The sequence below is a fragment of the Nyctereutes procyonoides genome, unplaced genomic scaffold (assembly GCF_905146905.1).
Source record: "Nyctereutes procyonoides isolate TBG_1078 unplaced genomic scaffold, NYPRO_anot_genome, whole genome shotgun sequence".
In the NCBI taxonomy this organism is placed as follows: Eukaryota; Metazoa; Chordata; class Mammalia; order Carnivora; family Canidae; genus Nyctereutes; species Nyctereutes procyonoides.
In genome coordinates, this window is record NW_026575052.1 from 67270370 (window position 1) to 67331317 (window position 60948).

General features: G+C 38.0%; 2 protein-coding genes across 14 annotated transcripts in view; one reads left to right on the forward strand and one right to left on the reverse strand.

Annotated features, from left to right (window-relative positions):
• CACNB2 (calcium voltage-gated channel auxiliary subunit beta 2) overlaps positions 1-19 on the forward strand; it is a 383666-nt gene extending 383647 nt beyond the window's left edge. For 6 of the 7 annotated variants that reach the window (XM_055331535.1, XM_055331537.1, XM_055331536.1 and 3 more), the window contains one exon: positions 1-19. This exon is cut by the window's left edge and continues 3728 nt beyond it. The gene's annotated coding sequence lies outside the window, so the exon portion shown is untranslated. The other variant, XM_055331540.1, reaches the window with a different exon arrangement.
• A 2016-nt stretch (positions 20-2035) lies between these two features.
• Positions 2036-59881, reverse strand: NSUN6 (NOP2/Sun RNA methyltransferase 6). Of its 7 annotated transcripts, none has more exons than XM_055331544.1 (11): positions 59700-59881; positions 56892-57047; positions 53569-53645; positions 43123-43232; positions 40595-40748; positions 33057-33138; positions 29056-29175; positions 22338-22482; positions 7442-7590; positions 4124-4249; positions 2036-2645 (listed from the first exon to the last, which is right to left on the reverse strand). In XM_055331544.1, exons 1-11 carry the CDS (start codon positions 59829-59831, stop codon positions 2433-2435), a joined length of 1464 nt encoding a protein of 487 aa, XP_055187519.1. In that variant the 5' UTR covers positions 59832-59881; the 3' UTR covers positions 2036-2432. The 7 variants fall into 7 exon arrangements, 6 of the variants coding, with proteins under 6 accessions (XP_055187519.1, XP_055187520.1, XP_055187518.1 ...); XM_055331545.1 differs by having other exon boundaries at positions 7442-7569; positions 53569-53648; XM_055331543.1 differs by having other exon boundaries at positions 53569-53648.
• Between the last annotated feature and the right edge of the window lie 1067 nt (positions 59882-60948).

A 60948-nucleotide genomic window follows, 5' to 3' on the forward strand; every position in this document is an offset into this window, starting at 1 on the left:
CATCCTAGGAATATGTCAACAGTCACACAGTTAGGGAAGATAGCTAGGTAGATGATGAATTAGATGATTCCAATTATTCAATCTGGCTATATTATATTTGTATTTCACTTTACTATTTAAAGTAAAATGTGGTTTTTACTCAGTGTTAAAAGTTGTTTTTTTTTGTTTGTTTCACAGAAATATGTATGTTAACCCCAAATATGTTGAGAGAATATATTTTCCTCCACTTTTCCCAGATTTTTTCCCTCTTCATTTTACTTTTTCTTAAATTTGGGTCCCTTAAAATTGAATGTGTTTATTTTCCAATTTGCCCTATTTTTTGAAGGAAAGAAAACACTGAAAAGGTCTATGTCAAAGCCAACATTTTTAACAATGTTCTTTGTCCTACTGTTTTTAGTATGCAAATATTTTCTTTTGTTTTGACTGCATTGCTTGTATTTGATATTTGTCAGCATTAATCAACAGTTTACACATCTACTGCTGGTCTCCCTGTCTACGATTTTCATCCCAGCTGAGCACGTAAGGCTTGGCAGACAGCATGAGAAGACATGGATTTTTTAAAACATAAAGTCTGGAGAAATGTGCTGAGCCCTAGAACGGATGACACAGGTAAACAGTGCTTCTCTTTAGTCCAATGACATCTGCTGGATAAAAGGCAGAATGAGGGATATAAAGAAGTCACACAGCTGAATCTGATGATAGAGCTTAAAATATCTTGTTCCTCATTCAATAGGCATGTATTGATGATCTGCTCTAAAGCAGTGACAGGGTTCCTGCCGCCAAGACTTTCCTGAGCCGGGGAGGAGGGGGAGGAGTAAGGAACATGCCTATTGAACTAAGAGTGTGTTAAGGGCCGTGACAGTGGCAGAAGTGGGTGCTAGGGGTATATGGAAAGGCAGAAATGCCTAAGTCAACCTCAGAGAAGGATGTTCAAGAAAGGCTTCTTCAACGAAGAGGCCTGCTAAAGATCTTACCTGATGCAAGAGACCTTGCAATCTGATGGACACAATACTTAGGAGAAATTCCTAACAGAAACCTAGGAGGGGGGAAAAAAAAACTATTAGGCAGTTGTTCCCAACTGTCCACCTTAAGTGCCTGAGGCTGAGAAACTCTGGGGTGATTCAAATGGCAGTTATAATGTTTAAATACTTAACACTATATGAGACAGGCTTTAAACTGGGTTGAGTATTGAATATTTCAATATATATTATCTAAAAAGCAGTAGGATGAAGCAAGCCTAAGTTATAATTAATTTTTAATAAAAGCAGTCACCTATTGGCCACAAACAATGGGGTATTTAGTCACTTTTGCAGTTAAGAGGATGTTCGTGTTTTTGTCTGATTCCAGATCTGATTAAGAAGTTGCCTTTTTTGCCTTGATCTACCATACTCATAGTTGCTTTGTCTGATGTTGGTGTTCTGTGAATTTATGTTCAAGAGTAGAACACCAAGGTGTAGCTCTAAGTGCCAAGCCAGTTCCCAGCCACCAGAAGCTGGTTTTGTTCTGTCTCCACAGTCATATCACATTAACTTGTAGAACAGGTGTTCCAATGGATGATAAAAGGCACCCAAGTTGTGGAATATCCTCATAATTTTAATGTTATAAAGAAAATAGTTTAGGTTTTAGTTTAAAAGCATGAAAAAAAGGTAAACATGGTAAAGGCACACTACCATTTAGGAGAGATGTAGTCTTCCTTTGAAAGTTGATTTAGGGGCACCCGGGTGGCTCAGTTGGTTAAGCGTCCAACTCTTGGTTTCGGCTTCGGTCGTGATCTCAGGGTCATGAGATTGAGCCCTACATTGGACTCTGCACTCAGCATGGAGTCTGCTGGAGATTGTCTCTCCCCCTCCCTTTCCCTCTCCCCCTGCTACTCGTGCCCTCTGCCTCTCAAATATATTTTTTAAAAACCGACTTATCAAATAGTCAACAGAAAAACTGATAAAATGCCCAGCTCAGTTATAGGCACATGAAAAATGTCAGTTGCCATGCCCTGAATTCTTAGGGAACTCTTGAAGGAACTCAAGAACAAAGAACATTTTTTACCAAATTAAATATTGCTCATTTTATTCCTTTTGTCACAATCACAGATCACAAGAAGGACTTGTATTCTTTACACATTAAAACACACAACCCCAAATGAAAATATGCTCCAAATATCTGTAGGCATCTCCTTTTCTTTATACTATGCTAAATCCTTAAGAAAAAAATTATTTAAAAAACACAAAGTATAATCTCATACCACCCCCAACTACTATATCCTCCATGAAGTAGAGTCTCTTGATCATTGATCCCTGGTGCAACCACTGGCAGCCTTTTCTGTTTCCTTAGCAACTATGCCATCAATCACCCAGCCTGACCCTTTTTTTGGGGGGGGTGATAAAAAAAGAAAACTATAGAGAGAATGTTTGGCATTTTGATTTCTAAGGATCCTCCTATGTGCTTTTGCATTTTATGAATTTTGCAATAAAAAACCCTATACAATCCTTATTTGCCAGCCCAATCATGTCTTCTATACTGGCATCTCTGAGAGAATCAATGTCGGTGTCCCATGATGGCACAACGGATGGATCAAACCGCTGCAGCTGTTTCAGCTGTTCAAATGAAAGGCCAGCACCCATCATTCCTTCTCCTCCAATCTGTGGGTCCTGTTTGGAGAAAACAAGAAACCACGAACATCCTGTAACTGGTAAGTGTGCCCGTGTACAATTTAAGTGAAAAGACAAACCTGAGGAGTAAGTACCACCAATTCCAGAAACAGACAAATGCTGTCCCTGCAATGTTCATGCGGTTTCCTGGCAGCACCGGAAGGTCACCTCATGAATTCATGAGGTGCCACAGTTTTGCCACATTTTAACTGTGGATCTTAAATGAGGAACTTTACCTGTTTCCTTATCTATAAAACTAAAGGTGGTATCCTGCCTGGCATCTAGAGGCCACTCAGTAAGTGGGACATCATCAGTAACAGTAATATATGAAGATTCAGCTTTCTTCCACTACCCAAAGCTGACAGGAGTTCCTTAGGTAATTTGAAGTGCCTTTCTCTGACCCACACCAACTGGATGATAAAAGTTTTCTACTGCTGTCTTTGAATGTACTAGAACAAGGCTGTGTCAACTCATTTGGAATACGAGAATCATAAGGAATTGATGTGTGAATTACTGCACAAGATCCATAATCCTAAGCGAAGTCACTACTGCACAAATGTTATGTTTACTGTTTTGGTATTATTAAAAACCTATTGCTTATTAACCCATTGGGGGGAAATTTCCATCTTTTCTAGGTATATATTGAGGATATATGCATGTATTGAGTGTATATGCATATCTACACACACACATGATAAAATACAAGTGAATTCTGAAGACTTCCTTTCCTCTATATAACGCAATTACCTTAATTTCTGAGACTAGAAACCATCTCTGGGTTGCTTTTTATTCATATATTCCAATTACCCACTAGAATTCTGTATAGGTGGGTACTGAAGTTAGATGTTCAATGCATCTAATTAGATCTGAGCATTATTACAGATTTAAACCTAACCTCAAACAGCATGGGTTAAAAATACCGTCCTAATATGGTTTTGATAAAAACCAAAACAGGTGAAATAAAAGATAAGAAAGCTTTTTAAATGTTACATATTTTAATGTCAGAAACCATAAAGCAACAATAAACCTGAACCATTTTCTCCCCTTGGCTAGTCTGCTGATACTCCAGCCTTGATGTGACTTGAGGAAAAAATGCGCCGCACATTCCATACCAACAAAATCTAGGACAAGGAGGGGAAGAGAAGAAACAACTTTCTAGGGGAAAAAAAAAAAAAAGTTCTGAGTAACGGTAAACAAGAGCCACAAGTGAAAGAAGCAGGTAATACAAGCACAGATGAGCTCTGTGGCATTTGAACACAATGGCAAGGAATGAAGACAGGGAAAACTTTGGTTAGGATGTGGAAATTGTCTACAGGCTGACTAAAATTGATCTCATTAGAGAAGCATTCTTGTTTATTGCAGGATTTGTTTCAGTAGTTTTGCTAGACATTTCTTCATGTAACACCCTTGTGTTTCTCACCACCATCAAGTTGTTGTAATTTGTCAGATTACACATAGAAAACTGAAATTGTTCTGACCTGGGGCTGAAGCTGAAGGCAGGGAAATGTTCTGAGGGCCCATGCAACCTGTTCTTCATTTTCTGCCAGCGTGATCGTGCATGTGCTATAAACCAGCACGCCCCCCGGCTTCAGCAGTTGAACTGCCTAAAGAAACATGATCAGACTCTGTATACCACAAGGCCAAATAAACATTTTGCAGGATTTCAGATCTAAAAGATTCCTTAATTAGAGTGTTCTAGACTAGGTGCATTTCACTTAGAGCCATTATAGTTCACTTCAACCAAGACTTTCCTAAATAAAATCATTCAGTTTTACTGCTTTAGAAACTACTTTTTGTGCCCAAAACTCACACATGTACAATTTTTAAGTCATATTCCTTTCTGAACTCTATGCTCATATATTCACTTATCTTTTCCATATGTCTACTATCAAATTCGACAGGTCCCAAACTAAACAACTATCTTCCCTCTGAGACCTATTAGAGACGTGCTTTTTTCAGGCCCCAAACCTGGTATTATTTTGCATGCTCTTCTCTCACACTCCCCATCCATTAGCAAAATCCATTGGCTCTACCTTTAAAATATCCCAAGAATTTGGCTACTTCCACAGTTATCATTCTGGTCTGAGCCCCACTGTCTTTGTTTGGTCCAGATGACTGCAACAGACTCTGCCTCCGTCCGCCAGCTTCCTTGTCTGCCCTCCTACAACTTCTTCTCCAGCTGCCGAAGCAGTGTTTTTAAAACTTGTCCCTTCGCTGCTCAAACTCCTTCAAATGTCCCGACTTATCACACGGAATCAAAGCCCAAGTCCTTACAGTGGCTTTCCAGAACTTACACAGAGCAGGCCTCTGGCTGCCCTTCTGACCTCACCTCACACACCTCACTTGCTCTGCTTAGGAACACTGGCCTCTGCTGTTCCAAAACACACAGGGCACACTGCCACCTCAGGATCAGGGCACAAGCTTGGAAACTCTTCTAATTCTCTGTACTGCTTCATAATCTTCTTATCTTTGTGTTTATGTCACCCTTCTAGCACCTGACCATTGTAGGTAACACTGCACTATTCATATCCAATACTCCCACCCTCCCTTTAGTCTGCTCCACAGGATTACGGTTCTGTGACTATACTTAATAGCTTACTCATCTGTTTGCTTATTTTCCTCAATTAGACACTTCATGAATTAGGCAGGGATTCTTATTTTTTCACTACTATATCGATAGCACCCACAATAGTATATATTACATTGTGGTTAGGTGCTCAATGAATATATGTCCAATAAATAAATGAATCAGGAAATAGGTATTATAAGAAAATGAATTTTTCCCAAATAACTACAAGTTTATTTTTTCAAACTCCCAGATGTTTAAAAACATCACCTCCAATGAGGTGAACCTATTAGATAGATTTGTAATCCCCAGTTCTCATATATGGAAATCAATGTACCTAAAGTCACTTATGTGGAAGAAGCACAGCTCTAAACAAGATGTGTCTGATTATAAAGTCCACGTTCTCAATCAACACCTCTCAATGCTAAATGGCGAACCTACTATATTCTTAACTCTCTCCTGTATACAATCAGCTGTTTTTCTTCATTGCAAACACTGCAACTACTCTTAAGTAGCCTCTTAACATTTTCTTTCTGCTAGGACCTAAAAAGAACAAAAATCCCAGTCTTTTAAAACAGTGTCCTGGGTTGCCTGGCTAACAGTTAAACATCTGACTCTTGGTTTTAGCTCAGTGGTGATCTCAAGGTTGTGAGATTGGGCCCCATGTCTGGCTCTGTGCTCAGCATGGACTTTGCTTCAGTTTCTTTCTCCTTCTGCCTCAACTCCTACTCCCTGCTCCTCTCTCTAAATCAATCTCTCAATCAATCAATATTTAATAAAACAATGTCCTAATTTTACCCTCAAGTCAAAGTTTCAGCTATAAGTAAAGTTTCCTTTTTGCTGTTTGCTGTTTTCACTTCCAGGATGTGTTCTCTGAAGACAGCACAGAAGAAGAAAAAGTAGAATAATCAATCTACTCCCAGCACCACCTTTGTGTATAAAAGGAGATACTAGACAGATGAGCAGAGATGTACTCAAAGACAACTTTAGAGATTGAATAATTACAGTGTGCATCCATTACTGCTATAGTTTATGTACTTACAATTACAGGGCTGAGAGGAAATGATGAAATCATCTTTGGTCAAATGCTCTCTACATTCTGTGAAATCTGATGAATCATTTTTCTAAGCCTCGAATGTTCTATTTGGACACCTCCTGAAATGTGCTAGAGACCAGTTAAATTGGCAAAGTTTTTCCAGTTCTTCTAAATCCTACACTGAATAGTCCCTTCTCATTTTTTATCAATGTGTTTCCCTCCACTGGACTTCCTGCTTCTCATATGCTTAGATGATCCAGGAACCCTATTAAAAAAGAGTAATTTATTTTATATCCCATTCCTTACACATCAGTTCTTAACTATGATGTTTTGAGCTCAGTGATTCTTTAAGATATATCAGAATGTTGAAAATTCATTAAATGTCTCAGTGCAAATTCTGCTACTGCCTTTAAATCAAAGAGTGAGGGATCCCTGGGTGGCGCAGCAGTTTGGCGCCTGCCTTTGGCCCAGGGCGCGATCCTGGAGACCCGGGATCGAATCCCACGTTGGGCTCCCGGTGCATGGAGCCTGCTTCTCCCTCTGCCTGTGTCTCTGCCTCTCTCTCTCTCTGTGACTATCATAAATAAATAAAAATTAAAAAAAAAATAAATCAAAGAATGAGCAACATAAATGAAAACTGCTTGTATTTAAAACTAGGTTTTCTCTGTTCTTTGTGTGCTAAAATAAACGTAAAATTTGTCACTTTCACCAATGTAAGTGTACAGTTCAGTGGCATTAGGTACTTTTCACATGCAACCGTCACTACTATCCATCTCTAGAACTTCTCATCTTCCCAAACTCAACTCTGTACCCAATAAACACTAATTCCCCATTCTCCCGTCCCTCCAGCCCTGTTAACCTCGTTCTACTTTGTCTCTACAAACGTTCCTGTTCTAGTTACCTCATATAAACAGAAAGACACTATTTGTCACTCTGGGTCTGCTTTTATCACTTAGCAGAATCTTTCCAAAGTTCGTTCATGTTGTACTAGAATTTCATTCCTGTGTCAGACTGAATAATATTCTATTCTATGTGTACACCACATTTTGCTTATCCATTCACTTGTTGGCCTCTTGATGGTTGTTTCCACATTCTGGATATTGTGAAAAATGCTGCTATGAACTCTGCTCTCCCTCTCTGAAACATCAAACTATGAAGGTCAACTTTCTTTCATATCAAAGGAACATCACATACCACAGTGAAGAGTTTTCTCTGTAATGGTTGATATGATGTCACTTCTTTCAAAGTCCAAGAACAAGCCATGTTTGGTCTCTGTCCCATTCCACTGCATGGTGCATCAAGAAGAATTCGGTCAAAGGATTCTGGTAAGAATGGAGGGTTTCCTATGAAGAGAATTATAAATATATTTGCTATCTGCCTAGTGGTCTAAAACAGAAAACTCCTGAGATAGAAACAATTATTAGAAATTTAAAAATCATAATCTAGACTACAAAGAAAGACAATTTCTCCTTTCAAGTAGTTGGTAAAATTCATTCCAACATGTGTCAAATGATTAAAAATGTGACTATTACAATTGAGAGTTATTCTGTTGACACCATGCAAATCAAGGGCTAATCAAATAAGATGCTGTATCCCCAGTGTCTGGAGCCATGGTTCATCAGAGCTAGGACCTGGAATTAATTCTAGTCCTACTGGGATCCCTGGGTGGCGCAGCGGTTTGGCGCCTGCCTTTGGCCCAGGGCATGATCCTGGAGACCTGGGATCGAATCCCACATCGGGCTCCCAGTACATGGAGCCTGCTTCTCCCTCTGCCTGTGTCTCTGCCTCTCTCTCTCTCTCTCTCTCTCTCTCTCTATGACTATCATAAATAAATAAATTGAAAAAAATTAAAAATAATTCTAGTCCTACTGAGAGCTGACAATTCTCTTGGCAATCCCTACTGCAGATCACCCCAGAAAGGAAGAGCACCTGTTAGGTTCTAGTCAAATCTACTGATTCTGAGGTTTCTCACTCTCCTTGCTCCTGTGGCCATCAGCAAGGCTATGCTCTAGAGTTAGTCAGATTCTCTCTGCATCCAATCTTCCACAGGTTTCCTTCTGCATTCACTCGAATAACTTTCCATTGACTTCTGAGCTATTTAAGTGTTCCTGGAGAAAGTCATGGAACCAAATAGTCTGCTTATATATTTATGCCTCTAACTGCAAGCGAGACATTGCTGCCGACTGCTTTCATAAGAAGCCAGTCTACAGTAACCACAGCAATGTTCTGAATATCATACCAAGATAACCTACTTTTCTCTGACTGCAAACTGTCAGACACGAATGCTTATCAGTTTAACTCATCTCAGTCTATAACCGTCCTTGCTTTCTTACCTACTGTCTCAGAGTATCTTCTCAAAGTAAACAAGTATTTTTAAGGTTTTTGATACATACTGAAAAAATGCTCTAGAAAGACTATGCCAATTTAGTTCCATTATGATTATACTTACTCTTTCAAAATCTTCACCCAAGAATTATTTTTATTGTTGTTACTATTTTATTGGCCATTTGTATTTTTTAGATAGTCACATTCTTTGTTTTGTCCTTTTCCTACTGAGACTGTTGTCTTTCTCTTTTTAAAAATACTTTATTTATTTGAGAGAACGAGAACACAAGCAGTGGGAAGGGAAGAGAGAGAGGCAGACTCCCCACGGAGCAGGGAGCCCAATGCAGGGCTCGATCCCAGGACCCTGAGATCATGACCTGAGCCAAAAGACACTTAACCAAATGAGCCATCCAGGTGCCTTGTTATCATTCTCTTATTGATTAAAGGAGCTAGAAGGGTAGTAGCTGCTTTCTGCAGTGATTAGCTCTAAGATACCCCAATAATCTTTTGCTTTTCCAGTTCAACATCTATTTAATAGATTCCTTACACTAAGTATTTATACTAAATTATTTCTCCTTAGTATAAATTTATACTGAGTTCTTTCTGTTGAAATACCTTGTTGCTTTTTTTTAAATCCAAATTCCCCCAAGCACAGGTCTCAACAAGTTATTCATTTTCCTGACCAAGTAAAACAAAACCAAAAACTATTCCCGCAGCTACCTAAATCTCTGGAATAGACTTCTGAAACTAACAAATACAGACCATTAATAATGAACAATCTGGCCTCCTCCAGATTGTTCTCCAGCCACATTTCTTAGGACTCCTACATATTCACCTATGTTAAAAACAAACATGCATCACCCACTGTTTTTTTTTTTTTTTTTTTTTTTTTTTTTAATAAATTTTTATTTATTTATTTATGATAGTCACACAGGGAGAGAGAGAGAGAGAGAGAGAGAGAGAGAGAGAGAGAGGCAGAGACACAGGCAGAGGGAGAAGCAGGCTCCATGCACCGGGAGCCCGATGTGGGATTCGATCCCGGGTCTTCAGGATCGCGCCCTGGGCCAAAGGCAGGCGCCAAACCGCTGCGCCACCCAGGGATCCCTGCATCACCCACTGTTACCCAAAAATGTCATGAGCTTTCTTATTTCCATGCTTCTACTAATTCTATTTACTAGAGATGCCCCCTGCACTCATTTCCATTTATCAAAATGCTGACCATCCTTTCAAGGCCTAACAAATGCCACCCCCTCATCTAAACACTTTTTCCACTGTCCCTCTAAGAAATAGTCCTTCCCTCTGAGTTCGTGCAACACTTGGTATCCTTTTGGATGCATAGTCTTTTTTTCTTTTTTTTAATTTATTTATTTGGGCATTGGGGGGGGGCAGGAAGAGGCAGAGGGAGAGAGAATCCTGAGCAGACTTCATGCTGAGCATAGAGCCCAATGCGGGACTCTCACAACCCTGAGATCATGACCTGAACAGAAACCAAGAGTCAGACACTTAACTGATGGAGCCATCCAGGCACCCCTGGCTGTATATAGTCTTATAGTCCCTTAGTGTTCATGTCTTAGTCCTCCCCAGGTACTGAAAATTTCTTAAAAACCAGAATATCTACAAGCCCACACGATACCTTTGTGTGAACTAGGAATAAAGTATCTGCACCTCAGGATTAATATAATATAGTCCTGCACCACAATAAACAGAGCACAGGTTGGAACTCAGCCCCTCAACATATCTCTCAGCCAGGGGCCCTTGGACAGAGCATAACCATATGCCATGACTGTGACAGGAGTAGGGACAATGCCTCATCACTGAGCTCACTGTTCTTAACAAGTACCATTTTCATAAAAGGTGGTGGATGATTATACAGAAATTAAGAAATTCATAAAAATATTCTAGACAAATCAGACCAAGATCACCAAATGACCCCCAAATGCACCTGGTTCAAAAGAAATTTCTCTTGTTCAAAACTAGAAAGCCATGAAATGAACATTTAAGGCTTATGCATAGTATAAAAGTACCTGAATTTTTATCCATTCAAACCTTTTCCCATAATATATATAATCTTACAACTACCTTTAGTGCTTTCTAAAACTATATTAGTTTGGAATGTTGTATAAGTTGGGAGCAATTTTATGATACAAATGATGAGACTGGGCCAACTTTTGAAATGAGAGCATGGAGACCTTCTCCCCAGTGAAACAACTATAACTGGTAAAACTGTAACAAAAACAAAAACCACCATTTAAAGTCTCTAGAAGGGCAGCCCGATGGCTCAGCGGTTTGGCGCCACCTTCAGCCCAGGGTCTAATCCTGGAGTCCCAGGATCGAGTCCCACATCGGGCTCCCTGCATGGAGCCTGCTTCTCCCTCTGCCTGTGTCTCTGACTCACTCTCTCTCTGTGTCTCTCATGAATAAATAAATAAAATCTTTTTTAAAAAAAAAAAATAAAGTCTCTAGAAAATGTTCAGGATATACATCAAATGAAGAAACACTTAATAAAGAAAATCTAAGAAATGTGAGTATCTGTGGTATCTGAGCCACAATCCATTCCTTCCTTTGCCCCAACATCTCTTCTCTTCCTGAAGCTCAGAGTGAGAGTGATCCATTTCATGTAGGTGCAGCCAAGAACACATGGCTGCCTCTCTCCCTACACTCCCAGGCAAGAAATACAATATCTCACTGGAAGGGACAGGCCTGCCAGCATTTCTATCCCCTCAAATTCCATGTTGCTAAGACTCAGTTACAGGTTAAGAGCAGCTGAAAATTCTGGGGCTGCCTTCCTCCACCCAGCCCTGAATCATAAATGGGCAGCTCTACCCCAGGCACAGCAAGCTGAGAATACCAAAGCCCAAATGCACTTGCCCCAACCTAACAAAAGAACCTCCAAATATAAAAAGCAAAAACTAGAAGAGAGAAATACACCATTCAACGATGAGTTGGAGATACCTAACATTCAATAATAAAAAGAATAGCCAGGCACAAGATCAAAAAGGAAATAGAACACTTCAACACAAAGGAGACCTACAGATTATCTATAGAACATTCCACTGAACAATGGTAGAATATACATTCTTTTCCAATGCACATGGATCATTCTCTGAGAACATTAAGTGAGGCCACAAAATGCAGAAGGAAGAAAATAATAAAGGTTAGGGGAGAAATTAATGAAATAGAGAATTAAAAAAGAGAGATAAAGGATCAACAAAACAAAAAGTTAGTTCTTTGAAAGGAGCAACAAAATGGACTAAACTTTAGCTACACTGACCAAGACAAAAAGGAAAAAGACTCAAAATACTATCAGGAATTAAAAAGGGGAGATTACTACTGTCCTGATGGAAAGAAAAATAATTGAAAAGAAATACTATGAACAACAGTACAATTAATTTAGATGGCATGGATAAATTACCAGTGAAAACACAACTACTGAAAATGATTTAAGAAAGAAAATCTGAATGAATCTATACTACGGAAGAGACTGCATTAATAATTTTTTTAAATTTCCACAAAGAAAAGTCCCAGAAAGATATTTCACTGATGAATCTACCAAACATTTAGAAAAGAATAATAATTTTTGATAAAGTCTTTCAAAAACGGAAGGAAAACGAATATTTCCCAACTCATTCTCTGAGGCAAAATTACCCTAATACCAAAACTTGACAAAGGCAGCATATGAAAGTAAACTACAGACCAATATCTCTTATGAATATGGACACCAATACAAACAAACCCCATCTAGCAACATGTGAAAGCAGGATTTATTCCAGGAATCCAAGGCTGGTGAAAAATCTGAAACTCAATCAAATACAGGTAAATGCCACAAGATCACCTCAAGAGACACAGAAAAAGCATTTGACAAAATCCAACCTATCTTATGATAAAAAAAAAAAAAAACACCCAGCAAACCAGGAATAACAGGAAAATTCATCAGCCTGAAAGGGTTATCTACGAGAAACCTATAGCTACTTTTAAGCCACTTGAAAGACTAATTAGCAATAAAATATGGATGCCTTCTATCACCACTTCTGTTTAAACACTGTACAAGAGGTTCTAGCAAGAACAATTAGGCAAATAATTGAAACAAACATCGTCTAAATTAGAAAGAAAAAAATTGAACTATCCTTATTTGTAGATGAACAAAGCTGGAAGACACCCTACTTCCTGATTTCAAAACTTACTAAAAAGCTACAGTAATCAAGACAATCCTTACTAGCTTATAGATAAAATTATCAATCAATGGAAGAGATATGAGTCCAGAAATAATTCCTTACAATTATGGTCAACAAGGGTACCAAGACAATTCAACAAAGTAAAATAGTCTTTCAACAAAAGGTGCTGGGGTAACTGAGTATCTATGTGAAGAAGAATCAAAATCAAGGTGGTTTTGGGTTTTTTTTTAAAGATTTCATTTATTTATTTGACAGAGAGAGAGAACACAAGCAGGGGGAGCAGCAGAGAGGGAGGGAGAATCAGGCACCCCGCTGAGCAGAGAGACCAATGTAGGGGTCAATCTCAGGACCCTGGGATCATGATTTGAGCCAAAGGCAGATGCTTAACCTACTGAGCCATCCAGGTGTCTTCAAGTTGGATTCTTTCATTACACCATCAACAAAAATTATTTCAAAATCGATTCTAGATCAAGATTTAAGAGCTAAAATTATAGAATTCTTATGGACACCCAAAACATAAACAAAAAAAATAAGTGGACATCAAATTAAAAACTTTTGAGTTTCAGAGAACACCATCAAGAAAATGAATGGACAACTCATAGAATGAGAGAAAATATTTGTGAATCCTATGTCTAATAAAAGACTTGTATCTAGAACATACAGAGAATTCTCACCACTCAAGAAATAAAAAGACAACCAACCCTTAAAATGGGCAAAGGATGTGACAAGGAGATATAACATGGCCAAGAAGCACATAAAAACATGCTCAACATTTTTAGCCATCAGGGAAACCTGCAAGATAGAAACACAAGTCAAAACCTGGAGACAGTATTCCACACCTACCAAGATGGCTATAACCAAAGGGACAAGTGCTGGTGAGGATGTGAAGAAACTGAAACCTTCATATACTGCTGGTGAAAATGTAAACTGATCCAGCTGCTTTGCAAAACAGACTGGCAGTTCTGTAGAAAGTTAAGTGTCAAGTTACCATATGATCCAGAAATGAAGCCTATGTCCACAGAGAAACTTGTATACAAATGTTCACAGCAACATTATTCCTATAGCCAAATAAAGGGTAAACAATCCAAATGTCCATCAGGTGATGACTGGATAAATAAAATGTGGTATTTTCTGTGCAGAATATTATTCACCTATGAAAAGGAGTGAAGTACAGAAACATACCACAACCTGGATAAACCATAAACATCACAGTAAATGAAAGAAACCAGGTTTTTATGACTGGTTATACATACTATATGATTTCATTTATATAAAACATCCAGAATAGGCCAATCTGCAAAGACAGAAAGTAGATTAATAGTTGACTAAGTCTGGGGGGATGGAAGTATAAGGGAATTGGGAGTTGAATGTTAATGTATATGAGGTTTCTTTTCAGGGTAATGAAACTGTTCAAAAATTAGATTGTGATCATGGCTACGTAACTGAATAAAAAAACTAGCAAACTGTATACTTTAAAAAATGTGTAAATTGTATGGTACATGAGATATATACTGATACACAACAAAGCTGTTAAAAAAAAGTGAAGTCAGATTATTAAAGATTACAAATTTTCTTTCTAAAGCAATCTTTACTATTTATCCTAGATGTAGAAAAACCACTATTTTTTCCCTTTTAATAAATAATACAGGTGGATATAATTTAAAATTAGGTAAGAAAAAGAGTAATCTTTCAAAAAATCTCTAATAGGACATAAAATGTTTTCTTTGGCATCAAGAATAAAAATTGCTGGGGATCCCTGGGTGGCTCAGCAGTTTAGCGCCTGCCTTCGGCCCAGGGTGTGATCCTGAAATCCTGGAATCAAGTCCCACATCGGGCTCCCTGCATGGAGCCTGCTTCTCCCTCTGCCTGTGTCTCTGCCTCTCTCTTTCTGTGTGTCTCTCATGAATAAATAAATAAAATTGTTTTAAAAAAAAGAAGAATAAAAACTGCTTTCGGGAGGGGCACCTGGGTGGCTCAGTGGTTGAGCATCTGCCTTTGGCTTAGGTCATGATCCCAGGGTCCTGGAATTGAGTCCTGTAAAGGCTCCCCACAGGGAGCCTGCTTCTCTCTCTGCTTACGTTTCTGCCTGTGTGTCTCTCATGAACAAATAAATAAGATCTTTTAAAAAAAAAACTGCTTTTGGGAATGATTTTTAGTACTTACCTTATAAATTAAAAAACAAGTGGATTTTTTTTATAAATCACATTTGTGAGGGGAAAAGATAGGATTCAGGTCACTCCTTATAAGAAACTAACATTAAAGGTGTAAATAATCTTCATTCCTAATAATGAAAGCCAAACTGAACAATTCTATGAAGGAGTTCAAACTGAGTATTTTCTCCATTAGTTTTTTTTTTTTTTCCGGTATTAAAATCACCTTGCTATACATACATAAAACTTTCAATCATATTAATTCAATTTACAGAATAGGTGAAAAATCACCCTGAAGTAAATTGGCAGAATTATTCTATTTGTGCTCTTTCATTTTCCAAGTCAGTATTTATTCTTTGTCCAGTGAACAATCTATTGTGCATATAAATTAAAAATTTATGATGAAGTATACAAATAATTAAAAACTGAAAAAAATTATGTTTTCCAAAGATGGCTATAACAATACCATCCATCCCACATGCCCTTCAATTTGACATTGACTCTTCTCCCACTAGAGATGGGGTCTAATGTTCCTTCTCCTTTATTTGATTAACAGCAGACCTGATGCTACACGATTTCTGGACAAGGTCATAAAAGGTGATACAGCTTTTGCTCAGGGTTCTTGGGACAGACAACCAACATGGTCTGAGAAAGTCCAGTACATGGAGGGCCCATATGTAGGTGCCATCTGAAAGGCATCATTAGCCTTCAGACAGGAATGTGGTAGACAAAGCTTCTGAGGTGACTCCTCCCTCAGGTACCATGTAACTGCTGCTGCATAAGACACTGAAAGTGAGAACCACTTGAATTCCTAATATTGTGAGAAATAATAATGAAATGACTGTTGTTTTAAGCCAGTAAATGATGGGATAATTTGTTACAACAGCAGTCTATACCAAGAACATAATGTTTAAAAATTAAAACTACCCTGAAACTTGACATTAGTACATAGTGACTGAGTCACTGCATCAATCCTTGCCATCTTATACTACACACCTCCCTTATCCACTTGAGGACTTCAAACTCTTGCAACTTAAAAAGAAAAGAAGAATTTTATTAACTAAAAAGAATTAACTTAGAAAACATGAGAGGGGAAATGGCAGAGTAGGAGGATCTTGAGCTCACCTCATCCCATAGACACACTAAACCACAATGACATCTACTACAACTAATTCTGAAAATCTGAACACTCACAGAACAGATCTTACACATCTAGTCATAAAGAGAAGGCCAAATCAAAAAGGGTAAGAGGGGTGGAGACAAGGTCAATAACCAAACCCCAGTGTGACTAACCACAAATGGAAGGGACATCACAAACATGGAGGAGGGGATCAGACCCCACAGCTGGTAGCCTCAGCCCTGGGGGACTTACACTGGGAAGATGAGTCCTCAGGATACCTGGCTCTGAAAAATCAGCAGAGCCTAACACTGGGAGCTCTGACAATTAGGCTACCAGTTGATTTTTCAACAGAAATTTTTCAGGACAGAAGAAAGTGGCATGATATGTTCAAGTGCTGAAAGGAAAAACCTACAACCAAGAATACTCTACCCAGCAAAGCCATCGTGAAGGAGAAATAGTTTCCTGCACAAACAAAAGTTAAAGGAGTTTATCACCACTAAACCAGTCTTAGGAAAACTGCTAAAAGGAATTCATTAAGAAGAAAGAAAAGACTGGAATTAGAAGAAAATTATGAAAGAAAAAAACTTCACTGGTCAAAGCAAACACAAAGTGAGCATAGTAGATTAATCTCTTGTAAAACCAGTATGGAGGTTAAAACACTAAGGTTGTGAAATCAAGTATCTCTATAAAACTTAAGGAGTACAAAAAATAAAAAGATGCAAAAAATGACATCATATAGATAAAATGAAAGAGGAGTGAAAATTTAGTGCTTTCAGAATGTGTTCAACCTAAGTGACCACAACTTAATGTAGACTGTTACAGATAATAGGATGTTGCAAATGAACACCATAACCACAAATAAGACACCTTTAACAGGTACACAAAAATAAAGACAAAAGAATCCAAGCATAACATACACACACAAAAAAACAAAACAAACAAACAAACAAAAAAAAAAAACCACCAAACCACAAGGGAAAAGAGCAAGAAAAGAAGAAAGGAACAGAGAAGAACTACAAAAATAACCAGAAAGCGATTAACAAAATGAAAGTAAATACGTATCTATCAATAATTACTCATTTTTCTTTAAAGATTTTATTGATTTGAGAGAGAGAGAAAGAGAGTGACCATGAGCAGGGGTAGGGCAGAGGGAGAAGAAGTAGGCTCCTTGCTGAGTAGGGAGCCTGACCCAGGACTCTATCCCAGGACCCTGGTATCATGATCTGAGCTAAAGACAGATGCTTAACTGACTGAGTCACACAGGTGCCCCAATAATTATTTTAAATTTAAATAAATGTTCTAATTAAAAGATACAGGTGACTGAATGAAGAAAGAACCAAGACCCACCTATATGCTGAATTAGAGCCTCACTGCAGACCTAAAGACACAAACAGACTGAAAATGAAGGGATGGAAAAAGATATTCCATACAAAGAGAAGCAATAAAAAAAAAAACAGGTAGAAACACTTATATCAAACAAAACAGGTTTTAAAACAAAGCTCTAATCAGAGACAAATAAAGGCATTACATAAATAAAGGGATCAATCCAACAAGAGGATATAACAATTGCAAATATCCATCCATCCAACACAGGAATTTGATTAAATATATGAAGCAAATATTAACAGACATAAAAGGACAATATGACTATAATATAATAATATACAATAGTAGTGGACTTTAACACTCCAATTACATCAACTGATAGATCATCCAGAAGTTTACAGTGATACAGATCTACCTCAAGAAATGAGAAAACAATCTGACCTTACACCTAAAGGAACAAGGAAATAGAACAAAGCCCAAAGTTAGTAGAAGGAAGGAAGTAAAAAGATAAGAGTGGAAATAAATTGAGACTAAAAAAACAACAATAGAAAAGATCAATGAAACCAAGAGCTGGTTCTTTGAAAGGATGAACAAAATTGATACAACTTTAGCCAGACTCATCAAGAAAGAACTCAAATAATAAAATCAGAAATGAAAGAGCAGAAATAACCAACACCACAGAAACAGAAAGGATTACAAAAGAACACTACAAAAAAATTATATGCAAACTGGACAACCTAAAAGAAGTGGATAAATTCCTAGAAACATACAATCTTCCAAAACTAAATCAGGAAGAAACAAAAAAATTGAACAGACTTATTACTAAGCAGTGAAATTAAATCAGTAACCAAAAACTCCCAACAAACAAAAACGTTCAGGGTCAGATGGCTTCAAAGGTGAATTCTACCAAACACTGAAAGAAGAGGTAATACCTATTCTTCTCAAACTACTTCAAAAAATAAAAGAGGAAGAAAAACTTCTAATGCTGCTAATGCTGGTCATTCTAATAGACCAGCATTAGCCTGCTGCCAAAACCAGATAAAGACACTACAGAAAAGAAAACTGCAGGCAATATCCCTGATAGACAGATGCAAAAATCCTCAACAAAACATTGCCAAACCAAATTCAATAATAAGTGAAAGGATCATTCACCATGATCAAGTGGAATTTATTCTAGGGATGTAAGGATGGTTCAATATTCACATACCAATGTGATACATTACATTAACAAGAAGGATGAAAACCATATGACAATCTCAACAGATGCAGAAAAACTATCTGACAAAATACAATATCCATTCATGATATAAACTCTCAACAAAGTGGGTTGATTTTTTTTTTTAAGATTTTATTTATTTATTCATGAGAGACACAGAGAGAGAGAGGGGCAGAGACACAGGCAGAGGGAGAAGCCAGCTCCGTGCAGAGAGCCTGACACGGGACTAGATCCGGGACTCCAGGATCATGTCCTGGGCTCGAGGCAAGCACTAAATCACTGAGACACCCAGGGATCCCCAACAAAGTGGGTTTAAGGGAAACATACCTCAACATAATAAAGGCCATTTCTGAAACAACTATAACACTCAATAGTGGAAAAGCTTTCAGCTAAGATCAGGAATAAGACAAGAATGTCCACTCTTATTACCACTTTTTTTCAACACAATACTAGAAGTCCTAGCACAGCAATCAGACAAGAAATAAAAGGTATCCAAATTGGTAAGGAGGAAATAAAACTGTTACTATTTACAGATGTCATGATAATATATACAGAAAACCCTAAAAACCATAAAAAACATATTAAAATAAATGAATTAAGTTACAAAATGTAAAATTAATATCCAGAAATCTGTTGTGTTTCTGTACACTAATAGTGAAGTAGAAGAGAAATTAAGAAAACAATCCCATTTACAAATACACAAAAAAAGAAAAAACACCTAGGAATAAATTTAACCAAAGAGGGGAAGATCTGTTCTCTGAAAATTTTAAGACATCAAGGAAAGAAACTGAAGACAATACAAACATATGAAAGGATATGCCATGCTCATGGATGGGAAGAATATTGTTAAAATGCCCAGACTCCCCAAAGCAATTTAAAGATTTATTGCAATCACAATCAAAATAACAACAGTGCTTTTCACAGAACTAGAACACATAGTACTAAAATTTCTATGAAACCACAAAAGACCTCAAATAATCAGAGCAATATTGAAAAAGAAGAACAAAGCTGCAAGCATTACAATCTCAGATTCCAATATATACTACCAATCTATAATAACTGAAAGAACATGGTACTGGTGGAAAAACAGATCAATGGAATAAGAGTGCTTAGGAATAAAGCCATGCTTTTACATTCAACTAATCTGTGAAATAGGAGGCAAGAATATACATACAATGGGGAAAAGACAGTCTCTTCCATAAATGGTGCTGGGAAAATTGGGTAGTTATATGCCAAAGAATAAAACTGGACCACTTTCTCACACCATACATAAAAATAAACTCAAAATGGATTAAAAACCTAAATATGAGACCTGAAACCATAAAAATTCCTAAAAGAAAACAGGCAGTAATCTCTCTGACATCAGCCTTAGCAACATATTTATGGATCCATCTCTTCAGTAAAGGGAAACAGAAGCAAAAATAAACTATTGGAACTAAACCAAAATAAAAGGCTTATGCAGAGTGAAGGAAACCATCAGAAAAATGAAAAGGCAATCCGACTGAATGGAAGATTTTGCAAATGATGTATCTGTAAGGGGTTAATATCCAAAATACATACAGAACTTATACAACGCAGCACCAAAAACACCCAGATAATCTGATTAAAAATGGGTGGAGGACCTGAGAAGACATTCTTCCAAAGAAGACATACAGATGGCCAACAGACGCATGAAAAGATGCTCAACATCACTAACCATCAGGGAAATGCAAATCAAAACCACAATAGGATGTCACCTCACACCAGTGAGTATGACTAATATCAAAAAGATAAGAAATACCAAATGTTGCAAGGAGGTGGAGAAGAGAGAAATCTTGTGCACTCTTGATGGGAATGTAAATTGGTGCAACCACTATGGAAAACAGTATAGAGTTTCCTCAAAAAATTAACAATAGAAATACTATATGATCCAGTATTTAATTCTACTAGATAATTACCCAAGGAAAATGAAAACATCAATTCAAAAAGATATATGCGCCCCTAGATTTATTGCAGCATTATTTATAGTAAGCAATATATTTTTTAAAGATTTTATTTATTTATTCATGAGAGACACACAGAGAGAGAGAGAGAGGCAGAGAGACACGGATACAGGCAGAGGGAGAAGCAGGCTCCATGCACGGAGCTCAACGCGGGATTCAATCCCGGGTCTCCAGGATCACACACTGGGCCGAAGGCAGCGCTAAACCGCTGCGCCATCCGGGATGCCCAGCAATATATTTTTTAAGTTATCTCTATACCCAACATGGAGCTCAAACTTACGACCTCAAGATCAAGAGTTATATGCTCTACTGACTGAAACAGCCAGGCACCCTTTTACACAGCCAATATATTGAAGCAATCCCAAGTGTCTACTGATAGCTGAGATAAAGAAGATGTGTGTATACACACACATAATATTAGCCATAAAAATGTATGGCATCTTGCCATTCATGACAACATGGATGGATCTATCATGCTAAGTAAAAATAAGTCAGGCAGAGAAAGACAAATACTATACAATTTCACTTATATGTGGACTCCAAATGTCAACACAAATGAACAAACAGAAGCAGGCTCATAAATACAACAAACTGGTAGTCGCCAGAGGGAAGGTGGGTGAGGGGAAGGGCAAAATAAGTGAAGGAAATTGAGAGGTACAGACCTCTAGCTATGAAATAAATAAGCCACAGAGATAAAAAGCACAGCGTAGGGCATATAGTCAAAAATATAGTAACATTTTATGGTGATAGAGGATGACTTAGTTGTGGTGGGCACTGAATACACAGAACTGTAGAATTGTTATGTTGTACACTTGAAACTAATAACACTATGTCAACTATCCTAAAATAATAATAACTTAAAATATCTTATAAATAATTTTAACAATCATCATCACCACTTTCAATAACACAAAGCCTTTGTCAGACTGCTAATTGTTCTTTTCAATATCCATTATCCCCTTTTCAATCTCATTTTGAACTGGGCACATGACAACACAGCTTAAGACTACATTTTCCAGCTCCCCCTTGCAGTTAAATTGGTCAAATGACTAACCTGGACAGTGGCATGTGCATTCCTAGGGGTTTTGATACTCTTTCCCTTCCCCTTAAAAGAACTAGAACACTGTCTTGACCCAGAGATCAAATTACCAGCATTGGGGGCACCTGGGTGGCTCAATGGTTGAGTGTCTGCCTTCTGCTTAGGTCATGATCCCAGGTGGGATCGAATCCTGCACTGGGCTCCTCACAGGGAGACTGTTTTCCCTCTGCTATGTCTCTGCCTCTCTTTCTGTGTATCTCACAAATAAATAAATAAAATCTTAAAAAAATAAAATAAATTACCAGTATTGGACACCCACTTCCATTAAGTGAGATGAAAATAAAAAACAAAGAAATGAAAAATGTTTCTATCTTTTCTAAGTCACTGTATTTAGAGTCTCTCAGATACATCCTATTATCCTATATACACTAATATAAATCTCCTGCAAACTCCTGGCTCTTTTGGGTTAACAATCAACTGACCATGAAGTGCTGTTCACATGTGATCAGGCAATTAAGATGAAATTAAGACAAATAACAGGAAGACCAAAGAGTTTGACCAAGTTTTGGGGGTTTGATTCTATATTATTAAAATCTGACATTTAAGGATGATATGAAAAGCAGAATGATACCTATTATGGCAAAATATCCACACCAGTTTCAACGTTTTGAGGATATTTTAGGACTAGAACAGTAACAGCAAAATCTATTTGTTTCTAAAAGTCGATTATAGAAGCCTGAAAAGATGAAATTTAACTTACCTTCAGCTTTTTCAACCATATCGAATTGAAGAGCCTTTGTTCCATCGAAGCAAAATGCCTTGATGGAATTCAGCCCTAACAATAAAGCATTCTGTTTTATTTTTTCCACTTTGTTGGATATTTTATCCAGTGCTATTACTTCTCCCTATAAAATAAACAAATACGCATAAAAATAAAGCATAAATCCAAAGCTGTCATAAAAACTATTATTGAGGAAAACTGATGAAAAATTATGGTTGTCCCTACTTTCCTCCCAACCCCAGTTTTTTTTTTTTTTTTTTTTTGTTGGGACTATGAGGTAGTAAAACTTTATTCAAACTCATTACAAAGCTCTAAAATAAAAGGCATTCTACTTTAACATTTATTGAGTCGACTTTTTTTGGTGTGTGCGTAGGGGTAGGGGGTAGTGCCAAGGTCTCCTTAGGCAACAAAATAAACAAACAAAACTCAGTTTCCCCTTCTTATGTTGAGTCTAAAGCAGCCAGGACAAAACGATGCCGGGACCACTGTGCTCAGTGCTGCTGTGGAACCCACGTGGCAGGGTCTAGAGGAAGCTCTGAGATGATCCAGTGCAGCCACTCGCTGTCTCCATGAAGAGTAAAAAGAAGGAGCCTGGAGACAGGAGGTATCCCAGTACTTCCCCTGGGGGGATGGAGAGTGGAGAGGATACTCCAGCATCGACTTGACTCTCAATCCACCTCCCCAGGGCACCCACCTAGGCCAGCCAGCTTCAGACCATAGAGAATAGAACCGACTCCACGTGCCCACATTTGGTGGGAGGGTAGCCTGCACTGGGCCAGGTGGAGGGTCATGGAAATGAAAGGACGTGCTTTCTGCTTCTCTTGGCGCATAGCTCTGTCCTGAGACTGCCTTTCTTGGACCCTGTGGCCTGGTAACATCCATACAGGCAGCTCCTCTGAGGGGGATTCTCACCACTGGGTCCCCTCCACACCCTGCTCATGTCTGAGCTCACCTGGCCCCTCGCCCCGCTCCCTGGTATTGGTCAATCTCCCACTGCAGCACCCACTGGCCCCCAGCAGAGGCGGGCCTTCTTGCTCTCTGCTCTCCCAGCACTGCTGGCACCTGGGGGGTTCTGGACAAGCCATTGGTGCTTTGTCAAGTATTTACAGGAAGGTTGTTCCTGCCAACCCCAGTTTTAAAGCTGAATTCATTAACCAAATGTGTATCACATTTACATTAAAATATTTAAGTCTCATCCTTCAAAAAAAAAAAATTCTTAGAGACAAACTAAGAGACAGACTCCTAACTATATAGAGAACAAACTGATGGTTACCAGAGGGGAGATGGACAGAGAGGATAAGTGAAGGTGATGGGGATTAAGGAGGGCACCTGTGCTGAGCACCCAGCGTTGTATGGAAGTGTTGAATCACTATATTGTACACCTGAGACTAATATTACACTGGATGTTAACTGAAATTTAAATAAAAACTTTAAAAATAATAAATACGAAACAGAAAAGCACATTCTTGACAGGTAAATTTTCTTATACTGCATAGCTATTTTTACTTAACAAAACTCAAAACCATAAACAGTGTTTGCCATCTAAGAAACTTGAAAATATCTACTGGAGATAAATAAAAATTACCAATCCGATGTACTTTGTTCATATCTGGAAGAATATGAACTAATGTTCTGAGACATCTGCCTTCTAGTGCTTTGGGATACAGATGAATGTTCCTTGCAAAATCAATCCTCATCTCAATATTTTCTGAGTTATATGTAAATAAAATTCATGTCAATTCTGACAACTATAACATAAAAACATTGACCTGTATATTGCAGCAAAATGCTCTGGACTGGCTATAACAAGTAGTTCAAAAATAATTTTATAACAGGGGACATCTGGGTAGCTTAGTCAGTTAAGCATCTGCCTTCAGCTCAGGTCATGGAATCAAGCCCTGAGTCTGGCTCCCTGCTCAGCAGATAATTTGCTTCTCCCTTCCTCTTTCCCTCTGCCTCTCCCACTGCTTGTGCTCACACTTTCTCTCTCAAATAAATAAATAAAAGTTTTTTAAAAAATAGTAATTTTATGTGGCAACACTTTCGTTAAGTCAAAGTCAACAAAGATGAGGCCAAACTTTCACGAATGCATTGTGATATTCATTTCATTTTTTAAATATACTATGAAATGATATTGCAGAGATGGCAAGATTAACTCTTCAGTGTCTTTTCTTGCTTTTGTTCCTTTTAATACACCATCCTTTTATGACATATGCATCACTTGCATAGATTATGACACTGCTACATTTTCTGTGGTCATTTTTACATAGTACTATAAAACCAAACAACAGAACATGGACACACTTAAAGTATCCAGACTCTCTTTGGTGAGACTTCTTACTAGAGACAATAAAATATCTGTAGATAAATACTTCTAAGCAAACACAGTATCATATATCAAAAATTAAGGGGAGATTATTATTACTTTTTCAAAACATATAATCTTTACAATCAAGATTTCAGGTAAACTGAAAATTGATTTGCATTAAACATCACAACTCTATAAAATGAATTCTATTTTGTGTTCTGTATTTTATGCACTGGTGGTATTTACTCCATTTTTCCTTAAAGTTTTTACTGTTACCTTAAATACCTTTGGGATAAAAAAAAAAAAGAATATAAGTAAACAAGCAAGTGTATCTCTGCTAATGAACCAAGAGTATCAATTCCCCAATATTTTAACAACAAATATATTTTCCTTTCTTCATTACTTTAATAGGCCACTTACTGAAGTTATACTACTGGTACCACAAGTATGTATCTGTGTGTACAGGGCACATACAGACTGCATGTACCCATAAATACACATAGAACAAATATAGAGTACCTATATACAGTATGTATAGATATACATACAGTGCAGAGATAAGGTTTTAACCCTTCAATAAATTTACTGAAAATATAAAAATTTATTTATATATGTGTATATATGTATATTATATGTATATATGTATATTATATATATGTATGCATATATATATTATATTCGTATATATATATGTAGCATATTCATTATCGCCCTGCTTATGACATAGTGAATGTTTCAGAAATTATAACATTATCAAACACTAATATGCAAGTAATGTCAATTTTCATCAGAAGTCTTTGGATAAAGTGATTTGCACTAATGAAAGTGCAATTTCATCCTGACACAATAAATGTTCCTGGGATCCCTGGGTGGCGCAGCGGGGGATCCCTGGGTGGCGCAGCGGTTTGGCGCCTGCCTTTGGCCCAGGGCGCGATCCTGGAGACTCGGGATCGAATCCCACGTCAGGCTCCCGGCGCATGGAGCCTGCTTCTCCCTCTGCCTATGTCTCTGCCTCTCTCTCTCTGTGACTATCATAAATAAATAAAAATTAAAAAAAAAAAAAAAGAAAATAAACCCTTTCCCCAAAAATATTTAAAAAAAAAAATAAAAAAAAAATAAATGTTCCTATTATTTTCTGTGCAAGATTGCTTGTAAATCACTTGACTATCCTAAAAAATATCAAATATAGTTCAAAAATGATCACCTGGTAAAGTCCAGCATCTGGCACTTCGGGGAGTGGGCACACAGGTATTACATCTTCTATCATGTTAATCAGAGCAGAAGAGCTCTACTAAGCCTTAAGGAAGTGTATTTCTATGCCAGGTCTTACACCTCAAGTATGCAATTTTTTCTTATTTATAAATGAGGACCATGAAAAAAATTGCTGAGTTTCCTAAGTGCCTAAGAATTCCTACCCTTGTATAAATCTGAGCTAACTTAGAAAAATAAGAATGGATCCACTGCCCTCAGTCTTTTACTGTCCTTGCTATGCTCTTTACCCGGCTTAGATTCCATGTTACATCAAAATACTCTCTTATACATATGCTTCTGCATCTTAGATAAAAGCATTACAAAATGCTGCTGTGGTTAAATCCAATTCTTCACCAACTTCATGTCTACCTCCAAGCAGTTAAAAAAAAAAAAAGCCCACCACTATCCCAACAAATCTTCCCTTAAATTCATAACCACTTTATTCAAAGGGACTACAGTGCAAACTGAAATTCCTAGGACGTGTCCATGGCCCACTCTCACTTCTATTTTCCTAGATAAACATTTCATACCTCCTAGCTCTTACCACCTCCTTCCCCATCCCCACTCTCATCTGATGATCTTGCTTCTTATTTCACTGAGAAAATTCAATCAACCAGAAGAGACCTTCGTGTGTCTTACCACATTGACCAGGCCACCAACATCGGGACCCATGTATCCCATCTCCCCTCCTACTTCCATGGATAAACTGTTGCAAGCTACCACCTAAAGCCACTTGTACATCAAATTCTGTCCCATCTTACCTCCTCAAAGATACTGTTCCAGCAATTTTCCCTGCTCCCTCTGGTGTTAGCAATTTCCTCTTTTAATGTATGTCTCATTAGCATACAAACATGATCATTTCTCTCATCTTAAAAAAGAGTACTTCCTGAGTTTATCTCCAAATACTGCCCCGTTTCACTGTATTCCTGTACAATAACTCCCCACCACCACCACCATCAAAGGAGTTTTCTTGGTTCACTTTTTATTCCTCTCATTCTCAATCCAAGTAAGCATTTCCACTCATCAAAACTGTTCATAAGGTTGCTCTTAATCTACATGGTGCTAAGTTCTACTGGAAATGCTCAATCCTCACTTTATGTGGCCAGGCAACATTTGACACAGCTGATCTCCCCATGGTCTTTCAATCCCTTTCTTTACATAGTCTCCAGGGTTTCATACCCCTCTGGTTTTCCTCTGACATCACTGGCCATCCCTTCTCTTTCCCCAACCTGTGAATGTGGCCATACAGTACCCATGAGGCTCAGTCTTTCAGCCTTGTCTACTCTCTATTGCCATCCATATCAGTTTTATGATTCTTAGTCTTACCTATATGCTAATGACTTATAAATTTCTATTTTATATATATTTACATTTCCAACCCAAATTTTTATTTCCAGCCCAGACCTCTCCCCCTGAACCCTAGGTTCAAATGTCCAATTCCCTGCTCAATCATCCCTTGCAAATCAGACACTTCACTTTAATATCTCCAAACCTGATTTTCTGACTGCCCTACAGAACTTGCTCCTCTCATAGTCACCCTTGCCCAGCAACTCTCCAGTACCTCAGGTCAAAATCTGCAGGAGTCACCCTGGATTACTCTCTCATTTCCATAACCCACATCCAGTGCATCAGCAAACCCTTACAACTCCATCTTAAACACATCTCCAGAACTTCTTGCTGCCTCCACAACACTTCCTGAATTACTATCTCTGAACCAGTCACCTTTGCCCTCTTCCAGCCTGTTTTCATGCAGCAAAGTATAGTTTAAATACTAAAGAGCCTTACATCACTGTTCTGTTCAAAATCTCTGACTTCCCAGACTTCCCATCACTGGAGCGCAACTCAAGTCCTGTCAAATCGTGCCCACTGCTAGACCCAAACATCCTCTCCTGGGGCCCTCCCCTCTCTCTGGTCTCCTTTCCTTCTCCTGTCCTCCCCACTTTGTATCTCAGCAAACTGCAGAGCTTTCTCAAACAAGTCAGGTGCCCTCTGGCCTCAGGGCAAGCACACTTGCGTTTTCTCTAGCAAAAACATGGGTTCCACAGACCTCCATATTGTTCACATCTTCAAGGTTTTCCTCAAAAACCACCTTCGCAGGGTGCATCCCTCAGTACCCTCCTAAAAACTGCAAGCTCACTACCCTCAGTCCTCTCAATGCTCCCTCCCCCCTTCCTCTCTTGTTCACCACAGCCCTTGCCACAATCCTACATGCCATAACTTGTATTCATTTAGTTTATTATAGGTCTCCTCTTAACTGGAAGGGAAGCTACATGACGAAGACAATTTTGGTTCCAATGGTCTGGTGCTCCATCCCCAGTACTTGGCAGATGTAAGTACTAACTACATGTTTGTCTAATCAACCAATCAATTAATTGAAATCTGCCTCTAGATCAAAGGTAGGTGAAGATACTAGTGTGTCTAAGCATTTCAGGAACCATGTAATTTTGTGGAATTTCAAACAAGAAGAAAGACAGCATCAACTGCCCCTATCTGTCCTGAGCTGAAGACTCTCAGTTGCAGTATAGAATGGTTACAAGGTCACATTGAGTTTTGAACACAGACTAACCCATAATGAAAGGAAACATGCTGTCAAATACATATACATAGGAAAAAGCAATAAAATCTGAAATAAAGTTATCAAGGCTTACTATATTTTGTGACGATGAAATAGGCTTTATAATTAAGTCAGCTCATAAGGTTTTTATGAATCTCAAGAAAATGTGATTGATGTGTACATATTATAACGTAAAGATATATCAGTGTATATTTTGATATTTCAGTAACGTGCTATCAAATCAAGTTTTAGTGGCAGAATTTAGTAGTTTAAAAAGTGTCAAGTCTTATAACTAGGAACATAAAATTTCTTAAATGTTGCATTTAAATGTAATTTTATGAAGACGACTTCTACAAATGTATTAAATTTGGGATTTAAGATCTACAGACCGTCTTCACAAATGATAATTATCTATTGAACTCAACATGCGATGAATGCCATCATTGAACAGTCTTCACTCTGGCTGAATCTGAAATAATTCAGATCATAAATGTCTACATAATGTTTCTTAAGTTGTGTGTAGTTCCACCTTCAACACTGAAATCTGTACTGTGTGGACAGTTTTTCTGTGAAGACAGTATCACCTGATCCCGCATTAATGCTGCAATGTGTGTTGTTTTGCCTCCAGGTGCTGCACACAAATCTAGAATCTTTTCTCCAGGTTGAGGATCCAGAACATGAGTTACTACAGCAGATGGCAAATTCTATAAAGAAAAAAAAAAAATCAATTGTCAATGATTCTAAACCCTTTTAAAATTCAGAGTCAGAGAACATAAAGAAATCTTTGGAGGTAATCCAGTACAGCATTCTCTGCCAAGAATATGCTTTTTGTAAACAGACTAGTGTCAGGAAATTCAGTTTCCTAGAGTAACCTATGATCTCATAGGGCATTCACACACAAGACACACATGTGCACATGCATGATGCATTTCCCCTATCAGTTTAGCAAAAAAAAGCATATTTTTCCCTCAATTCAGTACCTCTCAATATTTTGAAAAAGCCTTTTTAGAAATATAATAAAACTCTGAATCTTTTTCAAAGAAAATGCACAAAATTTTGCAATGTTTCAGATGCTTCACTACCTAGCACCCATTTAAGAATTCTAGTTTTATGGTACTAATGCCACTCAAAGACATCTGGGTTCCTATCTCCCCACCACTACCATATTTCTGTAGGAGAAAAGTAAAACGTAAACCAATATTACTATTTCTGATTGGCACCTAGAAATATGAGACTGGATAACTCAAATATATTTACAGTAGTAAGTTATACAGCAATAGGGTATACTATACCATTAATTCATTATTAGTCTTGATCACATAAGGACTGCTACTTGATAACAGTTTGCCTTAAAAAAGCGATAGAATGATACCCCAAAGTAATGCATTTATTTTAAAGATTTTATTTTAGAGAAAAAGAGAGCACACAGTGGGGAGAGTGGGAGAGAGAGAGAGGGAGAAGCAGACTCCCTGCTGAGCAGGGAGCCCAACACAGGGCTCAGGGCTTGATCCTAGGATCCCAGGACCCCAGGATCATGACTTGAGCCAAAGGCAGATGCTTAGCTGACTAAGCCACACAGGTGCCCCAGTGATGCATTTTTTAAAGTAATATATTTTAAAATTTACTTGGCAAGAAAAACAATAGAGGCTAACAAGTACAGTTATTTATTTTTAAAGTTTAAAGGTTTTAATTAATTTTCCCACCAGAACACTTACATCCATTAGTACATTCTCAAGAACTGTGAGAAGGTTACAATGCTCTCAAGTGAATCCAAGATTACCATTTGGAAACAGAGCATCAATGGTGAGAAAGGACACATAAATGAACAAGTATCCCCCTCCTTATGGGTATATGAAGCATTAAAATCAGTGCAAATCATTTAGGCCCCTAAAGAACAGTGCCTCCACAATGAACACTAAAAATGAGCTTACCATGTTACACTTATTTTCTCTTAATGGTCTTATTCCAAAAATATTTAAAAATTGAACTCCAATATGAAAACACTGAAATATGTACATGGCTACTGAAGATTTTGTGATTCGCTATCTAAAGACAACTGTTTTTGCTTCACTTCTAATAGTAACATTAACATACTGGCCAAAGATGACAGAAATTTGCAATCAAACATAATACATTAAGAACCTTCTAGTCGGGATCCCTGGGTGGCGCAGCGGTTTGGTGCCTGCCTTTGGCCCAGGGCGCGATCCGGGAGACCCGGGATCGAATCCCACGTCAGGCTCCCGGTGCATGGAGCCTGCTTCTCCCTCTGCCTGTGTCTCTGCCTCTCTCTCTCTCTCTGCATGACTATTGTAAATAAATTAATTAATTAATTAAAAAAAAGAACCTTCTAGTCATGCAACAAATCGAAATTATGAAATAGTCCAAGTGAAGAGGCTTCATTAATTATTGAAATGACAAAGTTTTCTTTGTCATCAAAGTTTTCTAGTTACACAAGAAAATCACCTCGTGGGTTTTAAAAACATGTCTAGTCCTGATCTAGAGTAGTTAAATCAGAATTTCTGGCAATAGGGCCTAGGCGTCAGTATTTTCAAAATCTCCCCAGGTGATTCTAACATGCACCTAGATGTAACCCATAGGTATACTACAGTGATTCTCCATCTCAATTTTAACTGCACATGAGAATTACCTGGGAGAGCTTTCAATCTTCCTGACCAAGGCAACCACCCCAGCCAGACCAACTAAAACCAATTCTGGCGCTAGTGCCCAGACAGTAGTATTTATTTAAATATTTGTTAGATTGTCTAATCTCATCTGGCTCTTAAATCAATTATTTACAAGAAACCAGGCAATGAGAAAATTAAGTTTCAGGCACTATTTTTTATTCTAGTTAAGTTAAAATGTAATTAGAACTGAAAGCAATTCTTACAAGTATTTAATTGTTAAACATTTAAATGACAATTACTTCTAATGTGAAGGACATCTAAGGTTATTTTGTGATTCTACAGACTGTATTTAAGCGATACAGAAGTTTCCTTTTGATCTTGAAAAATCAAATGGTATTACACAATTGTAGCTTTAGTGATTGTACACAACACCCCCATTAAGTCTAAAAAATATATGCTAGTGTAACTTCAGGTGCTAAAATGAAAAATAATCAGTTGTCAGTAGACCTTTACACATATACATGCCGCAGCCAAAAAAAAAAAGAAGAAGAAAAATAGTCTACAATGCAAAGCTTTTTTTTTTTTTTTTAAGCTATTTGAAGCAACAAAGAATACAGAATTAAGTGGGGATAATGGCAAGGCAAGAGGCATCAAAGGAAAAAACAAAACAAAACAAAAATTTCCCCAGGGACTTTTCCAACAGCTATATAATTCCACCTGTAAAGTAACTTCAAAATGTAGAATGGACAAAGGTTACCAGTTGTCCAACTCTTGTGCCTATAAAATATGATTTCTTCAAGGTAAAATTTCTTTAGCCAGTCATCCTATGAACTATCTTAATCTTCATCTTAATCTTCACAAGTTAAATAATTACTGAACCTCATTCAAGAAATGGTAACAGTTGTCAAAGTTGTAAGCCAATGAATGCTTGTGATAATATATTCAAAGCACACAGCACAATACCAAACTAAAAAAAAGGGCAGGGGACTGGCCCAGATTACTGAAGAAGAATCAGTATAATAATATATAACTAGTATATAACTATATATTAGATGATATATCCTATGTGTTATGTTATCACTGATGTGGAATCAAAGAATAAACATCAATCTGTTTTTCTCTTTGTTCACACCAGAAATAATCTTTGGATTTATGTCTTTTTATTTAAAGTACTGGGCAGAGCAGAAAGTGGCATCTCCACTGAGGTCAGATTTCAGACACTATTAATTACTAATTGTATATGACCTCACTCAAGAACCCTAAAGATCTGATAATTGGTATCTTCATCATATATCAGTAATAATAATACCACCTAACCAGTGAACTATAACAAATCAAGTGAATTACTGCACATGGAAATATGCAATAAACTGGACAAGGCAAACAGATTCTTGTATCACAGCAATTGATAACCACCTGACAAAAATGTGTTAGGAGTTGGGAATCCCTGGGTGGCTCAGCTGTTTAGTGCCTGCCTTCAGCCCAGGGAGTGATCCTGGAGTCCCGGGATCGAGTCGCAGATCGGGCTCCCTGCATGGAGCCTGCTTCTCCCTCTGCCTATGTCTCTGCCTCTCTCTCTCTTTCATGAATAAATAAATAAAATCTTAAAATCTGTTAGGAGTAAAACATTTGCATCTTACTCAAGGTCACAAATGAAACATATGTATATCAATGTATGTATTATTTAGAAATTAATATTCTGAGATGGAAAGCAATTACAGTAAACTGTACCAAAGCACTTTTGAGCAACAAAGGGTTAAAAAAAAGTTTAAAATCAGTTGAGAAAAGGAAAAGAAGTCGTACAAAGTTTTGTTTTTGTTTTTTTTATTGCTTAACCAAAGGGAGATCAGAAAAATAAACCACAAAAAATATAACAGGAAAAAAAAAACAGATTTGAAATAACTCACTGAAGTTATGTTTCAATGTCATTAAACATTTTACTCTGACAAATACTTACTTACCTGTAAAAATAAGTAGCGGGGCAGTACGTTGTCAAATGAGGGGCTGAGATATACGGGTTCTGTCATTCGTATGCCTCTACCTCTGAGAAGCAGAAAGATATAACATTAGTCTGTACAAATTCCACTGTCCACACAAACTCCGTTCCTAGGAAGAGGCCCAAGTAGCAGGACAAATATAAGACATTCTGCCTATTAAGACCCCTGTACTCGGGGATCCCTGGGTGGCTCAGTGGTTTGGCGCCTGCCTTTGGCCCAGGGCGCGATCCTGGAGTCCTGGGATCGAATCCCACATCAGGCTCCCAGCATGGAGCCTGCTTCTCCCTCCTCCTGTGTCTCTGCCTCTCTCTCTCTCTCTCTCTCTCTCTCTCTCTCTCTCAAAGTAAATAAATAAATAAATCTTAAAAAAAAAAAAAAGACCCCTGTACTCAACACAACAATCCTTAGGGTATTCCTGTGAATTGCCTAGGACTTATCCCTCACAGAAGGCCATCAGGAAAACTAAAGAGGATAGTTAATTTTTTCATTTAGGCACAGAGGAGTTTCTTCAGAGATTTGAACAAACTGAAAAAGGCAAAGAATAGGAGTCTTTTTTTTTTAACAGAGATACTTGATCAAAAATGTTATTTATGTTGGCATATAATGGGTCTGTTATTTTATTTTTTAATCCCAGTATATAGTGTTATATTAGTTTTAGGTGTACAATATAGTGATTCAACATTTCTAGGTATAACTCAGTGCTTATGAGATTTAAGTGTACTTTTTAAAAAAAGATTAAGAAAAAAAAAAGAAAAGATTTATTTAGAGAGAGTGAGCACATGTGGGCACCAGAGTATGGTGGAGGGAAGGGGTTGTGGAAGGGGAGGGCCTAGTATTGATCAATCCTCCAGATGAGCTTTTCTACCTTTATCCCATGTAGTAAGTGGCAGTGGAAATGATCAGAGCAGGAGAACATAGGAGACGATGATTCACTAGGACAAACACTGCAATCTGAGAGAGGCTGTCAGAGACCATCAAAGGCAAGAAAAAGCACATAAATGCTGCCAGAGAAAGCCAGAGATTAGAGGGGTACAGAAAAAGTACACTCTAATAAAGGCAAGGTTAAGATTATGGATTTAAACTAGATACAGGAGGGATCCTTGGGTGGCTCAGTTGTTGAGCATCTGCCTTTGGTTCAGGTTGTGATCCTGGGGTCCAGGATCGAGTCCCACATTGGTCTCCCTGCGAGCCTGCTTCTCCCTCTGCCTATGTTTCTGCCTTTCTCTCTTTTATGAATAAGTAAATAAAATTTTTAAAAATAAATAAATAAAATAAACTAGATATTGGAGTAAAAGCAAAGAACAAGAGTCTAAGCAGGGAGGAAAAGAACCAAGTCCTCAGTACAGTATGCTGACAAGCTCAGAGCTTCTGAACTAATCTTGGTAGGGATGCATCTATTTGGATGGTGTGCACTCTGCTTGACGTAGGTAGGTGGGCTCACTTTACACAATGCTCCTGACCCCAAATGTGTGGGGTTTTCTCTTGCACCAGCTGGGTGTCCCACACTCCAGTTCAGTTCTGTCACAACCTGCCCAGGGTTATTGTGAGACTCCACAGGCTCAGTGGTCGGATCCAACAAGACCAGTGTCACTCCAGATGCCAACTGGGCATCCTGGGTTGCCAGCTGTAATTCTGACCAACTGGCTGTAAATTTGGGGGTTTCCACACTGCCCTCCTCAGGTTTGAAAACTCACTAGAACTATTCGCAAAATTCCAAACATTTACTAGTACTGGTTTACTATGGAGGATACAATTTAGAAAAGCCAAAGGAAAGAGATGCCCAAGAGAAGGCAAGGGAGAAGTATATGGATCACCACCTTCCCTGTACCTAGATGTGTTCACCAACCTGGAAGCTTTCTGAACCCCACCATCTAGGAGTCATCATGGAGGTTTCATTACATAGGCCCGATTGATTAAATCACTGACCATTAAATATTAACTGAATTTCCAGTCCCTCTCCCCTCCCTGGAAGGCCTAGGGTAGAGCTAAAAGTTCTAACCTTCTGACCACAAGGTCAGTTCCTCTGGCAAGTGCCATCCAGAAGCTATCTAAGGCAGATGCTTAACTGACTGAGTGACCCAGGTGCCCCTAACAAGTTTCTTTTAAAACTGTTTTTTATAAAATGTATCCCCATATAATAACAAAAAGCATGAGATCTCATATGATAGTCTGTTAGTAAATTAATCTACCTCTATGAAGTCTATGACTGAACTCCACTGTAATTCAACAAACCAAAGGGTACAAATTTATTAGTTGAATAACAAAATACCACTAGGAGACATAGTTCTAAAATTTTATAAGAAGAAACACGATATATGTAGCATTTGTTATGGAACCATGCTTTTCCTCATATGGGCAGAGAAAGAAATCCTAACAGCATAAGTGAATGCTAAGTTTAAAAATTCAGTTAAAAAAAATCGTTTTTTGAAAGATGGTTGTCTGCTACTCCCACCAACAAACATTACTCAGAAAAGTCTGTCAGCAAAGTTACTAAAACTACTACATTGAATAATATAAGAGAATGAAGAGTAGAAGAGAGTTATAGATGGCAGAATAATAAGATCCTGAGCTCACCGCCTCCCAGAAACACATTAAATGTTCAGCATTCCTTCTGAAGGGGACCTAGAAACTCAATGAACAGAGCCCACATGAGGGACAGCCCCAAGATGAATTGAAGAGGCAAAGATACAGCCTTGCTAAAGGATTAAACCACACCCCCGGCGCAATGTTCCATAGTCAGAACAGACATCAAAAGAGTATTACCTTCCCAAGGAGAGATTCTAGCTCCACATTCAATAACCCAACCCTTAGATAATGAATGCATGGAGATGAGTTTCCAAAACAGCTGGCCTTAAAAACCAACAGGGAGTATGTCCAGGAAAACTACAAAACTGTAAGGAAGGGAAACCCTATTCATAAAGGGCTTGCACACAGACTCAACCCAGAAACCAGTACAAATGGTTTCAGATCAGATTAAAAAAAAAAAAAAATCACATCCAAAATATCAGAAAAGATCAAAAGCCAGATCAAAAAGCACATAGAGAAAAAAAAAGAGAGAGAGAGAGAGGAAAAAAAAAGCACATAGAACATAGGTGAAGTAGATCTACTTACTAATCTTGGAGCACCTCCTGAAGAGGATGGGTGGGGGCAGGGGTTCTCCTTGAGGAATAAGACACTGGTAGCAGCCATCTTTGCTATATTGTTCTGCCCTGCTGATGGCTGGAACTACCAGACACTATTTTGAAATCCTCCTCCTAGAATGCTAATGGCAGAGTGCATACCCCACTGAGAGCCCCTTATAATCCTGTCCCTCAACAGGGCCTTGCAGTCTACAGGACTCCACCCACCAGCATACTGGTAGCCATCAGGAATAAGGTTCCAGCTAACCCAGCAGAGCAAGGAAGGCAACCTCACCCAAGAATGTACTACAGCTGTCAAGGGGCTTCCATGAGGAAGATACACATAGCCCACTCAGGGAACACCCCTGAAGCACCTGTGTCTGGGTGCCAGAGTGAGAGAATGGCACTTCTGAGCCCTACAGGATATCTCTTACATAGGCCACTCCTTCAAGGCCAGGAAATATAGATGAACTACCTAATACATAGAAAGCACACACACAGAATTAGGCATAATGAGGAGACAGAAGATTATGTTCCAAACAAAAGAATAACACAAAACGTCAGTAAAAGAACTAAATGAAATGGAAATAAACAATCTACCTAATAAAAACTCCAAAGTGATGACCAATAAAACTGCTCATCAAACTTGGGAGAAAAATGGATAAACACAGTGAGAACTTCAACAAAAATAAAATATAAAACATTCCAATCAGAGCTGAAGAATAATAGAAATAAAAATATACTGTAGGGAATAAACAGATTAGTAATACAGAAGAATGGACCAGTGATCTGGAAAACAAGGCAGTAAAACTCACCCAAAATGAACAGGAAAAAGAAAAAAGAAATTTTACAAATGAGGATAGTTTAAAGGACCTGTGATCTAACATTAGGTGCACTAACTTACAGAAGTCCTCAAAGGAAGAGAGAGAGAAAGGGGCAGAAAACTTACTTGAGAAATAATAGATGAAAATCTACCTCACTTGGCAAGGAAATAGACATCCAGATCTAGGAAAAAGAGAATTCCCAAAACAATGAACCCAAAGAGATCCATGCCAAGATCCATTATAATTAAAATGTCAAAAATTAAAAACTTAAAGACAGAATCTTAAAATCAGTAGGAAAACAATTAGTTACATATAAGGGAACCCCCCTTAATGCTATCAGCTGATTCCTCAACACCAACTTTCAGGTCAGAAGGGAGTGAGTGGCACAATACATTCAGAGTGCTTACAATCAAGAATACTCAGCAAGGTTATCGTTCACAATTGAAGAGGAAATAAAGAGTTTCCCCAGAGAAGCAAAAGTTAAAAGAGTTCATCACCACTGAACTAGTTTTGTAATATTTAAGGGACTTCCATAAGCAAAAAGGAAAAGGCCATAACTACAAGTAAAATATATGAAAGAAAAAAATCTCACTGGTAAAGGCAAATATGTAGTAAAGGTAGTGGATCAATCACCTACATAGTCCGAAGGTTAAAAGATAAAAGTGGTAAAATCAACTATATAATAATCAGTTAAGGAATACATAAAAAGATGTAAAATATGATGGAATAAACATAAAATGCTGCAGAGAGGGGAGCAATGTTATGAAATGTGTTCAAACTTAAGCAACCACCAACTTAAAATAGACTGTTATATATACATAGGTCATTATATATGAATCTCATGGTTACCACAAACTGAAAATCTGTAACAGGCATACAAAAAATAAAGAGGAAATAATCCAAGCATAACACATAATGTAATCAAATTCCAAGAGAAAAAACAATTACAAAAAAACAAGCAGAAAACAAATAACAAAACAGCAATAAGTACACATATATCAATAATTACTTTAAATGAAAATGGACTAAATAATCCAAGCAAAACATACAGCATAAATGAATGGATAAAAAATAAGACCCATGTATTTGCTGACAATAAGAGATTCACTTCAGACCCAAAGACAAATAGAGACTGAAGGTACAGGGCTACAAAGAAATATTCCATGCAAGTGAAAACAGAAATAAAGCAGGGGGAACAATGCATATAGGACACAAAACAGAATTTTAAACAAAGCCTGTAACAAGAGACAAAGAAGGGCATTACATAATCATAAAGAGAATCATTAATAAAGTAATAATATCAGAGAAATTTAACATCACACAACAGTGGATAGATCATACAGACATAAAATAATGTAATAACAGTTGTAAACAACACATCAAAACCACATGAACTTGATTGATACATACAGAGCATTCCATCCCCAAACAGCAGAATACACATTTTTCTCAAGTGTACATGTAATATTTTCCTGGACAGATCATGTTAGGCCACAAAACAAATCTCAATAAATTTCACAAGGCTGAAATCATATCAAGTTTTCTTCCTAGCACAACAGTATGAAACCAGAAATCAATTACAAGGAAGTAGAAATCCATCACAAGAAGTGTCCACCAATAATGGAATGGATTAAGAAAATGTGATGTACACACACACACACACACACACACACACACACACAGAGGAATATTACTCAGTCATAAAAAAGAATAAAATCTTGCCATTCATGACAACATGGATGGCCCCAGAGGGTATTATGCTAAGTGAAATAAGCCAAAGACAAATACTGTATGATTTCACTTCTGTGTGTAATCTAAAAAACAAATGAACAAATGAATAAACAAAATAGAGAATCACAGATACAGAGAACTGATGGATACTAGAAATAAGGGGGTAGAGGTAATAAACAAAATAGGTGAAAAGGATAAACTTTCCAGTTATAAATGAGTTACAAGGATTAAATAAATTATAAATAAGATTAAATAAATTATCAACAAAACATGAGTATTAATGTACACCCTAGGGAATATAGTTAATACTATTGTAACAACTTTGTATAACCTCAGATGGTAATGTCTTGTGACCATTTCTTTTTTTTTCTTGTGACCATTCCTTAATGCATATGAATATTGAATCACTGTGTTGTGCACATGAAACACAATATTATATATCAATTATAATTCAGTTAAAAAAATGATGCCAGTCACAAGAATAAGAGGATGAAGAGTTACCAAATAAGATTCTAATAATAGAACCAAAGAAGAAAGTCAAAATATCAATTCTATGTTACAGACCCAAAGATAAACACAACATATATATGCTTTACCCTCATATTCATAAAATCTTCCAAGGAGAATAAAATCTTTACTCTTGGCCATTTGGAAAGTGCTGTTATCTACACTTAGTTAATACAATAATCTGTGTCTTCAGAAGAATTAATTTCAACTATAAACCCAAATTGCTGCAACATGAAAACTGTTCCAGGAAATCAGGAATGTGGTCCAGTTCTACATGGATAAATTCAGTTTTCAACATGTCTACATCAGCTGTCAACTATGGAGTAATGGAGCAGTCTACAGAACTCCTTACACAGGCTGAAATTATGAAGCAAAATGAGACTCTGGATTGTCTACAGATTTAATTTATTTAGAGCCAGTAGCAACCCAAGAAGATTTAGAACTGTTTTTAAATTTGGTTTGAATAAATCCAAATGTTATTTCTTTTTTTTTTTTTCTAAGATTTATTATTTGAGAGAGAGAGATCATGACCTGAACTGAAATCAAGAGTAGGACGCTCAAGGGATCCCTGAGTGGCGTAGCGGTTTGGCGCCTGCCTTTGGCCCAGGGCGCGATCGTGGAGACCCGGGATCGAATCCCATATCGGGCTCCCGGTGTGTGGAGCCTGCTTCTCCCTCTGCCTGTGTCTCTGCCTGTGTCTCTGCCTCTCTCTCTCTCTCTCTCTCTCTCTCTCTCTCTATCATAAATAAATAAATTTTAAAAAAATAAAAAATAAATAAAAAATTAAAAAAAAAAGAGTAGGACGCTCAACCGGCTGAGCTAACCAAACACCTGAGATCCAAATCTTAATTCTTGACCGCAAGTAGCCATGTAATTGCTGGCTTTCTGGTTTAAAAAAAAAAAAAAATTTAATAAAAACTATTCTTAAGTTATATTAAAATCAAACTTTTCCTTTCATAAAATCAGATTGTTTAAACAGTTCTAGATAAATCACATACTTCATCCTTCATCAAGATGAGTACTGTTCTCCAAAACACGCAAAAATTTTCAAATCAATAAAATTCAAAAGGAAAAACTGACACTGACAATTGCAATGTGACTACTTGTTTACCTAGGTGGGCCCTCTAATCTCAGCATTTACTCTTTTACCTAAAAGCAGTTTTTCAAAAAACTATGGAAATATGCATTGAACAATTATCTTCCAGTCGAATTTATACCAAGAAAATTTTATAATGCAACTAGATATATTTTTTACATTGTTTTTTTTTAACTTGAACCACCAAAAAGAATGCAGATTTCCCCCAAACACTTGATAACATACTTCAGTTCAGGTACCCCACTGAAGATTTCTTTGCGGCTTAGTTCAGAAATCCCATTTCCAAGAAATACTTTTGTTCCATCAAATTCTTTGGCTCCTTTCTTACATTTGCCTTTAATATCAGAGTATACGGAAGTAACATCTCCAGCTTTCATAACTAAGAAAGAAGAAAATCAGATTATACTAATTAGGTTATATTTTGGTAGAAGAATAATGAAAATTCTTTAAGCTAGACCAGGACATATAAGGGCATGGATAATGGGCATGAAGAGGTCTAAACTGGGTCATTAACTCTATCCTTATAGAAAATCTGACTTTGGGGATCCCTGGGTGGCGCAGCGGTTTGGCGCCTGCCTTTGGCCCGGGGCGCGATCCTGGAGACCCGGGATCGAATCCCGCGTCGGGCTCCCGGTGCATGGAGCCTGCTTCTCCCTCTGCCTATCTCTCTCTCTCTCTATCATAAATAAATAAAAATTTAAAAAAAAAAAAAAAAAAAAGAAAATCTGACTTTTTACTTTTAAATGTTCCATAATAATATATCTAACTGAAGACTTTTTTTTTCTAGGAAAAAAAAAAAAAACAAGTCTTCAAAAACATTCTATCTAAACTGGAACTCTTTAAGCAGAAAATGAAGGATATCTATTTATTTTTTCCAAACTGAACATTCCCTAAACAACTTCATATAAGTTTTGGTATCTTTGGCTCAATTCTCAAAGTTCCAAGTTTCCTTTAAGAGGATTCATCAAAAATGTATACTAAAGTCCCTCAAAGAAATGTTTCTAAATCCCATTATCCTGTTATTTCTTTGCAGGTTTCCTATTATAGCAATTAAGGCAGAGATTTTCTTTTTTTTTTTAATTTTTATTTATTTATGATAGTCACAGAGAGAGAGAGAGAGAGGCAGAGACACAGGCAGAGGGAGAAGCAGGCTCCATGCACCGGGAGCCCGACGTGGGATTCGATCCCGGGTCTCCAGGATCGCGCCCTGGGCCAAAGGCAGGCGCCAAACCGCTGCGCCACCCAGGGATCCCAAGGCAGAGATTTTCATGATAAGTACATATATTTATTCATCTATATGTATTTGCATGTATGTATACATATATACACACAACTGTATATATACGTATATACTCAGAACACCTTGAAACTACACAGCATACAGCATGGATTCATATGGCTGATTAAGTCTAGGTTTTGTAGTCATTTTGTTAAATTATTTTCAGTAACCAATCCCAGTGACTTTAATAATGGGAAATTATATCCCACTTCCATGGTTTATTTATTTATTCATGAGAGACACAGAGAGAGTGAGAGGCAGAGACACAGGCAGAGGGAGAAGCAGGATCCATGCAGGGAGCCCAATGTGGGACTCGATCCCAGGACTCCAGGATCACACCCTGAGCCGAAGGCAGACACTCAACCACTGAGCCACCCAGGTATCCCCCACTCCCATGTTCTTAGACCTAGCCTGTCATGAATTTGTCTAACCCATTAACTTGATAGCAATAGTGAGTAGTCTATCAACTAGAGCTAGAAGGACTGTTCAAATCACATAGATCAAAGGTCAGTGAACTTTTTCTATAAAAGGCAAGTGAACACCTTAGGCTTTATGAGCCACATAAATTTTCTGGGCATATTCTTCTTTGTATTGTTTTAAAATAATCTTTTAAAAATGGAAAAATCATTTTTAGCTGTGAGCCATGCAAAAACAGCCACAACCTGGACATGGCCAGCGGGCAGGTTAGCACACTCTAGTGTTGGTCAACTCATCTCTTTCACAGATAGCATAACTAAAATCCATAGACTGAATAACTTCCCAGTAGATCAAAACCCATGTGTCTTGATTTCAAACCCAAAAAGCCTGAACCACAGTTATTAAGCATATGTCATCAATTGAGTGAGTAAATTAAGAATATTGGCTTTTATTCCAATATTAAGATCCCAAGTTCTAACGGTTACCTTCACAAATGACAAAAGAAGTCTGAGGGCAATGGAGTTAAGAAACAAAATAAAATTCCATGACATCTTATACTCTATTAATCAATAACGATCCTCTAAACATCATCTCACACACTCTTTTATGGAAAGAAAAAAAAAAACTGGCAAAAAAAAATATATGGATGCTCAATTTGTTAGACCATTATCTGATAAATCTCTTGCTGGCTATCCCTAATGTAAAACTTGGAAAATATCTGACAAAAGTAAATTTGAAATACATCTGAATGGTAGGTTTTTTTTGAATGGCAGTTTAATAAATTTTCCATTTGATAACGTACATAGATTTTAAAGAATCTTTTAGTGTACAGAAAGGCTTAAACATTAGACTTACAGGGGATCCCTGGGTGGCTCAGTGGTTTAGCGCCTGCCTTTGGCCCAGGGCGCGATCCTGGAGTCCCGGGATCGAGTCCCGCATCGGGCTCCCTGCATGGAGCCTGCTTCTCCCTCTGCCTGTGTCTCTGCCTCTCTCTCTCTCTATGTCTATCATGAATAAATAAATAAAATCTTAAAAAAAAAAAAAACATTAGACTTACATTTTGAAGTTGACACAATTCCGGGAACATAGACATGGGCTCCTCTTAGTACTGCATTGCCACACTGTGCTCCAACAATTGCTTCACAACGTTGCCTTTTTATATTCTTCCTAGGGATGTAAGATGAAGAATTTTAAGTGTAATACATCTCTAACCCCTACCAAACTTTTTAATGTTTCAATATAAATCCTAAATAACTTTTTTACTCTTGACTGTCCCAAAATGACACCACTAATGAATAAGTAAGAAAAAGCAAGCTGAAAAAAGGGATAAATATACAGAAAGTAGTTTAAAGAGGGGGATGAGGCACACTAGAGAAAAGATAAAACAGAGGTCCATCTGATGGAAGGCAATAAAGTGGCACCAAAAACAGTTTAATCATTTAAAGAGCACTGCTGTTTCCATAATAGCATCAGAAGGGAAGAAAAATAAAGGCCTTGTCTTCAAAGACTAAAACAGACAACTTATAAGGAATTCAAAAATATTTCTAAAATGGTATATTGCTGCATGGTAAACCATTCACATTTTATATCAAAGATGCCTTTGATTCTTCCTTTACTGTCCAACTTTTTTTAGTGCTTTCCAATTTCTCACCTTCCATTCATTCCTTAGACCACAAACATCTGAGTATCACTTCTAATAGAAAGACTTTTTCAGAAATCAGGGAGTGTCCTATGTGATCAGCCCCAAATAAAGACTTCAAGCGCTCAGTTTCCCATGTGTGTCCGTGGTTGACATCTCACGTGCGCTGTCACAATTCCCTGCTGCAGGAACAAAGTGTGCCCTATCTTCCTTCTGTGATCTCCAGATGGTAAAATCTCACTGAGCTCCTCAGCTTTATGCCACTCTTTTGTCTCTCACATTCTCACTGCTTGTTCCCTGTCTTCTTCTTAAAGAGGTCCATTTCCCCATGTTCCAAACATGCTGTTTCTCTTCTCATTGCATTCTACCCTTGGCAATCTCAGGATTTCAATCATCACTAACAATAATGACCTGTGGGGATCCCTGGGTGGCGCAGCAGTTTAGCGTCTGCCTTTGGCCCAGGGCACGATCCTGGAGACCTGGGATCAAATCCCACCCACGTGTGGCTCCCAGTGCATAGAGCCTGCTTCTCCCTCTGCCTGTGTCTCTGCCTCTCTCTATCTCTGTGACTATCATTAAAAAAAACAAAACAAAACAATAATGACCTGTGTATTCTCACGTTTGGCTCTTCTAGACTCTGAACTGGGATTTGTAATCACCTGCACATAGCTGTATGTTTCTCACAGTTACTTCAAACTCAACAAGTCCTAAACAATGTTACTTTAGCCTGATCCCCCTCATCCTTGGCACATCCCAAATCCTTCATCCTTCTGTTGCCAATCTTGAACTAAGTGTTGTCATCTGCCTCGATAACCAAACTGGAAGTATCAACATCATTTTAAATCCCTTCTTCCAAAAAAAAAATTCTTTAAATAAATAAATAAATAAATAAATAAATAAATAAATAAATAAATAAATAAATAAATAAATAAATAAATTCCTTCTTCCTAAAACCTCAAATTCAACATTTTTGGTGTTACCAAATCATGCCACCTCTAATTCTCTACAGGTCTTCTGGAACCATCCTCCAACACTGGACACATATCAGCTCTTACCTTGATTACTGATACAGCTCCTTGCCTTTTTTACCTTTAACTGTTTTCATATCTTCTTTATGTCTTTGGTACTCTCCAGTTTCATTTTAAAGTAGGCGTGGAACTATTTTTACTTTTGGCTTTAGACTCCTTGTCCTTTGAATTTTTTAAGATTTTATTTATTTTAGAGGGGGTAGAGAAAGGCAGAGGAGAGGTAAAGAGTGAGTCCCAATCAGATTCCATGCTGAGTGTAGAGTGTGATGTGGGTCTTAATCCCACCACCCTGAGATCCCGATCTGAGCTGAAAATAAGAGTTGGACACTCAACAGACTGCACTACCCAGGCACCCCCAGACTCACTGTACTTCTTAAATCTGTCAAGAATTCTGAAAACTTCTAAATCATTACAGTTTTGAATATCGTTTCTCCCATTATTTCTAGTCTCTACATTTGCAACTCACTCAAATTACGAAGTGTCTTTTCATACTATTTTCGATTTGACTCAACTTCACATTTTTAATTCATCAATTTCAGCTGCATTCCAGATAATCTCCTACGAGTCTTCTACTTCAATAAATCTCCATCAGACGGGTCTAATGTACCATTTAACCCACTGAACAGGTTTTTTATTTTAATGATGATATTTTCATTTCTAGACATTTTTTTCAATTCTACTCTTTTCCTCTTAGGATCTTTTATACTTTTGGGATGCTTGGTGGCTCAGTGGTTTAGCGCCTGCCTTCAGCCCAGGGTGTGATCCTGGAGTCCCGGGATCAAGTCCCGTATCAAGCTTCCTGCATGGATCCTGCTTCTCCCTCTGCCTATGTCTCTGTGTGTCTCTCATGAATAAACAAAATCTTAAAAAAAAAAAAAAAGGATCTTTTATACTTTAGATTCTGCTTTGTTTTTAATTATTTTAAGAAAATTGATTTTAAAGTCTCTACCAGAAAGCTCTAATCTGCTAAAGTATGGGGGGGGGGGGGACCTGATCCTTCCATTTGTGGTATATGCTGTTCTCACTTACGATAGTATGAATCCTAATGTAGCTCTTAACCATGAGAATGGCCTGGATTAAGCATGTGCCTCTCTAGGAAGATTTTGCCTGGCTTTCCCCAAACCTCTCAGGAATTGGTTTGAGATCAAATTTTTATATTAATTTCCAAGATTATGGGTTTCATGCTACTTGGGCAGCATGATTTTGAATTCCAAACTTTCACAAGGTAGAGAAACAAAGCTCCACATTCACAGATTTGTTGTCTTCAACATAGACTCTAAGTAAGAAAGATCCAGGGGCACCTGGGTGGCTCAGTCAGTTAAGCAGGTGCCTTCACCTTGGGTCATGATCTCGGGGAACTGGGATGGAGCCCCGTGTCAGGCTCCTTGCTCATCAGGGAGTCTGCTTCTCCCCCTCCCTGTGCTTACCCGCACTTGTGCATGCTCACTCTCTCAAATAAATAAATAAAATTTAAAAAGACAAGAGAGATCCAACTCTTTAATTATTGCCTTGTGCTGACTGCTAGGTGATATTTCTCACCTCCTGCTGTTCACACCCTGTTATTAGAAGGAAAGCCCCTACATTTAGGAGACCAACCACCTCTTCTCCCACATCTTCCAACCCCCAAAATTTAGCTCACGTGTGTACTGTTGTTTTAAGTTATTCTCCATTCTAACCCCTGAATATCTCACTTACATTCTCAATCACTCAGTTGTGCATTTTATGGCCTTTTTTTTTTATTTAGTATTTCTAGGTGTATATGACAGAAACAATTTCAGATTATCTAGGTTACCATATTGTTGGAAATAAAACACTTTGAAATGGCTTCCTAATTTGTTTCCAGTCTTATAATTATCTTCTTCTAAATTTTTTTTCAAACTTTTTTGATTGTAACCCAGTTAGAAATGCACTTAGTATTACAACTCGGTACACTTGTATGTATATGTGTATACACACATTTATACATACATATTTATATCAAATGTTTCATGAACACCTTCAGTATGGGCAGTGCAATATCATACATTATGAAATACCCTATTTCTTTCTAAAATGTTAAGAAAAAAACATTGAATCGATTTTGCAACATACTAATGGATCACGATCTCCATGCAGTTTGAAAAACAGCTTTATGCTTACTAGTATTGTCTCCTATGCTCTTAGCAAAAAAACTAAACATTTCTTAGTTAAAAGAAAAAAATCTTTTACACTTCACAGCTGGCCTTCCAATTTCTTCAACCTTCCTCATCTTTCACTACCCTCTCTGAAAAAGCAACTAAGTAGCCAAACCTGATCACTTTGTCATGAAGCACATTTTCTTGCCTCCATACTTTTGCTTTCTCTCCACCTCACTCTTAATCATCTTACCTCATCAGCCTAATGCCTACTCACCTTCAAGTTTCAACTGAAATAATAACTACTTGAAGAAAATCCTTACCAACTTCCTTTCACGCAGTACCTCTTATTGTGTGCTCTGATGGTACTTCATTCATACTTTCACTGTAGCACTTTTGAGTCTGAGTCAGACCAAAGTTTCCCATTTTTAAACGAACCAACTGCATTTCATTCATCTTTGTAACACCCTTAGGTCTTACACATAACACCAATTCAAAAAAATTTCTTGGGAAATGGAACCTTATAATTTTAATCAGGATGTTTTTATGGGAATAACCATTTTATGAAGAGGACAGAAAGACAGACTATAGAAAAAAAGAGTTAGGGATCCCTGGGTGGCGCAGCGGTTTGGCGCCTGCCTTTGGCCCAGGGCGGGATCCTGGAGACCCGGGATCGAATCCCACGTCGGGCTCCCGATGCATGGAGCCTGCTTCTCCCTCTGCCTATGTCTCTGCCTCTCTGTCTCTGTGACTATCATAAATTAAAATAAAAATTAAAATTTAAAAAAAAAGAGTTAATATAGCAGTCCTGAATTACTATCCTTTCCTTGGATAGCATGGTTACAAGGCTGGCCCTTGGGTGCCATCTGGGAACTTAGATTTCAGGAGGATACCTACTATTAACTGATAAGAATAGCTCACTCTGCCTAAATCATCTGTGCAAATAATACAGTTTATGGTCAACAATGACTTTCCTTCTGAGAAGCCAGAAAGTAGGCATGTGCCAGGCAGGGAGTGCCTACACGACCAGATCCAAATAAAAATCCTGGACACTGAGCCACTAATGAATTTCCCTGGCTAGCAACATCTTACATGTTGTCAAACCTGTTCCTGAAGGAATTGTTTCCTCTGTGACCCCAGTGGAAGAGAATTCTTTTAAGTTTTCAACTGGTTTTCCCTGTACTTTTTCCCATGTACCCCCTCCCTTTGCTGATTCAGCTTTAGATCACTTCACTGTAATAAATCATAATCACAAGTACTACTATATGCTGAATTCTTTGAGTCATCCTAGCATTCAGCATAAAGTGATGACTCTCTCTGAGTCACCCTGGAGAGTCCTCAAGTCAGGGAGTGGTCCTGGGGATCCCTCAACACTAGGACCAATTGTATAAAAACATAAGATGCCATATATGCAAGTATCAAAGTATAATTCAGCTTTGCTGAAAGCGAGAGTTTGAGGCAGCAAAGATAAAAGGAAACATAAGAGTTGAGAAATTTGGATCAAACCTAATTTTTCAACAGAGTATGAATGCTTCTGAAAAGGAAAGGCTCCTGAAGCTTAATCAAGTATTTATTACTTAGAACCCAGACCTGGGGTTCAGGTTGAGAAACGAGAATCTGAGAAGGTCTTGCCAGTGACCCATTCATTGCAGGGAAAGCTGAATGAGAAACAGGACTGTCAGCATTGGCAAAGCAGGCATTTGTGTTTTCTCTGACAAATCTTGATAAACTGCCTAGAAGTAGCTAAGGGAAGGGAAATAGCAGCCAAGTTTGGTGCTCCTCACCAGAGTTAACTAAGCAGAAATAAAAGTTAAAGCTCCGTACAAAAAAAAAAAAAGCTGTGAGCTGAAACTGCTCACAAAGAGCCTCAGTCTATCGGCTCTGCTCACCAGGATTAAAAAGGTGCCACTAGAAAAAACTTGAAGATGTTTCTGAAGAACACATCTGTTTAGTTGTCTAAGCACACATTTTACTCATTCTATAACATTTTTGAGCAAACTGCAAACTAGATGAAGCTATGTGAATGCAACTGTTTTCCATTCTGTGAGTAGTAAGCAGAAAAGACTCATCCAATATGGGACCCGTATATAGGTAGTAGCAAAAAAATAAAATAAAATAAAATAAAAACCCAAGGAAAAAATTTTCAAATAGGTCTTTATATTTTAAAAAATAACTATAAGGCAAACTCAAAAATGAGATACAAGAAAAACAAGATAAAAAAACCCAGAAAACAATGAACTGGAAAATAAATGAGAAGAAAGCCTCTGAAATAAGAGAGAACACAACAGGCTTGCAACTGCTATTTTTAGAAAGGCCTGCTTGCAAGGTCAACCCTGGGCTGGCATCTGGAAACGTGACTGGGAAACAGTTCCCACCATGGATTAAAAACCTCCCCTAATGATAAGAGTGGATTATTGTTCCTAAACTGTTTGTACAAGCAACGTGCTTTGTTCCGAACACCTGTTTTCCTGTTGGGAGCCTGCAATTTTGGTACATGCTGAGCAGAGGGTGCCCACATGACCAGTGCCCGATAAAAACCTTCGCCACTGAGTCTCTAATAAGCAGCCCTCCTAGACAACTATTTTACTCTTGTCACAATTTGTTGCTGAAGGAATTAAGCATGTTGTATTAACTCCATAGGGGAGAGGTCTCTTGGAAGCTTGTGCCTTGGCTTCCTCTGGACTTCGCCCCATGCATCCTTCCTTTTGCAGATTTGTTTTTGTGTCCTTTCGGGTAATAAATCTTCACCATGAGCACAACTACAGGCTGAGTCCTGTGAGTCCTTCTAGGCAATCACCAAACATGGGGGTTGTCTTGGGATGCCCCAACACAGGGAGTATGTGCACTGGAAATCCAACCTACAGAGTACTAAGTTTTTGTTTTTTGGTTTATAAAATTTCTATTTATTTATCCATGAGACACAGAGAGAGAAAGGTAAAGACATAGCTAGAGGCAGAAGCAGGCTCCCTATGGGGAGCCTGATGTGGAACTTGATCCCAGGATCATGACCTCAGCCAAAGGCAGACGTTCAACCACTGAGCCACGCAGATGCCCCGTTTTTTGTTTTTAAGATTTTATTTATTCACTTGAGAGAGTGTGAGTGAGCATGAGTAGGAGCAGAGGGAGGGGTAGAGGGGGAGGGAGAAGCAGACTCCCCACTGAGTGCCAAGCCAGAGGTGAAGCTCTATCCCATGACCTTGAGATCACGACCTGAGCTGAAGGCAGACACTTAACCAACTGAGCCACCCAGGCGGCCCCTAGTGTTTCATAATAGAGAATATAGAAAAATATTCACAGAACTACTGGCCAACTTATAACTAAAAAGTTACACTGTTTTTATTAAAAAAGAGAATAATAAAAATCAAGCTATATCCTAACACAGTTTCCTAAGTTCAGTGATGAAGAATTTGTAGATGTCCAAGCAAAAACTAAGATGCTGTTGGTGGGGGAGGGAGAGGATTTTTATTTTTTTTTATTTTTTTGGCCTCTGATGTTTTCACAGCAACACTTATGCCATAATGTTGTGAAAGCAATGTCGACAAAGTGCTAAGGGAAATAACCTGGGACCTGAAACTACTATAATCAGCCAACCTATTGTTTAAATATAAAGGCAACAGGCAATTCTCAAGCAAAAAAGTAAATACAGTGGAGATGAGAATACTTACTTTGGAGACGGGAAACAACTGCTGCAGACCTGATAAATGACTGTACTCACCAACCATGGGAATAATCAAGACAAAGAACTCAGGAATGACCTAGTCAGACTAAAAGCAAGCACAGCATCCATTTGAATTGTGCTTCTAGAACAACATTATAAACCTGTACAATGCTAAAGAACTAACACAGTAAACAAAAAATTGGTGGAGGTTAATAAAATTGGTGGAGGTTAGGGCAGATAAAACTTAAGTGTAAGAACTTCCTCATTTTTCATACTGGAAAGTCATAAAATAATAATGATAATGAGTTTTAAAAACAAAAACAAAGAATTGATTTGCTCCTTTTAGAAGTGAAAGGTAAGTATGTGAATTTATAATTCTAAATGATTTTTGAGTACTTTTCTATCGTAACCCATCATTTGTATTTTATAACATATTTAACATTCTAATGAGTAGCCTGGATCACTACAAAGAAAAGGATGAAAGGGTACTAAATTCAGAAAATAATTAAAGTTAAGTCATCCAAATATTTTAAATGAGCTAGCATGACCAGTATTAGCAGGAATGGAAGATTGAAGGGCACCCAAGTGGCTCAGTTGATTAAGCATCTGCCTTCGGCTCAGGTCTTGATCCCCCATTGGGCTCCCTGTTGTTCCCCTGCTTGTGCTCTATCTCTGTGTCAAATACATAAAATCTTAAAAAAAAAAAAAAAAAAAAGGAATGGAAGATTAAGAATCTCTCATATAGGGATCCCTGGGTGGCGCAGCGGTTTAGCGCCTGCCTTTGGCCCAGGGCGCGATCCTGGAGACCCGGGATCGAATCCCACGTCGGGCTCCCGGTGCATGGAGCCTGCTTCTCCCCTCTGCCTGTGTCTCTGCCTCTCTCTCTCTCTGTGTGACTATCATAAATAAATAAAAAATTTAAAAAAAAAAAGAATCTCTCATATAGTGCTAGGAACATTAACTGGTAAAACTTTTGAGAAGGTAATACGTCTCACACTAAAATATGCCTAGACCAATGAACCAGTGATTACATGTGGTACCAATTTATCCTGTAGACATGCTTATGTAAGTCTATAAAGAAGCATCCTAAGAATATTTATTGTTGGTAATAATGAAAAACAAGAAAAAACTAAATGTTCATCAACAGATGGATGAAAACAATATTTAAAAAGTATGCAGGTAAGGGCACTTGGGTGGCTCAGGTCGTGATCCCAGGATCCTGGGATGGAGTCCTGCATGGGGTTCCCTACAGGGAGCCTGCTTCTCCTTCTACCTATGCCTCTGCCTCTCTCTTTGTGTCTCTCATGAATAAATAAGATCTTTCAAAAAAAAAAAGTATGCAGCTATTAAAAAGAATGAAATACATTATACAGAATCCGGGAGAATTATGGACATTTATCTTAATTGGGGTGGGTCTTGGATGCACAGCTGTACAAATTTGGGAAAACTTAGCAAACTGTACACTTAGTTAAGATCTCTCCATTTCACTGTCTGCAAATTTTACCTTAAGAAACAGAATAAGGAACTCACAAAATCCTTTTCTTATTTTTTTTTTATTTTTATTTTTTTTAATTAATTTATTTATTTATTTACGATAGTCATAGAGAAAGAGAGAGAGGCAGAGACACAGGCAGAGGGAGAAGCAGGCTCCATGCACCGGGAGCCCGACGTGGGATTCGATCCCGGGTCTCCAGGATCGCGCCCTGGGCCAAAGGCAGGCGCCAAACCGCTGCGCCACCCAGGGATCCCACAAAATCCTTTTTTTAAACTGCAAAAGGAATAATGCTTATAGTAAAAACAACACAGAAATGTTACACTTGAAAATCTCCTCTTACTCCTTTTCCCCCAATCCAACCTCTTCTGAGTTAACCACTCAAAATTAACCTTTATTAAACAGCTGGCTTTTATATATATATAAAATGTATATACACACATATTTATATATAAAAATTTATATATTTCTATAAATTTATATATATAAACTACATATATATGTAGTTTTTTGTAATTATAAAAAAAATGTAATTATCCTATACATGGCAACCTCCTTTGGATACTTAATTACCTCCTATTGGTAAATTTCCCCCATTAAAAAAAAAAAAAATTAAAAAAAAAATTTCCCCCATTAAAGCCCATATAATATTCCACCGCACAAATAAATCATAATTTACTGAACCACTGCTTTACTACTGACCACTAAATTACTTTCAAGCTTTACAAAATGAGCATTTTTCTACTTAATATAATTCATAGGGGTATAAAAATATTAAACCATAATCAGGGAATTATAACATAAAAATGTTCATATAACATAAAAATGTTCCTTGGGAATTGAACTCCCATTATAATACGAGAGCCTTTTCTCCCCCCATTTTCAAATATATGCTTTCCAAATACATAAATGAGAATAAAGCCTGTTCTACTCATAGTACATAATAATTTAACATAACTGTGAATTAACAAATAAAATTTTATAAACACATAAGCTATGAAAGTAGGAAATATGTTGCTTTGTGGTGTTGTGGCAGCTCAAAAAAAAGTAGTTTTAAATTAGCAGTGGAATTTCTTAATACATATAAATAAAGAAAAGAAGTTTCTTAGAAAGTAGGAGAAAAAACAACCAATCATTACACCAAATAGACCTAAAGTGCATTACTTTCAAGGTATCTGGGCCCATTCCTGGTTTTTTGTAGTATCTTCCATGATAGAATATGAAGTCAGCATTTATGAATTTGTGAACTTTTGTCTTTATGAAGTTACTAATAATAGAGAAACTTATTTAGTATTATTACCAAACAGTAAGAAAAAACCAGTGATAAATTTTTAGAAGAATTTAATTTGAGGGATCCCTGGGTGGCGTAGTGGTATGGCGCCTGCCTTTGGCCCGGGGCGCGATCCTGGAGACCCGGGATCGAGTCCCACGTCGGGCTCCCGGTGCATGGAGCCTGCTTCTCCCTCTGCCTGTGTCTCTGCCTCTCTCTCTCTCTGTGTGACTATCATACATAAATAAATAAAAATTAAAAAAAAAAAAAGAATTTAATTTGAAAATGAAATCATTACAAACCTGGGTCCAATAACAGGAATGAGCAAGACATCCTGAAGGTCTGGATGTTGAAGAATAGGAACACTTAATCCATTAAACTGCTGTTAAAAATAAACAGAATTATGAAGCCACCAATATAATTGATAAATTTCAATTTACAGGTCTTTGCAGTATTATTACCTAGCAGAGCATGAAGCTTGGTTTAGGATATTCTCACTTTATTCCACATAAGGCTATAAAAAACAAAGACTACAAAAACAACTATGTTTTCTCTGTATTTTATTCCGAAGTATCTTGATTTTTCTTTTTTTAATAAGGTCCAATTTTCTTTACAGGTTGGCTTTATAAAAACCCATATTTACCTTAGGTGAATTATTTTGAAAATACAAATCCAATATAGTTGCATACAGTATTTCCTCTTTTATATAGTATTATATATTATTTTATATTTCCTTATATAGTATTTCCTCTTTTAAGGAAATATTCTAACTAGGATATTAAAGGTTGAGATTATTAAATACTATTTATTGGGGATCCCTGGGTGGCTCAGCAGTTTGGCGCCTGCCTTTGACCCAGGGCATGATCCTGGAGTCCCCGGATCAAGTCCCATCAGGCTCCCTGTAAGGAGCTTGCTTCTCCCTCTGCCTGTGTCTCTGCCTGTCTCTCATGAATAAATAAAATCTTTATAAATAAATAGATACTATTTATTATATACCATCAATACTGAATGCCATGTCGGTTTTGATGAGGGAAATAAATGCTTATTTGATTAGTGTAATCTCCTTGATCAGTTCCCTTTCCTTCACTAATTGTTTGATGACCTTACAGCATCCAGACTGTGGCAAACAGATCCTTCCAAAAAGCAGGATAATGGATTCTGTCCTTTATTTTTGTTTTGTTTTAGAAGTACTATTTGCTTTACATTAGAAAAATATTTTATGGAGAGATCAGTCCTTCTCAAGCTAAGGCTTTCCTTCTCTTCTATTAGACGTTAAAATGATACTGAATTAAAACTCAAAAACCAGGGGCACCTGGGTGGCACAGTGGTTGAGTGTCTGCCTTCCGCTCAGGTCGTGATCCCAGGGTCCTGGATTCAAATCCCACATCAGGCTCCCCACGGGGAGTCCTCTTCTCCCTCTGCCTATGTCTCTGCCTCTCTTTCTGTATCTCTCATGAATAAATAAATAATTTTTTAAAACTTTCAAAAACCACCCACATGCATAACTTTTATTTTTTTGCATAACTTTTATAAAACATAGTTTTTTTAGTTTAAAAACTCAGTGCATCACGTGCTTAGTATTTCTGCCCCACGCTTTGTTTAAAACTGCCTCATTGAAGTGTCATTTACACACCATAATGCACCCATTCAACCATTTCTACTAAGTTTAAAGAATGGTGTGACCATCGCCACAATTCAGTTTTAGACCATTTTCAGTGCAGTTCCCTGTTCCCAGCTCCAATCCCAGGCAAACTTACTTTCTCTATAAATCTGCTTTTCTAGATACTTCAGACTAATGGAATCATACAATATGGAGCATCTCATGTCTAGCTTCCTTCACTTACTATAATACTGTTTTTGAAGTTCACCAATGTTGTAGCATGTTCATTACTTTTATTGCTGAACAATATTCCACTGTATGAATATACTACATTTTATTTTTCCATTCACCAGCTGACATTTGAATAGTGTCTCCCTTTTGGTTATTTTAAATACTGATACAAAGAATCATGTTCAAGCATTTGTGGGGACATAGGTTTTCATTTCTCTTGAAATGAAAGAGGTTTCATACCTAGGAGTGGAATTTCTGGGTTGTACAACAAGTTTAACTTTTTAAGAGACTACAAAACCATCGTCCAAAGCCAAACCATTTGACATTCCCACCTGGAATATATGAAGGTTCTAGTTTCCCTCCATCCTCCCCAGCCATATGAAATTTTAAATTATTAAATTTTAACATGTGGCTCAGAGAAATCTGGAGACAAAGCATTCACCCCTCCATCATCCCATTAGGACACACATGAATTTTGGACTATGGAAGGAGGAAGAAAATATATGCTCTAAAACTACCTCCAACATCCTGTCCTACTAGAAACAGGTATTGCTCTACCACCAGTTTCCTATCTAGTGCTTGGGACCCAACCTTCTCTGTCTACTCTTTTAAGGGACTCAAAGTCCATCCAGAGTGATTCTGTCTGCCTTATTCTAGATACTAGTCCGTAAGATCTTATAGGCCCATTAGACTGGAATACATTATCTGGATTGTAGGAATAATTTGTTAGAAAAGAAAATAAGAAAATAATCTGGATCTGCAAGAGTTATGGACACTTTGATGGGCCTCAGAACACTTTCCTTTTTACTAGCTGAAAACATACGTGTGACCACACAAAATTAATTAATTTTGGTTGCTTGGAGGAACTACTTACATTTTATGCCTTATGACATTACTCTCAAAAAAATTATCACTATCAATAATTCAAATGCAGATTAGTTTTCCTCCAAGTCTTCTCATTATACTAAGTTTGAGTGTCACACACTCAGATACCACAGTTGATTGTTCTTATACCATGGTCATCTACTTAAAACCTGAAATTTATAAAACTGCTCTCAAAGACAGTACGACAAACATTCTAGAAATAAGATTAGAGGCAACCCCATTCATTCGGTTGATTGTCCACCTCTTGATTTTGGCTCAGGTCAGGATCTCAGGATTGTGAGATCAAGCTCTGCCACTAAGTGTGGAGCCTGCTTCTCCTTCTGTGCATGCACACAGGCACACTCACTCTCTCTTATAAATAAAATCTTTAAACAAAAATAAATTAAATAAATGTAATGAGATTAGAAAAAAAATAATCAAAACCAGTGATGATTCTCTAAAGATTTAATATTATATCTACAGTAAACTAATAATACAGCCTATTATATACAAACAGAAGCCCTTTAACTATGCTTGCCTCTTGCTTTTAAGTTAGATCCTAACTAGCTAACATTACAAATACAGGCTTTGAAGGTTAGAATGTTTTCTACATATTTTCATACGTATTCCATGAATTTTCATATGGATTCTATGTATTTTCATATGTATGATAATGATGAAGTAACAGGCCCAGAAGGATTGAGTAACCTATTTAGTCACTGTAATAAATTCAGAATCAGAAGTGCTACATTCAAGTTCTAACATTACCTCTAACATCAGCACTTGAACAACTTAACATTCATGATATTCAATCTCCTTATTTATAAAATTCAATCAATATTTTAAAATCATAGTATTTTAGTGGGGAGTAATAGGACATAAATTGTAGAAATGCAATTATGGACATAATGACAGAAAATTTGCACATACCTTCTGAAGTTCATGAAACAACAGATCTTTCACCTGTTGCACTGAGGCTAGATGTGTATTTACTCTGACAGTTGTGAATGATGGAGGATGCGATAAGTGATTTAACAGAGCTTCAAATTTCCTTTCTGCTTCTTGTTTACCAAAAGCAGATATAACCTGAAAAGAGGAAAACAAGTTAATGTTTCAATGTGACTATACAAATTAACTAAAAACATTAAGCATATTATGCACACACATTTGTTCTAATGAAATATCTTTCAGCAATTGTTCAGGTCCATTTCATTTTGCTGTATTGTTTGTGTGTTAACACTAACAATGTAATATTTCACAGGGTTTTTGGCTTAATTGTAATAATAAACGCTTAACAAAAAGGGCTTGGAAAACACATTGTCTCAAACTTAAAGCATCACTAACATTTTGAACATATTAATGTCTGCTACACTTATTCATATAAATTCATGATCATTCTATTTATAATGTATTAAATGCTATGTCATTTTGTAGAGCTATTTACCAGCTAACCTCAGGTCTAGATTAGCAATCTTTTAAAACACCAATATTTTGGACAGCCGTGTGGCTCAGCGGTTTAGTGCCCCTTCAGCCAGGGTATGATCCTGGAGAACCGGGATCGAGTCCCACGTTGGGCTCCCTGCGTGGAGCCTGCCTCTCCCTCTGCCTGTGTCTCTGCTTCTCTGTATCTCTCATGAATAAATAAATAAAATCTTAAAAAAAAAACACCAATATTGGAATAATATTCAACAGATACTCCATGTCCTCCAAAGGTCATTCACATTAGCTTTTTCACATGGTATTTTTAAGGGTAACAATCGTCCAAAAAAGACAAGTAGCAAAGATAACCTGTCAGAAATGGGGGCTTAAAGACTCAAAAAACCAAGTCCCCCTGTGATTAACCGAAGCTTCATGAGATATGCATTTTCCCATTTTTGTCACCTTTGACTGTACCCTGCCTCATGGCATATTCATAAACCACCTGCCAACCTACTAATCCTCCAGCTTCCAAAGTATTAGTACTTTCTCTAGTTTGTTTTTATTAAAACTGAATATACCTTTACCTCCAATACTCTCACAAAGGAGTGGCTTTTCTTTTTTAAAGATTTGTTTATTTATTTATGATAGAGAGAGACAAAGAGAGAGACAGAGAGAGAGAGAGAGAGAGACAGAGAGAGAGAGAGAGAGAGACACACAGGAGGAGGGAGAAGCAGGCTCCACACCGGGAGCCCGATGGGGGACTCGATCCCGGGACTCCAGGATCGTGCCCTGGGCCAAAGGCAGGCGCTAAACCGCTGAGCCACCCAGGGATCCCATTCACTTTATGTTTAATGTTTCAAAACACTCTTGTAAGTATTTTTTTTAACACCCCAGTTTCCGGGGATCCCTGGGTGGCGCTGCGGTTTGGCGCCTGCCTTTGGCCCAGGGCGTGATCCTGGAGACCCAGGATCGAATCCCACGTCGGGCTCCCGGTGCATGGAGCCTGCTTCTCCCTCTGCCTGTGTCTCTGCCTCTCTCTCTCTCTGTGACTATCTTAAAAAAAAAAAAAAAAAAAACTCAGTTTCCACAGAAAAAGAAAGTTAAACAATATGAAATAATTTACTCAAAGCCCAGGGACACAAATCAAGGACTTGGGATTCCAAATCTGTGTTGTTGTTTTTTTTCCATTGGACCTGAGCTCTTCTGCTTCAGATTTTAGCCCTATTACTTGATAGCAGTGTCAATTTGGGTCAGCTATAGGACTCACTCCTGGGATGCTCAGTTCTCTCCCCAATTAAAATGGAAAAGAAGGGGCACCTGGGCGGCTCAGTGGTTTGAGCATCTGCTTTCAGCTCAGGTCGTGACCCCGGGGTCCTGGGATGGAGTCCCCATCAGGTTCCCCGCAGGGCGCCTGCTTCTGTCTCTGCCTCTCTGTGTCTCTCATGAATAAATAAAATCTTTAAAAAATAAATAAAATGGAGAAGAAATCCCTACTAGAAAAAAATGATTGCTAGTATTAGATGCAAAGGTCTGCCAATCACCTAGCACAACTAGCGGCATTGAAGAGGCATTAAATTACAGTATCCCCTTCCCTGGAGTCCCACAGCAAGCGCTCTAGGAGCACAGGTGTTAACGTCTCCCCTGGACTTAAATTCTCCACAGGAGGAATCGGTTTTTCGCTCCTTCTTGTAACCCCTTCGATCCCATGCCTACTGCCACGCACATGACCACTTTCCTAAATGATGAATCTGTAGACCTCCTTCACCTCTTATATCGAAAGCATTAAATACCCGCGGGAAGATACTGGCAGTTCTTTACATTCGAAAAAAAAACTGCAAGAAACAACGGTGTAAAAGACCAGTTCTCCCTCTAGGCTTTTTTTTCTTTCTTTCTTTCTCCAGAGTGCGTAAATATTTGAATTTTTGCAAATATCTCACAGGCTTCTTTGACCTACCTCCTTATTCAGAAAACCCTCTTTAAGATACTTTTCAACCTCAAGTCTCAAGGATATTTTAGGGAAAACAGACATCTTTCCCTATTGCTTTGTTCTCCTCCAAGAAAAGTGCTGGAAAACGGTGATTTTTGCTGTTTTTTTTGTTTTTTCTCTTTCCGAATTAACAGTGAGCAGCGTCTTGACAAGTAACCACCCACACGTGCCGGGACCACCAGACGGCCAGGAAAATCGCGCCGCTCTTTCCAAGACCCATTCGGGACTGCGGGGGTACCTCCGCGCTTCCCCAGCGTAGCCAGTTAGAGCCGCGGCCTCGCCTCCACTACACCCATCCTTGCTCCTCCCTTAGGGACGTTCGCGGAAATTACCCTGAGGACAGGTCTCTCACGTCGCAGAAAATACACGGGGGGGGGGGGAGCAAAAGAATAAAAGAAAAAAAGTGACAAGCTAATCCATTGTGAACAGGCCTGGAAGATAGATGGGCTTCGCTCGAGCCGCATTCAGCCTTCGGACCTCATTTCCAAAACCGCGCCCCCAGGTTCTCAGCGGAAAGCCGCTTCCGGCTTGCGTCACTTCCGGCGACGCGGCCCACCCTCCCTGGTTCCTGCCTCCCCCCCCCCCCGCCCCCATGCGCAGCCGCAAAGTACCGGGACGTCACAGCTCCGGAGTTTCCGAGCTCCGCCCGCCGCGCCTCCAGCGGCAGGTGGTTTGCCCCGCCTCCGAGGCGGGAAGGGGCGGCGGCAGCCCGGGTGAGCCCCCGGATCTAGGGCCTAGGGTGGATGCCAGGGTTAGTAAGGAAATGGGGAGGCTTTGCAGGCCTACGTCAGCCTAGAAGTCCAGTCAGTGACCTCCAACGGGAGGAAGCAGCCACAGTTGATTTGATCCTCTAAGCCACCCTGTGAGCTCAGAAGTTACTTTCTCTCCCAGAGGCAGGCTAATCTGACCTCAGCTGTGAATGAACGAACGCCGTTATTCAAGTTTTTGAAAGCTGGGTTAATGGTGTGTTAATATTCATGAATGATCAGCTAAAACTTAGAAACCCATATACAATGAGTTGAATGAAGCCAGCAGTTACCTGTATCATAGGTGAGTTATACTTTAAGGCTCCCAGACCCTTGGCACAATTTATGTGTTACCCATGAAGCAAAAGATTCAAAAGGAGAAGGTGCCTAATGAAAGCCTGACTTTTTATGATTGAATAGGAAACTAAAAATAATTGCCTCCTTGCCGTAGATATTTGTTTTTGCAGCTCACTGTGGCCATTTACACATAACCGTAGGAAAAGTTTTTAGTCTTTTTCTAAATCTCACACAAATGTTTAAAAAGTGTTTAATAGGGACGCCTGGGTGGCTCAATGGTTGAGCGTCTGCCTTCGGCCCAGGGCGTGATCCTGGAGACCAGGGATCGAGTCCCACGTCGGGCTCCCTGCACGGAGCCTGCTTCTCGCTCTGCCTGTGTCTCTGCCTCTCTCTCTCTCTGTGTCTCTCATGAATAAATGTAAGGAATAAATGAATAAATTGTAAAAAATGTTTAATGATTTCTTTATAATAGACTGGCCTGGTTCCGTATAAAGTATTTTAATTTACAGCCACACAGTAACTCTGTAATATGGTTGTA

Coding starts and splice junctions, on each gene's coding strand:
- NSUN6 (XM_055331543.1), bottom strand. CDS start 59,831: ATGCGGCTCGAGCGAAGCCCATCTATCTTCCAGGCCTGTTCACAATGG. Junction 43,233..53,568: donor ATTCCTGTTATTGGACCCAG/GTTTGTAATGAT, acceptor TTACATCCCTAG/GAAGAATATAAAAAGGCAAC. Junction 2,646..4,123: donor GCCTTCAGCTTCAGCCCCAG/GTCAGAACAATT, acceptor TTCTCCAAACAG/GACCCACAGATTGGAGGAGA.